The following is a 72089-nucleotide window of genomic DNA, read 5'->3' on the forward strand; positions in this document are numbered from 1 at the left end:
CTTTAAAAATGTTGTGAGAACGTAACCGCCAATGGTGACCGTTCTCTCACCGTGATAACCGATTATTTGATGTCTGAAATTTGGTTTCAACAAGACACAGATCATAAACATTCTGCATTAAATTTGAAGTTTCTGTATTTTCTCTTTAAAAACAAATTTGAACATTAGCCGAAGTGTTTGCAGAAATGTCCGAATATATTAAAGTCAGTACATCCCAGTATGTGGTTATTAGTTCTAGTAAAATGGTAGAGATTACTCTCTAAAGAGGAAATCCTTCGTTAGCTTTAGAGTTAATATTCTTTGGCAGAAAACAGAAACACACAAATAAAGCAGAAGCTTGCAAATGCCGTATGTGAAATAAATATTGATGCCTATGTTATGTACTTAAGCCAACATCCGATTACATGGGTAGTCTGTCCACACAAGCCAGGCTTTAATTTCTCAGTACTTAATAAAAGCAACTAGCTTAAAATAGACAGATTTTCAAAGAAGTGAATATTTAAAAATTAAATACGTTAAAAATAAGTAAGATCTAATTTCAAGTGCAACTTGAAAGAATCAGGGCCAGCGGGGTTATCCTCCGATCTCATCTATTTTCACATTGTCGGTGGAAGTTCTCATCAGATTTTAACTCAGCAAATTTGGTTGCTGTAGCTTAAGTGGTTTAGGAGATACGTACACTAAACTTGTTAGAGGGCGGGACAACAACCACTTTTTAAAAATATTTTGCCCACAGGTTTCCTTATTACTTCGATCACCTTTGCCAAATTGCAGTTTTAAATCATAATTTAGTGCTTAGTTATGGCAGCTTTTATGTTATCGGTTAATGGTGATTTGTGGGCGTGGATGTGGACCGATTACGAACTCGTAAGTTTTCTTGTACTATGATAACCGCGTTCCAAGTTTTATCAATATACAAGTTTTTCAATTTTTATTAAATTTACAGCTTGTGTGGACGGACAGACAGTCACTCGGATTTCGACGGATTTTCGGAGTAAAAAAAAAATAAATATGCTGATAGTAATACCATATTCAAATTACAACGCTTTTGTTTGAAATTGTATGTATTTCAATCGAATCACGACTACCAAATCATTGTGATAAATATTGCAGAGGTCTTTTGAAGAGTCTGCTTTATTACGAATATAGATTTTTATTGGAACAAAATCCAGTGAAAAATCTGAAGTCATCGAAAACTCGCCGCAGGTGGATCATCTATCCACCTCTATTAATGAAAGTAACATCGAAAATGTAAAAGGAACAGTGCTTCAAATCATTGTGTTGATATCAGAGGAATAAGAGAGTATCTCAGAATCTTTTGTATAAACGATTTTGATTAGAGGTCTACCAATGTATTTAGGGACCCTACATTTATCAAACATGATATCCAAACCGTCCGCAAATCTAGCGAATGGGGCTCCAATAATGAGTCGAAACACTAAAAACCAAACAAATATTTTATGGTTGAAAAAGTTATTTTTACAGTACGCGCACTATGAAAACTAATCTTATTGAAATTTGTTTTGGTGTTTTTAACTAAATTATACTATAAAAGACACTATAGCACGGAGTGTATGCCGTGTTAAACCAAATCCTTTATTGCATAATAGAATGTCTCGATAATAATTTCACAATTTAAAAACGCCAACAAAGATAAGTTATACAAATGATGATTATCTTCAACATTATACCATAAACTTTCAAAAATCTCTTATTTAGCTAGGTTTTATTTTGCACGCCTTTGTGAAAATGTAATCTGGTTAACCTAATATTGCAAGTCAAACATGCAATCCAGCAACTTAAGCTGACATGGTGTATAAGTAACATGGAAAAATTGCTGAAAAGATCAAAGGCATATGAGTATGCACTTAATAACATATTTGGAAGCTTATAGGGAACATCCGTAAGATCCTTGTAATATGACGGGCATAGCCACACTGTTTTTGAAGTCAACAACGGCATGCCAACTTTCCTCTTTCACTTTTTGGCTCCATTTTTCTGATCGTTTACATATGTCATGTATATGTATATTTGTATATCTGTATAAACATCTTCGAGATGCCAGCATTTTTTATGATAAAAAATTCATATGGTTCACTTTATATGCGTAACTCGTTTAGGAAGTCTCATAATTTAAAACCGTTAAGTGCAAGAACAACCACATAAGTTCATAATATTTGTCTATGAATAATTAGGAAATCACTGCTTGAGTTAGTGTTTGTGTGATATGTTTGTGAACAGTTCTTTGTGTTGAATGGTGGTGACAATAAGACAGCGACGACTGGCACTGATTTCTCACTTTTTAGCTTTATTTCACTGAGTATCTAAAATTCAAGCACTGTACGCATACTTTCGAAATAATTGTAATTCATTTGGAGCAAACTTTTACAACTGGTACAACAGTCTGCATTGCTGTTGTCTTATAATAAATTAACTTTCTATTTTTTTTTTTGCTTTTTTTTTGGCACAGCGCCCATGATGACTAAATAAAAGTAAAAAGTAAGGAAGCTAAGTTCGGGTGCAACCGAACATTTTGTACTCTTGCAATTTGCAGGAATCAAGACCAGGGAAATACCTAAAGGTGGAAACTTCAACAAGAGGTTCGAAATCCAAGCAATTTTTGGTACCACCTTATAACCAAAAATTCAATAAATGGAACCAAAATCGTTCTATCAACTAGGTACCGAATATGTGGTTCCCAGAGCCTGCAGTTGACTTTTTACCGAAAAATTCGGACTTTATAGCGCTTATATCGGCCAATATGTTTCCATAAAAAAATTGATAGAGTAAATTTTTTTTCCAGCTTAGAATGAATAAAATCGGTTAAAACCTCGTCCTAGACTCCATATAACTAACAAGCCTTATGAATTTGAAAGTACTCCCTGGCTTTAAGCCCTGCAAGTTGTAAGAGTATAAAATGTTCGGTTACACCCGAACTTAGCCCTTCCTTACTTCATCTGTCTTTAAATTATTCATTATGCCACGTTTTTCGTTTTACGCCAATAACACAGTACAACAGCTAATCTGGGGGGTGAGAAATTCCAAGTCAAGGTGATGGTACTAGGTCAGTATAGTAAAACCATCAAAGGGTTTGGCGTTCGTATGTGTCAGTTTTTTTTATGAGCTTTTAAATTTTTTCTTATGTTATAGTGAACGAAAATTGGATACCAAATATGGTGTATAAAAGCTGCTACAAGCTGGAGCTGGAAAGCTGGATTGGAAAAATAGGTAATAGTGGTTCGCGAGTTCTGTTAAACTACGTTTTTGCCAAAATGTTACAACTAAGCGAAAAAACATCAAGATAAGGAAAAAATTTAAATGGTCATAAAAAAACTGACACATACGAACGCCAAACCCTTTGAGGGTTTTACTATACTGACCTAGTACCATCACCCTGACTTGGAATTTCGCACCCCCTAGACAATAATCCCAAAAATGTTCCACAGTGTAATACAAATTGGAATTAGTAAATGCAATTAGACATTTAACCTTTTAAAACCAAACGATATGCAAGAAAAAGGAACATTACTAATGGTAAAAAAATAATATATTTTTATGTGATAGTTATAGAACTGTTTAAATGATGATTGTGAGAGAAATAAAAAAATTAATCATACATGATAATGACAATATTTTATTAATTTTAATTTGATTTAGTCACAAAATATCATATACTTTGTAATTTTCAACTAAAAATATATTCAGTGAAAACTTTGTAAATTGTTACAGTTAACATATTTGATCAAAGTCATCGAATTTCAATATTTCAAAATCTAGTAACTCCCTTTAAAATCAAATTGGAGGAAATATCGTAATCGGTTTTTTCAATATGAAGACACATTGTAAGATAGAAGCAATAGATATTGGAGAGAAAATGTATAACATTCTCTTGGATTTAAATGATTTCAATATTTTTTTAAGTTTTTAAATCTTATTTTGTACTAATAACTATTCGATTTTTTTTACAGTATATTTTTTGGTTCCACTCTAATGCTGTCACTTATGGATCTGTACTTTTAATGAGGACGCTGACTTCAGTAACCAACAGACTGTAACCAAGAAGCTACGATAAAATGCGCTTCGTTGTGATATGACTGCGGTAAACAGAGGATACAGTAAACAAGCTTTAGGAGCATTAGCATAGCAGGATTTATGGCTGTTGGACAAAAACCATGACCAACATCAACAGATTATAATTAAATCTTCTGCCTGCTCTCTGGTCTTCTAAACTAAATGAAATGTACTGACTGAACATTTTTGTTGCTGTACATCTTATAATTTTTGATGGAAGCTAAACACGAACGAACTGTCAATTGTGTTCCTCTCTTTGAAGCGGAGATATATTACACTAATTACTAATAATTTAAGAATTCTTATATTAGCGGAAAAAAATTGTCAAATTAGTTTTGTAAATTTAGTTAGAATTGCTTTATCACTTAATTTCATAAAAAAGAAAATAACTAAATATTTTAGATTTGTCAAATCAAGATAATTCGGATTTAAAAAATGTCACTCATACGCCTCGCCGAATGAAATGCGGCTAGATATACATAAATACCTACTCATTCATTCACAATTGACAAAGATTCCTATATTTTTTGTTTATGTGTACATTTTTACGTAGCAGATTTTAGTCAGTCTTTGGGTATGTACTAACTCCCTTTTCTTCCACTCTGTGCTCGTAGCTGTTGAGTTAATTTTGATTTATTATACATATATATTGCATGAGTATTAGGGTGTGTCATTCTGAGTCAATCTTTTTTTTCAACTGAAAAACAGGCTAAAAACTTTCGAAAATGTGAAAAATAAAGTCACTCAAAAGATGAGCTCTTAATATTAATATTAAGAGGTGCCTATTTCAAATTTTCTATTTTCCATATAAATAAGATGGAAAAAAATCATTTTTTTTTGTGGTGGTTACTGTGCGGAGGTTGTTATATGTGCACGCGATGGCTGCCAGTAGGGATGGTAAACTCGATTCCGATTCTACTCGAGAATCGAGTTTTCTTGTAAAATAATCGATTTTTCGGAATCGATCTTCAGTAGTCGAAGTCGATTACGAATCGATTCTGGACATTCGAAATCGCGATTCACCGCAAGGGGGACCCTCCGGTTTATAATATAAACTCAGTTCTGCGAATCTGAACTCCAGACCCTCAAGAATAAAACAGTATCTTTTCCCAGAAAAGATCAAAACAAATATTTAAATACAGTCAGGCAACAAAATATATGCCATTTAAATATTTTTAAAAGGAAGTTATTACAATAGATTTATGCATAAAGAAATATAACTATTATATACATATTTTTGTGAGTATTACTATATATGCTACTTCATGAAACTTACAAATATATAAAAAAAGGCAAACTCGAAAAATAACGATTATAAAAAAGAGGCGATAGGAATAAAGAATTTTTAAGCGAACAAGATAATTTTACAATTTTTCAAAATGGCAGTCAATAATTTTATTGTAGACGATATACATAGCTAGATTAATAGCTACACAAACCGCAAATTTAAGAACTGAGGTAGCTCAGTTGAGTAATAGAATTAAAACTCTAACAGATGCGGCACATGTAACTGAGTATGAAACTCAAGGAATTAATGATTCCATAATATGTGACGAAAATTTAGACATAATAAAGTCTTTGCCAGAATTCTCCGGTAAATCTTATGTCGTAGTAGAAGGTATTTTGGAGCAGTAACTATCCTCCGATATAAGATTGTAGGTAATGCCAATGATATGTTAACTAATCATGGCACTGTTTTGAATTTAGAAGCAATATTTGCAAGATTAGATTTTGCTTACGCCGACAGACCACCAATTCACGTAATTGATCAAGAGATGAGCGTTATGAGACAAGGATCGACATCCTTAATTGATTATTACAATGAAGTCAATCAGAAATTGACATTACCAATAAATAAAACTATAATGACGCACGGCACCAATTCAGATATTACAAAACAATTAAATATCAAGAATCGAGAAACCGCATTAAGAACTTTTATAACTGGTTTAAATTACCCTCTAAACCAAATACTTACTATTTACATTAACACCTACCGATTTGCCAAATGCTCTTGCTAAAGCACAATAACTTCATTCAAATCAAATACGATCGCAATTCGCTTTACAATTTACTAAAAACAACCATGAAATTGGTTCACGAAACCAGCCTCAAGCTAACCGAAGATATTCGAACTTTCCGAATAACTTAAGGTACCAAACAAATAATAATTCATACCAAATGTATGCCAATCACTCAGAACCTATGGAAGTGGATCAATCAATCCAATTAACAAATAGAACCAATCATGTGCAAAGAAACTAACAACATGTTAGGAGTAACAGGAATAATCAGCCAACAAATATACCAAAAAGGTCAATTGAAGATGCACAAATAAGCACACAACCTCAACCAAAAATTCAACGAATTAATAATATTGGTGAGAACTATTTTTCAAGGGTAAACTCCGATTTGCCGTATGTTATTAAAACTGATACAAGAACTGGGCAAATCTTTAGAATTCTCATAGATACGGGGGCAACCAAGTCATATATACGAGCTGGAATTTATGATAAAAAAAAAAAACATTTTAGTAATTAAGAAGAAGGTTAGAACCATTCATGGTTCGACCATAATAAAACATTTTCATAACATCAATCGGTTTGGTATACAGGAACGTTTTTATGAAATTATCAATTTAGAGAGCGATCTTTTAATTGGAATTAATTTCCTAAATAAAATCGGAGCGACAATTGATATTCCGAATAGAAAATTGATTTATGGGAATAATAAAACAGAGAAAATAAATTTTCTCAATGATTTAATTATACTAAACCCCTTGGGACAAAAAAGGCACCCGTCAATGATAATTTTAGTAAAAATGATACTAAGGATAAAAAAATTAATGAAGCAAATGCTCACAACATTTTAAAAATAAATAATGTTGAAATTTCTAACGAAGTTGCTGATACATATAACTATAATAATAATGAAACGAAAGATATCAACATTCCATTGCTAAGAGAGGATGTTATTAAAATAATAAATAAAGCTCATCAAAACGTGAACATGGATTTACCTTTTAGAACAGATATTAAAGCAGAAATTAGAACTGAGGATGACAAACCTATATGGTCCAAACAATATCATTATTCTATATCTGCAAATAACTTTGTTAATAAGGAAATCGAAAGTTTACTCGCAAAAGGGATTATACGACATAGTAAAAGCCCGTATAATTCTCCCGTTTGGGTCGTTCCAAAAAAAGAAATAAATGAAAATGGTAGTCCGAAATTAAGACTGGCCCTCGACTATAAAAAAACTAATGAAAAAACAATAACCGACAGGTACCCAATTCCCAACCCCGAGGTAATACTTTTTAATTCGGGAGAATCAAAATACTTTTCCACAATAGATTTAGAGTCTGGATTTCATCAGATATTGATGGAAGAAAACGTTATAGAAAAAACAGCATTTTCTGTAAATAACGGAAAATATGAATACCTAAGAATGCCATTTGGACTTAAAAATGCTCCAAGTATATTTCAGAGAGCAATGAATAATATTTTACATGAATTTATAGGAAAATTTTGTCACGTATATGTTGACGACATAATAGTATAAACTCTAAAGGAACATATACAGCGCACGCTCGCTAATGTGAATACTCTATAGTTCGAACACCCCATAATGTGAACAGACTTTTTATGCATTGACTACTCTATAATGTGAACAAACCCAAAAGACTCTATAATATGAACACAAGACGTTAAAGTATTTGAATGTAGTTTACACAGATCTCAGCTAATTCTGAATTTGGGGAATCCCCTAATTGTAGAATAAGACTCTCATTTGTATTGCATGTAATGCGTAAAATACTTCAGTTGCAATTTTATATTCGCGTGGAGTGTTTCGTTTTAGATTTTCTGTTAAAAATGAATTCTAAAAAACACTCGTTTTTGACAATGAAGCAAAAAGCTGATATTCTCGATTTTTTAAAAAGAGGCTAATCTATGACGTTCTTAGCAAAGAAATATAATGTTGCTAAATCAACAATTTGTGCAAGCGCAATACTAATCAAAAATACGATCAAACATTTTGAGGAAGAAAAACTTTCAACTGATAAGTTTCAAGCTACAACAGTGACTATTTACGGAGTTAAGAGTCCACTCTCACTTACCTCTATGTACAGTCCCCCAAGGAATCTAATCCAATTTGAAGAGTACCAACACTTAATAAACAGACACAGGTATAGATTCATAATGGGTGGAGATTTCAACGCAAAGAACACGCACTGGGGTTCAAGGCTTACGACTACAAAGGGGAGAGAACTCTATAAAGCACTGCAGTCAACCGGAAGTTACGCTTTCTCGACGAACTTACCATCATATTGGCCAACAGATAATCAAAACATTCCAGATCTGATAGATTTTTCATTGTCGGCAAAATATCCCGAAACTATTTGTCGGTCAATCAGGGTTATGACCTTAATTCGGATCATTCTCCAATCTATTTAAGCTATAGCGAAACCATCATCTTTAAAGAAAAAGCAGCGGCCTTGTATAATAAACGAACAGATTGGGAATACTTTAGAACGATCATGGAATGTTACGAAAGTAAATATGACTCTACATATGTTAAATACTGGCCAGTTAGAATCTGAAATTTTACACTTTACAACAAGTATACAACACGCAGCTTGGAAAAGTACACCGGAATTAAAGATACTTGCTGTAAACTCTCAATATCCTAATGATATAAGAGAAATAATTAAATTAAAGAGAAAGCTACGACGTAAGTGGCATCAAACTCGTTGTCCAGTTGATAAATCTATTTTAAATAAAGTCTCTAACGATCTTAATCGGAAAATTAAGAAGTTTAAAAATGACAGTTTCGCAAAATATCTTCGGTCCCTAAGCAATGGAAAAAATTCTGACTACTCTCTTTGGAAAAGCTGTAAAAAACTACAAACACCAGAAACTCAAGTATGTCCCCTTAAAATAAGTGCTGATAGCTGGGCCAGAGACGATTCAAAAAAAGCAGAAGTATTTTCGGATTATTTAGCCAAAATATTCTCCCCATATGAAACACACGTAGATTATCCTACTGCTTTCAGTCAAGAAAGCGAAGAAATCTCAAGTTGCACAAGCAGTGAGCTAAGTGAGGAAATCAAAAATCTGAAAAACAAAAAATCCCCCGGTTATGACCTGATTACTGCCGAGGTCCTAAAACAGGTTCCTCAAATAAGCATAGTAAAAATTACCAACATTATTAACTTTTTCATCTTAAATACGTGCCAACTTATTGGAAAATTGCTGAAATTATCATGATTCCAAAGCCAGGGAAACCAGGATATGATGTATCTTCTTACAGACCCATATCACTTCTACCAATAATATCGAAGCTTTTTGAGAAAATTCTCATAAAACGTATCAATAAAATCATTGAACGAAAAACCATAATTCCAGCGCATCAGTTTGGGTTTCGAGCCAACCATTCTACGACTGATCAAATCCACAGGATTACGCACATTATTGAAAAAGCCTTTGAGGAAAAAAAGTTCTGTTCTGCAGTGTTTTTGGATGTTGCAAAAGCGTTCGATAAAGTTTGTCACAAAGGACTGCTTTCGAAACTGAAACTGATTTTACCGAAACAGCATTATGACATCATAAAATCGTACTTATCAGATCGCTACTTTCGCGTTAAACAAGGAGACAAATATTCTATTCTTAGGGAAATAAAAGCAGGAGTTCCACAAGGTAGTGTGTTGGGCCCTCTTCTTTATATATTATTCACGCACGACCTGCCAATAGACTGCAATTATACAACAGCCACATTTGCAGATGATACCGCGTTGCTTGCTGTTGGTAGAAGTGAACACGAGTCCACTACTAATCTCCAAAAAGCTGTAAATAAAGTCGTACAAGGGGCAAATAAATGGCAGATAAAACTGAATAAAGCTAAGTCTGTACACATTGTTTTCACATACAACAAGATACAGCACTTACCAATTTTCATAGACGGTGTACGAATACCGCACTTTAATTCCGCCAAATACTTAGGAATGACGCTTGACACTAAGCTACGGTGGAAAGTTCACGTAAAAAACAAACGTAAGGAGATGGACATGCGACTCAAAAATTACAATTGGTTAAATCAGTGTTATCCATCGAAAATAAGTTACTTATCTATAAGCAAATACTCCGACCGATATGGAGCTATGGTGCACAACTCTGGGGATGTACTAAAGCAAACAATAAGAAAGTCATCCAACAATTTCAAAACAAAGTACTAAGACTAATTGTCAAAGCGCCTTGGTATTGTAGATGTGTTGATATAGAGCGTGATCTAGGCGTAAACTCGGTTAACGCAGAAATACTAAAAATTGCAACAGCATATAGTGCAAGATTGCTACAGCATTGTAACGAAGAAGTAGTTATGTTAACTTCTACTGATGGACCACCAAGACGACTCAAACGCCTCAAACCCAGCGATCTTTCAAATTAGCCAATACTCTCATAGTAGTTTTGTGATTTTGTAATTATATTTTTAAGTCCTATTCAAGTTGCTTGTTAGTCCTTTCTTTTATTTGAACTAGTTGCAATGTATAAACAAAATAAAAAAAAAAAAAAAATTTACACGCACAGTTTCGATGGAATTTCGGTTATCACGGATTTGGATTGCCCACATGTTGATCGTCATTTATGTTGTCTCGACCACTTTGAAAACGTTGAAACCACTGGTGCACTCTGCTACGGGATAAGCAATCATCGCCATAACCTTTTTTCATCAATTGAAACGTTTCGGTAAAACTTTACCAATTTTAAAACAAAATTTGATGTTGGCTCTTTTTTCGAAGCTCATTTTCGCACCGATAACACAAATATACTAACGCTTAAAATGCAATAACTTCACATCCAAGTACGAATGTGGTGAGGCCAATACAACATCTTGCCTCATCAGCAGATTGTGTGGGCAATTACCGCCACTAAAGCAGCGACATATCATTCGCCGTTCTGCAGATTACGTAAACAATAACAACCACCAAGGCGGCGAGGCGGACGGACAGCAGGCCACACGCAAGCGAACGTTCTTACATAAACAGTGTCAATAGCCGATTGAGTAAACAGTTGACTAGCGACCGCTTCTTGCACTATCACCAATTGGATAAACAATGGAATGAAGCAGAGTCAGCACGACGCAGACGTCAAAGCCGGCAGCGACGACTACTGAATATGCGTTCTTAGGGCTTAATGGTTAAGTTAGGTTTTGGGCTAGGTTAGATTTAAGTTGAGCATAAGCCGGAGCGCATGGGCCTGGCCAATAAAGTGTATTTGCAAAACTTACAACTAGTGTAATTATTGCCGCGTCCGACGACCGGCTCATACACATCATATAGTGATTACTGCATACATTATTAATTGGCGCCCAACGTGGGGCTCGAAGAGGAAAATTAGCGATCAACAACCCAGCCACAGAGCAACGGAATTACCATATTTATTGAAAAGTGAATGGCACAGCCAATCGTCATCATTTGTGAAATTAATAAAGCAGTATTATATAAAGAGTGAAGTGATTTTTTTTATTTCTTATTGTTTTGGTGGCCGTTAACGATTGTGTCGCTTTTGAGTGAAAAAATACTTGTGTGTGTTAGCTTGTTCAGGGTCTAATGAGCCACCCCCCTCACGATAAAGAGCTTTACGATAACTCAGTGCAGGAATTGATAAACCATACTAGCAGGTTACGTGTGGCAGACGTAGTGGAAACTGAAAAGGTACAAGTGGTGCTAGAAGCCGCATTGGCGGCACAGGCCGCTCAATGGAAACAGGTTATTGATGAAAAAATTAGTGAAGTTACGAACGAGATGAGTGCATTGAGGGTCACGACCCCTGAAGTAGAAAGCTACCAGAAAATTGCGATAGTGCAGGGAAAATCGTGTAGACGTTAGACCTCGTCAAGTCATTGCCAGAGTTTGATGGTGAACAAGAGGAATATATTACGTGGAGGCAGGCAGCGATGGCCGCCTACGAACTATTCGAACCTTATGAAGGCAGCGTAAAGCATTACGAGGCAGTAGGTATTATTCGGAATAAGATTAGGGGTTCAGCGAATAATATACTGGCCTCATTTAACACAGTTTTAAATTTTAAGGCCATTGTGGCACGATTAGATTTTACCTACGCTGACATAACTCCAGTGCGCATTCTCCAACAAGAGTTAGATACCTTGCGTCAGGGCGATTTGAGCTTGTCACAGTACTATGATGTGATAGAAAGGAAATTGACCCTCATAATAAATAAAACGCTTATGACATATGATGCAGCTGCTGCAGCTGTCCTAAATGAAAAATTTAGATGTGATGCCCTAAACACGTTCGTATCGGGTTTAAAAAGACCCCTACACCAGGCTGTATTCCCAGCTAGACCAAAGGATCTACCAAGTGCCTTGGCACTAGCCCGCGAGGCCGAGTCGAGTCACGAAAGGTACATGTTCGCGGCAACTTACGCTAAAAATGCCGAAGAGAGAGCTCAAAAGTCAGGGGGTCAAAAATCCCAATCTCGGCGGCAAAATAATTATTCACAGAATAGTGGCAGCGATGCCAATTACGCAAAAAATCCACATTACTTCAAGAGTCAGGGCAAAAATAATGCAGGAAAGGCTCCATCATTTAGGCAACGCGAAAATGATAGGGATTTTCATGGTAGAGGTCCCGAACCTATGGACGTCGATCCTAGTTCGTTTAAATTTAGGCACCCAACGGAATACCAACAGGCACAAGCTGCAGGTATTCACAATGCTCCCGTTCAGGGAAATAAGAGACAGAATAAGTCAGAGTATATGACAGATTTTAGGCGGCAAAGGATCAACAATTTGAATCATTCGGATGTTGATCAGGATTTCCAAGCGTATGAGGTTGCTGCCGCAGCTGCAGTAGCAGAGGCAGACAATGAAAATGGGGTTGACTACGAAGGTTTTTTAGAGGCCACTGTTCCTTGAGCGGACGTTGAATGAGAAAACACTAAGGTGTTGACACGAGGGCGGTAAAAAATTATGTCAGGCCCGTAAAGGAGCTTAAAGGCGTAAAGCCGGCAGACTCCCCGTTTAATATGAACTCTATCCATGGGTTTAATAAAATCAAACAGAAATGCCTGTTAAATATTTTCGGGGTAACATGCCCATTCTTTGTGTTGGGTAGTCTAACACTGTTCTACGGAATCATAGGCCTTGACCTGCTAACGCAGGTGGGCGCGACTATTGACCTAGACGGAGGCAAAATAAACTATGGTACCATGTCAGAAGATCTGCAATATCATAAGTGCAGCAACGTTAAATTTACAAATGTCAACGACATACAGGTACCAAGTTCAGTGAAGGCAGAATTTAAAAAAATGATCCTGAAAAGGATTAAGGCATTCGCAGACTCTAACGAGCTGTTGCCATTTAAATTTCGGCTGTGGTCACGATCCGAACCAAAGATAAGAGCCTATTTATTCGAAGTTGTACCCTCACCCAATGGGAGTAGAAGATTTTGTCGAAAAGGAAATAAGAGAATTGCTACGCAATAAAATCATTAGACCGTCAAGGTCCCCTTACAATAATAAATAATAAAAAGGGTTACGACGAGTTAGGCAACAAAAACAAACGTCTGGTTATTGATTTTATGAAGCTCAACGAGCGCACTATTGCCGATAATTACCCAATGCCGAATATTTCAATGATTCTGGCAAATTTAGGGATAGCCAAGTACTTTACGACTTTAGATTTAGAGTCAGGCTACCATCAGATTGTCCTCGCCGAGCAGGATCGCGAGAAAACGTCTTTTTCCGTTAACGGTGGGAAATATGAGTTTTGTCGGTTGCCATTCGGTTTGAAGAATGCTGGAAGCATCTTCCATAGGGCGATCGACGACGTCTTACGCGAACAAATTGGCAAATCGTGCTATGTTTACGTCAATGACGTCATAATTTTTTCCGAAAATGAATCGGAACATGTCAAACATATAAATTGGGTTTTGGAAAAACTGTGTGAGGCCAACATGAAAGTGTCACGAGAAAAAACACATTTTTTTAAAACAAGTGTGGAATATCTCGGTTTCATAGTAACAAGAGGTGGGGCAAAAACTGACCCCGCAAAGGTCAAAGCCATTCAGGAATATCCTGAACCTAAGGATTTGTTCAGCCTTAGATCCTTTCTAGGGCTAGCAAGCTATTACAGGTGTTTCGTAAAAGATTTCGCCTCCATAGCAAGACCTCTAACTGAGATCCTAAAAGGTGAAAATGGCTCAGTAAGTAAACACAAGTCTAGAAGGGTACCCATTGATTTTAGTGAAGCGCAACGCAATGCCTTCGAAAGATTTAGAAACATACTGGTATCTGAAGATGTCATCTTAATGCATCCAGATTTTAAAAAACCATTTGACCTAACGACAGACGCCGCCGCTCACGGCATTGGCGCAGTCCTCTCGCAGAATGGTTAACCCATTACAATGATTTCAAGAGCGCTGAAAGATAGGGAAATGCTTTATGCAACAAATGAAAGAGAATTACTGGCCATAGTATGGGCTTTAGAGAAACTTCAAAATTATCTCTACGGAACTAGGGATATCAACATCTATACAGACCACCAGCCTCTAACGTTTGCGGTTTCTGATAAGAACCCGAATGCAAAGATAAGACGGTGGAAAGCATTCATAGACGAACATAATGCTAAAATTCATTATAAACCTGTTAAAGAAAACTTTGTCGCAGATGCTCTCTCCCGGCAGAACATAAATGTGTTGGAGAGCGTACTCAAATCTGACGCGGCGACAGTTCATAGTGAATTGTCACTGACCTACACGGTCGAAGCAACAGAAAAACCCATAAACTGCTTCAGGAATCAAATAGTTTTGGAAGAGTCGCGTTTTCCTCTGAAACGAAATTTTATACTCTTTGGCGGAAAAAACCCGCCACGTTATTCACTTCATGGATAGAAACAGCCTCATTGACGAAGTAAAGGAGGTTATTAACCCCCTCGTGGTGAACGCGATTCACTGCGAGCTACCGGCGCTAGCCAGCATACAACAAAAATTGGTAAGATGCTTCCCATCTACCAAATTCTGGTACTGCAAAAACATGGTGTCGGATATTACGAACAAGGATAAACAAAGGGAAATAGTTACTACTGAACACAATCGCGCTCATAGAGCTGCGCAGGAAAATGTGAAACAGATCCTCTGTGACTATTATTTTCCGAAAATGTCTAAACTGGCAAACGAAATTGTCACAAACTGCAAAATATGCACGAAAGCCAAATACGATCGACACCCTAGAAGGCAGGAATTCGGCGTTACGCCGATTTCATCATACGCAGGTGAAATGCTACACATAGATATTTTCTCCACAGACAAGAAGCATTTTTTAACTTGTGTTGATAAATTCTCTAAATTTGCAGTAGTTCAACCGATACCGTCGCCGACAATAACGGACGTAAAAATACCCATCCTCCAGTTGATTAATTTCTTCCCAGGAACAAAAACTATTTATTGTGATAATGAGGCGTCCTTCAACTCGGACACCATTGTGACTCTGTTGAAGAACCAATATGGGACTGATATAGTAAACGCTCGCCCCCTCCACAGTACTTCCAACGGACAGGTAGAGAAGTTTCACAGTACCTTGGTAGAAATTGCTAGGTGCCTTAAACTTGAAAGAAGAGTAAGCGATACAATGGACCTGATCACTCAAGCTACCATTGAATACAACCGAACAATACTCTCGGTCACAAATAAAGAGCCTATTGAGGTTATATACGCCTCAACCGAAGAATTCCGAAAGGAAGTGAAGGGTAAAATTGAACAAGCACAACAGGCTCAGCTCGATAGAAATAACGCGTCATGGCAGAACAGGGTCTTTGAAGTGGGGGAGAAGGTAATGGTAAAAACTAATAGAAGGTTTGGGAACAAGTTAACCCCCCCTGTGTGAGGAGAGGAGAGTAGAGGCAGATCTGGGAACAACAGTCCTAATAAATGGAAGGATAGTCCATAAGGACAACCTTAGATAAAGTTTTCAATTACAATACTTCTCACTTTCGGGATAGCGGCAGCCAAATTAACGGATTACTCACACTCGCATTACATACCGGTAGTGAACGGCGACGCACTAGTATGGAACGAATACAACTACCTGAGGCACTCAATTAATTTGACCGAGTTTATGCGCATGACAGACGAAACTGCCAACATGACGGACCTGTTCCCGCAGTCGCACGTGCGAAAGTATACATCATAGAATGGCGAGAAGCCTAGACTTTCTGGGTTCAGCCCTTAAATTTATCACAGGTACCCCAGACGCTAACGATTTCCACCAAGTTAGAATGACCGAAGCCCAACTAATAGAATCCAACAATAGACAAGTAGTGATTAACACAAAAACTCAGGAACAGATTAACGCACTAACTAGTACGGTAAATGAACTCCTCAAAGAAGCGAAGAAAGAAAAAATCGATACGGCGCACCGTTTTGAAATTTTACTTACTCGAAATAGGATTATGATCACGGAAATTCAGAATATAATGCTCGCAATAACCCTTGCGAAAATAAAGGTAGTAAATCCAATAATCATTGATGACGAGGGTTCGAAATCCATATTGGTTAGGCCAATCACAGATATAGCAATCACTGAACTAATGGAACTGTCAACCGTTAAAGTTATTCAGCACAATGATGTAATTCATTTTATAATCAAATATCCTAGAATTGAGTTTTTGTGTAGGAAAGTTTTGATTTTTCCGGTAGTACACAACGGCGTCGTGCTGCAAATCAACGAAAACACAGTGGTCGAGTGCAAGAGCGGAATTTTGGCGGTCAACAACTGTGAAGCAACAACAACTTCAACGTTCTGCAGATTACCTATAAATACAACATGCGCTCTGCAACTTCACACCGGTGGCACAGCACATCCTAACACGCAACCGAGTCACCTTAACGCTAGCACCATAGTTGACGATGGAGTCATAATCATTAACGACAGCCCAACCAGAATCGCCATGATGAAACACCTGAGAGAAATGTAAGTGGCAGGTATCTCGTCATTTTCGAGGACGTTGTGTTCCTGAACGGCACTAAGTACGTTAACAGAATGAGCAGGCTGGAAAAGGCTCCAGGTATTGCTGCTTCACCCCTGCTGAACATCACTGGCCATGAGACCATTTTGAGTTTGCCTTACTTTCACCGCCTCAACAATCAAAATCTATAAACCATTGACGAAATTAAAAAAGAACTAACGACCGTCACGAGCCGGACACTTGCTTTCATCCTGGGTCTGGGAGTAGCTGCGTTGATCAATGGCCTCGCTTTCCTCTGGCAGTACAAGAAGAAAACACGAGCATTACACGAGATCAACCTGGTAGTGAAAGATATGGCTACGAACGAGGACGATCGTGTTTCGAAGGGGGGAGTAGTTAACACATAATGCCCAATTTCCAGTTGGGTACGAATGTGGTGAGGCCAATACAACATCTTGCCTCATCAGCAGATTGTGTGGGCTACGACCGCCACTAAAGCAACGACATATCATTCGCCGTTCTGCAGATTACGTAAACAATAACAACCACCAAGGCGGCGAGGCAGACGGACAGCAAGCCACACGCAAGCGAACGTTCTTACATAAACAGTGTCAACAGCCGATTGCGTAAACAGTTGACTAGCGATCGTTTCTTGCACTATCACCAATTGGATAAACAATGGTATGAAGCAGAGTCAGCACGACGCAGAGGTCAAAGCCGGCAGCGTCGACTACTGAATATGCGTTCTTAGGGCTTAATGGTTAAGTTAGGTTTTGGGCTAGGTTAGATTTAAGTCGAGCATAAGCCGGAGCACATGGGCCTGGCCAATAAAGTGTATTTGCAAAACTTACAACTAGTGTAATTATTGCCGCATCCGACGACCGGCTCATACACATCATATCGCTCATTTGCTGCAAGACCGGCATAAGTCAAAAAAATCGATTTGCCAGAAAACGCGTTAAAAGTTTTCAACTGACTCCTACCTTACACGGAAAACAGGAATCATATTCTCTTCTCAAGCGGAGCATATAAGAGGTATTCATATGAATTTTTCACTCAACATGAAGTATGATATAACGAACAATTCTGCATCATTAACTCAAAAATCACGTTTTTTGATTTATGCCGGTCTTGCAGCAAATGAGCGATATAGTGATTACTGCATACATTATTAATTTAGACATGCCTGCAGTAGATAGGTGAACAAAACTATTACACCTGCAGCAACATGTTGCAAGAGTATAAAAATTAGAATAAAACCAAAAAAACCTAAATACCCTCATTGTCAAGATGTCGTTTTTTGTTTGGCAGTGTACAATTTGTTATGTTTAAGGTTAACGATATATATTGCTTGAACGAAGAAAAAACAACATAAGCTCAAAGAAATGCATGATATAATTTCAAGTTACCCGTTGCATGTACAAATTCAAATAACTTGAGTATATATGTATGCATATACATACATGCAAAAGCATATAGAATTAAACATATAAGAATTGAAGGAATGTAGAAACACAGTATTTCCAGACATATATAGTGATCAAAATACATACAGAAGTATGCCTTTACATACATAAGCATCATAGAATTAGTATTCCCTACATTGTGACCTATTCCTCTTACCGCTAAATAGTAATGCATCAAAAGCATCTGAATAATATCTAAAACATTGGTTGTTGTTATTCGATATTTCAACTTTATTGATTAGAAAGTTTTCCGATAGCAGTATGTGTTTAGCAGGTATTTTGCCATACGTTGACGTAGAAAGATTGGCTGGCCTTCTGTAGCATGGAAAAAAAATTACAACGTTTTTGTTTGAAATTGTACGTATTTCAATCGAATCCCGACTACCAAATCATTGTGGTAAATATTGCAGAGGTCTTTTGAAGAGTCTGCTTTATTACGAATACAGAATTTTATTGGAACAAAATCCAGTGAAAAATCTGAAGTCATCGAAAACTCGCCGAAGGTGGATCATCTATCCACCTCTATTAATGAAGGTAGTGCTTCAAAATCATTGTGTTGATATCAGAGGAATAAGAGAGTATCTCAGAATCTTTCGTATAAACGATTTTGATTAGATGTATACCAATGTATTTAGGGACCCTACATTTATCAAACATGATATCCAAACCGTCCGCAAATCTAGCGAATGGGGCTCCAATAACACTGTGGAACATTTTTGGGATTATTGTCTGGGAGGTGAGAAAATCCAAGTCAGGGTGATGGTACTAGGTCAGTATAGTAAAACCCTCAAAGGATTTGGCGTTCGTATGTGTCAGTTTTTTTTATGACTTTTTAAATTTTTTCCTTATCTTGATGTTTTTTCGCTCAGTTGTAACATTTTGGCAAAAACGTTGTTTAACATAACTCGGGAACCACTATTACCTATTTTTCCAATCCAGCTTTCCAGCTCCAGCTTGTCGCAGCTTTTACACATTATATTTGGTACCCAATTTTCGTTCACTATGACAAAAGAAAAAATTTAAAAGGTCATAAAAAAAACTGACACATACGAACGCCAAACCCTTTGAGGGTTTTACTATACTGACCTAGTACCATCAACCTGACTTGGAATTTCTCACCCCCTAAAAACAATAGAGAAATTGATAATATGTACAACTTCAAGGGCTCAACATGTACTATATATTACAGATGGTATGTTTTAAAAAAATTTATGAAAATTGCATACAGCCTTACTTAAAAAGCTGAATATCTAGAGTAGTATTAATGATAGCGATTTTGACCTCCGACCTTTTTTATAGCAAATAAAATTTCCTACAAATTTGTCGGGTACATTTTTTGTATGCTATTGTCATTTACGAGATATATACAAGAAATGCGAAATTCTTGGAAAAATCGGGTTTAGAGCACCGTACTACCTCGCCAGTGTGAGTTACGACTTTGTTGTACTGAGCACTTTTGTAGAGTGAACAATTCTGAGAAATATGCGTCTAAAGTCAAAGCGATGCCATAAAATACCTGTGAACTGTAGGAATTTAAAGATAAAAATTTACGATTGTAGTGTATTTTCTATGGAAAATTTTTACAGGCCTTGGTCCAGTTCTTAATTTTAATATTAAGGGCTAAAATTTTCAGGGAATTTTTTTTAGGGTATTTCCAAGAAAATTTCGTGACGGGACTGAAAAAAATTAATAGTTCAAAAAAAAAACCCCAATGTGTAACAATAATGCCTTTAAAACTGTTCATATTATTCTACTGTGGAAGTATTTTATCTATATTATTTACATTTGTACTCGCACCGTATTTTGACTACTGCATCAGGTTCACCATTTCAGTTACATATAGGCTGGATCTATCTCTTCTAAAGAAAAGGTCTTCAGAATATTACTCAATAGTTCCTACTGTAGCTTTTATTGATGGAGTTGTACTATTAACAATTTTGTAAACGTTACCTTGAGATCCGAAAGGAGTACCAGTTTCAATTAAGAAAGCTGTATTTTCTCTAGTTAGTCCAGCGGTTGTGCTAATGACTCCTGAAAATTAAATACGTAAAAGAAAAATAAAATTGGCTGATTATAATATTTGATATTTATGTTCTTATAAAGTGAATAAGTAATAAAATTTTGTAGACATATTGATACTTATTCCTCCTATAAATATCATTCATTTTCCTTTTATCAAATTTGAATAAGGAAATAATAATTCTCACTCACCCCTCTCACTTCCTAATCAAACTGTGAATTACTTATTACATTTTCATTAATTTATTTCATTATTGTAGATATGTTTGTCATATATACAGTGAGTTCAAAAAGTGTTCACGTATAGTAAAAAATAGTGCATTGCAGCTGATCTTTAGAAAAATTAACATTCAAATTAAATTTTATTTTACGAAAAGTAAAGTATATTTAATCAAAAACTTTTTAACATAAACAAGCACTTCATTTAATAATCTCCTGTGGCTACAGTAGATATAAAGTAATACAATTTATGTGAACATTATTTGAACTTAGAGGTAAAGTGGCGATTGAAGTTCAATAACTAATAAATTGGGGGACCGCCGTTAGCTTTTATGACTGCTTTAATATGGTCAGGTATAAAGTTAATTAGATAATCTAATATTTCTGGTGAAAAGCTATTCCAAACTCGTTCAACTTGATTCCAGAGTTCATCTATGGTTTTTGGTCTTTCTCTTTGAACAGTAAACCGTTTTTTAACAATCGCCCATAAATTTTTAATAGGATTCACATCGGGTGACTGAGCTGGCCACTCCACTACCCGAATTCCGTTAATTTTCAAGAAAGATTTTGTAATATGGTCGATATGTTTGGGGTCATTATTTTGCATGTGTAACAAATCATGGGTACATATCCAAAAATTTCGAAGCTAGGGATAAGTGAATCCTCTACAATGCTAATATAGTCCTTAGCCCCCATTATTCCGTTAATTCGACGCAATTTTCCTACCTTTCCGCCACAGAAAAAACCCCACACCATGTGTGAACCACCTCTAAATTTAAGTGTGCGCAACATATTCCTATCCGTAGGACCGCATCGGTTGTCAAACCATGTCCAAATGCGTCTATCTGAATTAATACGAATAATTTTCGTTTCGTCAGACCAAATTACTAGTTTGAACTGTTCACTTGTCTTCTCTCGCAAATTTCATTCCAGCCGCTTTGTTCTTCGCTGACATGTACGGTTTTTAATCATTGGTCTTGCACGCCTATTGGAACTTTTCAGCGGATTTCGAAAGGTATTGTTGCATACTCTAGTGCCTAAAGACGATAATAACACTTTCTTAGCCTCCACTGCGTTTTTAGCTGATTCAGTCATGATAAGACGCCGTAAAGTCCTTTCTGTTGGAGGAGTGGCTTTTTGGGCCTGCCTAAATTTTTGGGTGGTGTGTTGATATTGCCTTGTTTTTTTTATTTTGTTGATGACATCAATTGACATTTTATATTTTGAGCAATCTCTCTAACTGAAACCCCTCCTGCAAGTCCGAACATACAGCTTTTTGCAAAAAGCGGTTCAGTTTTTTGTCCTGTCTGAAAATTGACCAAGTTTGATAAATTTGCAATTTTTCAACCTTTAATTTTTGTTACAAACTTTAGTAAATGTGAAATACTCCGCACAATAAAATTATTCAAAATGCTAACAACTATTTTGTTACAACGAAATTAGTTACATACTGCGTCACATCAGCTCAGAAAGTGTTCACGTGCGCTTACGGATTTGAACTGTATTTATTCAAATTTAAATAAACATGGAAATCTACCGAAGTGGGCTTTGAAAACTAGAATATCGATGCCATATAACAGCAAAAAATGTTTCTTGAAGTATTGTCATATTTAGATGAAATTCAATGATAAAAGTAAAATTTTGCATTACGTGAACACTTTTTGAACTCACTGTACATGTACTTCTATTTATAAACACCTACATATGTATATTTTATGTCGCAGTTTACATCTACAGTCGTTGCATGTTTCTCAATACATGCATTTATGTCACACTAAGCTCTTTCAAATACCAAAAATGTTCATGAAAAATAATACAATTGTCACATCGAGTAAAGAAAAGATATTTTCAACGAAACTGAGTGATATTTGTCGTTGCTGAATATGTATATTCTTAGTATGTCTTACACTTTCAATTTTAAATTGATGAATTGATCTTTTCGCAATGTCCAGCTCCTTACGTTTGTTTTTTACGTGAAATTTCCACCGTAGCTTAGTGTCAAGCGTCATTCCTAAGTATTTAGCGGAATTAAAGTATAGTATTCGTGCACCGTCTATGAAAATTGATAAGTGCTGTATCTTGTTGTATGTCAAAACAATGTGTACAGACCTAGCTTCATTCAGTTTTATCTACCATTTCTTTGCCCATTGTAAGACTTTATTTACAGCTTTATGGAGATTAGTAGTGGACTCGTGTTCACAACTACCAACAGCAAGCAACGCGGTATCATCTGCAAATGTGGCTGTTTTATAATTGCAGTCTACTGGTAGGTCGTGCGTGAATATAATATATAAAGAAGAGGGCCCAACACACTACCTTGTGGAACTCCTGCTTTTATTTCGCTAATTATTAATAGAATATTTGTCTCCTTGTTTAACCCGAAAGTAGTGATGTGATAAATACGATTTTATGATGTCATAATGCTGTTTCGGTAAAATCAGTTTCAGTTTCGAAAGCAGTCCTTTGTGACAAACTTTATCGAACGCTTTTGCAACTTCTAAAAACACGGCAGACAAGATTTTTTTTCCTCAAAGGCTTTTTCAATAATGTGTGTAATCCTGTGGATTTGATCAATCGTAGAATGGTTGGCTCGAAACCTAAACTGATGCGCTAGAATTATGGTTTTTCGTTCAAAGATTTTATTGATACGTTTTATGATAATTTTCTAAAAAAGCTTCGATATTATCGGTAGAAGTGATATGGGCCTGTAAGAAGATACTTCATATCCCGGTTTTCCTGGCTTTGAAATCATTATAATTTCAGCAATTTTCCAATAAGTTGGCACATACTTAAGATCAGAAGCCGCGTTAATAATGTTGGTGATTTTTACTATACTTATTGGAACGTGTTTTAGGATCTCGGCAGTAATCAGGTCGTAACCAAGGGATTTTTTTGTTTTTCAGATTTTTGATTTCCTCACTTAGTTCACTACTTGTGAACCTGAGATTTCTTCGCTTTCTTGACTGAAAGCAGTAGGATAATCTACGTGTGTTTCATATGGGGAGAATATTTTAGCTAAATAATCCGATAATACTTCTGCTTTTTTTGAATCGTCTCTGGCCCAGCTATCAACACTTATTTTAATGGGTCATTCTTGAGTTTCTGGTGTTTGTAGTCTTTTACAGCTTTTCCAAAGAGAGTAGTCGGAATTTCTTCCATTGGTTAGGGACCGAAGATATTTTGCAAAACTTTCGATTTTAAACCTCCTAATTTTCCGATTAAGATCTTTAGAGACTTCATTTAAAATAGATTTATCAGATGGGCAAGGAGTTTGATGCCACTTATTATGTATGCTCAAAAATGCACATACAATGGCAACCATAATAACTGTTTCATTTAAAAACATTTTTTTTATTTTTGCTAAAGTATTCCATTATTTACACACATTTTTTATTGGAGGTCTTATTTATACAAATAATCATAAAAACTGAAACATTAATAAACTTGTAGTGGTAGAAAGGCATTAAATAAACCAAAAGTCAAAATCCATGTGTTCGAAATATTTACAACTTTTAAGTATTCTAAAAACTTTTCAATATGTAAGTAGTTGCATAGCCATTATTTTTTATAACTTCAGCACATCTTCTAGGTATTGAAGCAACTAAACTCATGTAACTGTAAGGGATCGCTTTCTATTCCCTTTCCAATCTGGCGAAAAGTTAATCCCCATTCCGGAATATTTCTCTACCTATTTTGCTTTTAACCATCATCCACCTATTCTAAATCGGTGTGAGATTGGAGGACTGTGTCGGCCATATAGACGTGTTTTTAGCGTCTTTAGCTTATTGGAAAGACCATACAAGTAGCATTTCCTAATCGGCAAACGGCAGAATAACATTACTTAAAATTTACAGCTATCATCGTGTCAGATATACGATGAATTGGACCAATAACATCACCGGAGAAGCACCCCCACACCATAATTGTTTGAACTCAATAAAGATTTATCAATTCTTACCACTGGTGGGGAGAAATTAAACTTCTTATATCAAGTGAGAAATCATTCATTCTTTTTGTTTTATGTTGCCTGTATTTTAAACAGGGCTTTTTTGTATATTGCCTGTTTTATAAATACAGGACTTTTTAATTTGGCCTAGCTCTAAGACCGGCTCGAAGAACCAAATGTTTAAAACTCAATGAAGATTTGATCAAACCTTACCACTAGTGGGGGGAAATGAAAAGACCTTCACTGTGCTGAGAATTATTTCATTCCGATTTTATTGTTAAAATTGTACACCTTATATACTATTTTAAAAGTCTTACTTATCTAGTTAAATATATGTGTATGTACGGCACACCACATGGGGTTGTTTTCAACTATCCCTGCAAAAAATTGTGCGACTAATCTCTAAAGAGAGTATTCCGGGACTAGTCTCGATGTGGAACAATTGAGTATTAATTAGTCGCAACTAGTCTCAAACGGGTATAATTGGAGAACAATTAGTCTCAATTAATCCCTATCGGGTACTATTGGGAAAAAAGTTAGAATTTTGGCAAAAATACATTCATAAATTTCAAAGCAAAGTTACTGAATTTCCTTCCATTCAATTATCATAACCTATTACATTTAAAAAAAACCATAAGTAATGAATTTCGTACATGTCTTTGCACTAGCAAGAGGCGGTGTACAAAAACATTGAAACTTTTTACAAACTGAAAAATTTTTATAAGAAATTGTAATCAGAACGAAAGATAATTGAACTATCTCCATTTTCATATGCGTTAACATTGTATATTTTTAAACATGCTTATAAAACAAAGCCCATGCTAACAACATTTTGAATTTCGACATGTACTTTTGACTTGCATAAAACAATAAATATAGCCTTGAAGCATTTACAAAATAAATGAATTTTTTTTTAATTCATTATGGATTAAAAGATAATTAAACTATCTTTCTTTTAGTATACATTAACATTAACAATTTCCAAACATTTTTATGAAAAATAGCTTTTTCTAACAGAATTTTGTATTTCAATCATGTACGTATTTGACTTAAAAGCGGCATTCAAATGTAGGCTTCCATGATGATACTTGGTTTTTAATAAAATCTGGATCTGTAAAGGCATTGATAATAGATTCAAGAGCAACAATATAATCCACCAATAAATGCTTACTTAAAAAACCAACATACCTTATTATCAAATCCCCTGCAGAACGTTCCAGACTCTGATGAAATAACCAACTGTTGCGCCGGCTATCACATCTGTTGGTTGCTTATGTGATTAGCGGTAGAACAAAACAGTTGCATGCTGCAATAATTCATAATAGATAGAAGTCGAAACCTATCGACGTCTCTATATCGATAATTATCTACTGATATTATACCATTATTATATCGAAAGGTATTGCGAGCAGACAAAAGGAATCGACATCAAGAGATTATTTATCTAAACAAATTGATAAGCACTGTTTATATCTATTTTTTCATTGTGGTGTACATGTTTTCCAGCATTGTATTTATATTACATTGACTATTTTTGCGAAAGTAAACTAAAAAAGTGCTTGACAACATTTTTACGCGTAATAACATAAAACACCTATAACTACAATAAAATAAAATATAAAAAGAAATAAGTTAGAACTGTGATTTGCGTGCATATTACTATTGCCAGTGGTAATTTGTTAATAATGGGAAGAACAAAATATCTGCAGAAGGTAATATATGTATTAAGGAGAAAAGGAGTTAACGAAAACTAATAACCCGGTAAGTAAATATATGCACATTTTTTATCGAAACACACTTACTAATTTATTTAATTTTTTTAGCGCAATTTGACTCGAATTACGCAAAAGTTTAAATGAGGGTAAATGTATGTATCGAGATAGTTCCAAGGCAGTACTATCGATAATATTTCCCGTATAATCGGTAATGTGCGGCCACTAGTTTTGCAACAGATGATTTTTAAAAAGTAAGAAGTGCGAAAAGTGAAAATTGAAAATCTGTTTGGCTAAATCAACATTATTAAAACAAATAAAAGAAAAAAGGAATAGCAGCAAAGTGAGAAAAGGAGTTTTTGTACAAGATGAGTAAGGTAAGCAAGCGTCACCTAAGGAGAATAATAAGTAGGGAAAGAAAAAAGAATCGTGAAAAGTTAAGACTAGGTAGAAATTACGCTGTGTCGACCGTGTCCACTGCTAGGATTGCTGGAAGTCCCATTTCAGCAGAAATTGAAAATGTGGTCAATTCGTAATAAAATAAGCCACAAAAGCCTTTCTGAACTGCTTGCACTTCTTGCAGCAGAAGATATTAAAGTACCTAAAAGTGCACAATCTCTATTAAGAAATAAGCCCCAGTTGATGGTGCAAAATATGAGCCCGGGACTTTTTTGTAATTTTGGCATTAAGGCGCAGCTATATAAAATTGGGGAAAAATTGCTTGATTATAACACCATAATTGCAGATATAAATATTGACGGTCTACCCTTGTACCGTAGTAGTAGGATGCAATTGTGGCCAATTTTATTACGAGTTGTTAATGTGCAGAATGTATCTGTTTTTGCCACAGGTATATATGTAGGAAACAGTAAGCCTAATTCTATAGATGAATTTTTAAATGAATTTATTGAAGAAGTCAGTGACCTTCAAACTAATGGGTTTGAATATAGTGGGCGTTACATCGCTTTTAAAATACGGGCATTTGTTTGCGATGCTCCAGCAAAAGCTTTTCTTTGTGGAATACCTGGCCACACGTCTAGACATGGTTGCCCGAAGTGCAATCAAGTCGGGAGGAAAAAGGATGGCGTATTAACCTATAGCACGAAAGCCGGAGTAACAGTATCCAATCGGGATTTTTTAGATCGCAAGTACCCCAATAAACATCTATCTCTTTTCAAAGAGAATTTATCTCCACTGGAAAAAATTAATATTAACATGATCTCTCAAGTTCCTCTTGATGTTATGCATTTAATCGATTTAGGGGTCATGCGAAAGTTTATTTTACGAGTAATAAATAATAAATCAAATTACAAATTTAAAAAAGAAACTAAATTGTATTTATCCAAAAAAATAGTAGCGTTATCTTCGTACATCACCAGGGAATTTGTTCGTAAACCAAGAACTGTAGATGAAATAGCGAATTGGAAAGCGATTGAGTTCCGCATGTTTCTTTTTTATTATGGAATTTATGTCTTCAAAGATGAGCTTCCGGGTGATGTATATTATGAATTCCTCCTATTGCATTGCGCGTGTAGGTTATTATTCTGCCCAAAAAACTATAACTCTAACATTGATGTAGCGGGAAATATGTTAAAGTTATTCGTGGAAAATTTTGCTGTTGTGTTTGGGGAAAACAGTATTTCGTACAATGTACACTCCCTTCTTCATATTTCAGAAGACGTTAAAGAGCTAGGTATTCCATCGAGTTACTCTGCATATTCCTTTGAAAACCACTTACAAATTTTGAAGTCATATGTGAAAAAACCGACACAAATATTACAACAAATACATAATATGATGAAACATGAAGAAATTGTGGTGGCCCCAAAATTTACTGGTTTTAAAATAAAAAATAACATTATAGTGAGTTTTAATTTTAAAGAATTTATGTTATCTAATAAAAGCCCAAATAGTTACTGTTCCGTAAAACCATTTCAGTACATAAGAATTGAGGAATTTAAAGACATTAACAGCAAAGTTATCAAAGGAAAGAGATTTTTACACCTAGAAAGCTATTTCACAGAGCCCATTGATTTGTATACTATGGGAATATGTACTGCGGACCATATTCTGTCATCTGATATAGAGGAGTTTTCTCTGGATGATGTAGAGTATAAATTAATGTGTATCCCTCTTCTAGAGAAAGTTCTTCTTATTCCAATATTACATACTTGCATGTAACCTTCGTTTATTGTAATAGTTAATTTTTTATCATTTTTTTTATGGAAACAATTACTAATTTTTCTTTTTTTCTTGAGCATTTCAAAAAATATGGAGCACCAAATCCCAAAACGTCGACCACAGCAATTCCAATGAAAAAGGCAAGATGTAGGTATTCATCATTTAACAATTATAATCCGTAATTCATAAAAACTTAAAACAAACTTTGCTTTACAGATGGCATTGACACTGCCCACCTTGGACAAAACATTAGTGTATCCAGTGAATGCACTATAGGTGAAGACATCTTCGAAAATGTATTTAGAAAACTACTATTACACTTAAAATGCCTTAATTTTTAGAATCACGTGGGATCAGCGTTTCAACGTCGGCCACTAAATATACCAATGGTAAATTCTTTTAGTAATAGTAAATTTGAATTTGTATGTTCGTCTATGATTCGATAATCTGTACTCTGGAGCATTTAAATTTATTGTTTTAGAATCCAAGCAAGGCGTGTTTGAAGTTGTTTGCTGCAGCCGCTGCAACACGTTTGAAAAGCAGTTACAGGATATTGGCAAAAAATTAGACGACCTGCAATTGATAGTCGAAGCACAGAATACTGCTATAATGGATGCAATAGCGGTCCAAAAGGTGGCGACTGAGCAATTGATTCGCCAAGAATCAAAAAATGCACCCATCACAAAATATTTCCCAATAAGTGACGTCCCAGAAATGCATCAGTTGGAGGAAAAAATTACCCCTACTAACAGAGATGTATATGTAAGTTAATTTGATATATAGATTTATATCATAGCTCAGTTTACAAATATTATTTAAACATATTTTATAGGAATCTGCGATGTCTGCTATTTTATGCAACAATCTCAGAAATATAAGGCTGCTGTTAAATAAGGACGTCATAGCGTCAATAAACGTGGATGGTTCACATGGAAAGATAAGCTTAAAATCTTTCCCAAATTTTTATGCTTCATTGACTGGTAAGATAAATATTCCATACCATTGTTTTACACATATGTATGTTTTTATTTCAAGTTAAATTAAATCTTCTTTTCATTTAGGAGCCATTGCCAAATTACCATTTAAGGGATTGTCGCCGGAGGACGCGCTGCGCAAAGCCATTGCTTTCGAAAAAGCTAAATGCTTTAAGAAAGCTTATCGACAAAAAAAGAAGAATTCTGCATCTTAAACTACTACCCCTCCAATTGTTTTTTTTTTTTTTTTTAATATAAAACTGCAATAGTACAAAGTTGTAATATTTCAGACTTTAAATTCTGACTTCTTATTTCTGGACTGAATTTTTCTTTTTTAATTTTTATTATAAAATTATTTAAAAAATGTGATTTATAAAACTCGTAAAGAAACCAGAACGAATATTTATTTTAAAATTTTCGCAGCTAAAAACTCACAAGAAATATTCTCCTAAAAGTTTGTAGCCCATTTTATTTCGTTTTTTTTTTCTTAAAGAATAAATTTTGTTCACGCGTTATATGAAAGCAAGAAATCAACGCGAACTTTTTGAGTGGAGTACAAAACTGCGTAAACGATTTTTTTTAAGATACATTTTTTTAAATTTTGATGATAATTTCTTTCATGAGTTTTGCAAAAATTTTGATTTGTCAGATTTATGTTAGAGAAGCTGTATTTAAAGTGTTTAAAGTCAATTAAATAAAAATACATATTTTAAAACGAAGGCTTCGGATAAAATTTATCTTGATTGTTAAAGGGATTTTAGAGGTTTTATAACGACTGGTCTCATTCTGCTACCATTGCGACCTACAAAGCGACTAGTCCCTTTTTATACCCATTTGGGTATAAATGGGTACAATTAGTCTCTTCATAGGACATGCTCGAACAAAAGGGAACAGTTCAGTCCATACAAAGAGATGTAAAGTGGGATTAGTCGCATGTTCCTTTGCGACTAATCCCGGACACATCCCGGACTAGTCGCATTTTTTGCAGGGATACAATGCAATACATTTGTGTGTGTGTGTGCTGTGATACAAGATCTTTTACCTCATCATTGTTTATGCTGTATGGTTTGGGATTACTTTCAAGTGAATAAGTGCATTTGTAATCAATTGCCCAAACCTAAGTAAATATGTTTATATTATATTTCTTGAGTGCATGCGTATTACATATTAATGCACACGTGCCTCATATATGTATGTATGCTGCATATAAATGCATTTATTTTATGTGTTTGTTTATGGTCCTTTGGTATGGCGCACATGTTCATTTTTGAACAATAATATTAACCCATATGTGTTTTACTGTGGCAGTTGTGAACCTTGGCTTATATTTTTCGCCTCGCGGACGCCGAGCATATGCTTCGCTATCTCAGCCTCGGTGGTTGAATTTTTGTTCATCTGATCATAAAATTGAGTTGCAATTCTGCTTAGTCCAATTTTAGTGTAATCAAACAAATTTCAACGTAGCTTTTCAATTTTTTGGAGACACAAATGATTTTTTCGAACATCTGTAACTACGCAGATAAAACTCCATGGCCCAATGATGTCGAGTTGAACTTCAGCTTTGGTAAAGAAATTTTTTCTTTGCTGGCCTTCTATTAGAATTGTAGGATGAGACCTACCTCCTTAGTGAACTGTGTGGATGTTCTCAGTCCAAATAATACGTCAAATCGTTGATTTCTGTATGGAATATTTTACCGATATCTTCGGGTCTTCTTTTATTTTTGCTTTCAAGTCCGAACTGTATTTATGGTTCATTCGAAAATATTACAAAGCTAAAGAAATACCGGAAATTCTGTTAATTCTAGGAACGCGAAAAACTAAATTCAAACCCTTCGTAAAATAAATACGCAAGAATTTCCATTAATTATGTGGAATGCGATTACTGTTATAACTTTCCTTTTATTGAGTAGCGAAATAAAAAAAATATAACAAACATCAGTTGCAAATGTTTTGAATACTTGCATTCTCCACTGTATTATTACTATGTTTTTGTTATAGGCTAAAATAACAATTTTAACAGTACATATTAGGGTGTCCCAGCCAACATGGGCGATTTTTTTTTTTTTCGAATTTACTTACGCATACCCTCGATTTTTTTTACATTTGATCCTAATAACTCAAATAATAAATATTATTGCGATTGAATAACGATAACCCGTGCCAACTTGACGTTAAACTTGAAATATGAAAGTTAGTATGGAAGCTTTGTAGGGATTGCGGATTAAAATATTTATGTAGTCAATAATACATCGTTTTACATATATTTTATATTTATTAAGTATTTATAAATAACTTTATATTATTATTTACTAAATTTTCTTTTCAAAGTTTTCTTTTTACAATCCGGATATATCTGTCTGTGTTCTTGAACGCAACGCAACAAAAATTGCTTTTGTTCCTCGTCGACGGTGATTAAGCCATGAAAGTCTTGCATTAACTTAACCGCTCTTTCAGCGGTATCGTTAACTGCTCTCAGTGTGTAAACCTTCTTTTTAGCATATTGGAACGAAGCATTATTTGGCCATGTAGTTGGAGACTCATTAAGAAAGCTATCATCAACTATTTTAAGTCGGTTGAATAAAGATTTGCTTTTTATTGAAACAAAGTCATCGATGTTTTTCTCTGAAATAAAATGCGACAGTTAGCATAAAATAAAACAAATAAAAACTAAAATTATTGACTCTCATACTAACCATAAAGTGGACCACAAAGTTCGTCTTTCGATGGTATGTAGCGTTTACCGTTGGCCGATGGATATTCTTTAGTTAAGTTAGCAACTATCTTTACTTTAGTTTCTTGGTCAACGTCATCGTCAAATAGAGACAAGACAGACACTTTATCTGTCAAATACCATAAATGCGGGCAAAACTTTTGTAAAGCTGCCTTTGAGATATTTTTATCGATTATTTCGTAAGCCTTCATGGCTTTTAAAAAGCATAAGTCTTGGAATGGTGCTTTAACAGCTAAAATACATTGCAGCCAAGGCTTTACGTAGGATGTCACGATGAACAGGCAGACGTCTAACAAAGCTGCCTTATCCTTATTTGAAATTCGTAATTGAGAGCTAAGTAATGAAATTTTTGATGAATAAATTGCTCTTGCCATCCATCGGACTTGGTGCATTGCCCCTGGAGGCCGGATTCTAATTTTGTTCTGTGTATCTCCGCCAAGAAATATTATTGAAAGCTCAATTAATTCTCGCTAATCATCTCTAGCGATTTCTTTAGTCAATTCTGCTTGGTAAAATGCTAATAGTTTAGCAATTTCTGATCTACTCAGGCATGATAGCTTTTCAGTTCATAAAGATATGAACATGAAAGTTTTGTAACCTTAAGATAGAATTATATATACAAAATTATATTTTTGACACAACTACATTAATACATAAAAATATACATGTAAACAATAAATTAAATAAAAAGTATATACAGTCCACTAAATGTCAAGTGCAATGGTAAGCAACAAAATTGTAATATGAGACTTGTTCATAAAAATGTGAAAATCATTGCACATAAAAGAAAACTCATAAATTAGAGTATACATAATACTAATATTAAAATACAAAATATACATACTCGAAATATTAATGCACACAAGCAACAGATAAGAAAGTATCAAGCGTGTGTACGTATGTGTATAAGTGCGTTAGATGCACTAATCTAAAAAACTATAAAATATCAATGCGTTGGTATCTCAAAAATGCAATAAAAATATAATACATATTTACACATGTGTATGCACACTAAGCATACACACATATACATATATACATAGTTAAGAAATTAGAATTAAGAAATGTATTGAGGGAAGAAATTTTAATAAAGAAAACCAGAGTCAAAAGTGAACTCTCACAGTACAGACTTAAGCAAAGACTGTCTTAATCTGTACAGGGGGTGTGACACCCTCCCATCTATGAACGAGTCGGCATTTTCGGGAAACTAAAATAAAGGAGGCACAAGAAAGAGAGTATCATTCGAAGGTTCTACGGGTTCTAATCGACATCACAAGAACTCTGGGTAGGCAAGGTTTGGCTTTTCGTGGTCACAAAGACTGACCGGAAGACAGCGATGGAAATTTTCGACAGATTGTTTATTTGATGTCTCGACATTGTCCTCTGATAAAGAAATGGTTGAATGAAACTTCTACCAGACCGCATAGTGTGACCTACCTATGTCCGGTCACTCAGAACGAATTCATTGATTTGTTGGGAGCAAAAACTGAAGAGGCTATTGTAAAAGAAGTCAATGAAGCGGGAATTTTTTCTGTCATGGCAGACACCACTCCAGACAAATCACATCAAGATCGACTTGCTGTCAACGTTTGGTATGTTCTACAAACTCATGATGGACTTTTGACTGTTGAGCGGCTTCTGAAGATGGATATTGTCCTATCAAAAAAATCGGGCGAAGAGTTGGCTAAAAAAATTGTAGAAGCTCTTAATTTAATGGGGATTTCGATCAAAAAAATTGTCTCCAGTCCTACGATTTTGCAAAAAACATGTCTGGCAAGTATAAAGGAACCCAGCGAAAATTGTCAGAAAAATATGAGAAAACTATCCCTTATATACCATGTCATGCTCATCGGATCAACATATTTGTTGAAACATCATGCAATGCAAGTGTTTTGATTAAAGGATTCTTTAACGTTTTAGAAACACTGTACGTTTTATTTCTGGAGGTACGAAACGTTTTCTTAGTTTGCGAAAAGAATTAAATGATATTGAGAATGCATTGCAACTGAAAAACCTGTCAATAACACGATGGACTGCTCGGGCTGAAACAGTAAAAGCTGTGTGGATTTCTTTCGATGGTATTGTTAACGCTTTGGAAGTCATTCAAAAAGATTCAGAAAATTTTGATAACAATACACGTACTTTAGCTTCTGGTCTGCTTAAAAAATTCTGGATTTTGATTTTATTAGCTCGTTATTTTTTTGTAAAAATGTAATGTTTAAAGTAAAAAATTTGACTGAAAGTTTGGAAGCCTAGAAATTGAACATCATTGACGCATTATTACCGATTGAAAGCACATCAGCGTCATTCCAACAAATGAATGACGATTCACAAATTAACGCATTGCCAGTGAGTTCAGTTGCATTTGCTGAAAAGTGTCAGATCAACCCTGAAAATGACTTTTCGAAACACCACAGAACACGCCGTGCTCCGAAAAAATATGACGATAATCCAGCAACTGCTTGTAATTTTGATTTCCAGACATTTTACAGAAAAGAATTCAAAATTGTCCTCGAAAATTTCAGAAATTGTAATCAAGATAATTTGCAAGAAACTATGTCAACCTTCAAACTCATTCAAGAGATGTTCAGGATTCCAGCTAACAGAAGTAACATTACGATAGAATCTATACAATATGTTGTGCAATTGGAACCTAAGTTCTTCAGTGAAGATCTAGATTGTATTTTTGCTGAAACACAAATTCTTTTTGATTCATGTAAAGAGTGTAAATCTTTCGATGACATTTCTATAGTAGCGTACAAATTGAGAAAGGTCATTCCTTCTGCGTACAAAATTGTTCATTACATAATGACTGCTCCTGTCACGTCAGCTTCATGTGAACGTTCTTTTAGTAAATTGAAATTTGTTTTCAACGATTTGCGTACAACAATGGGGGATTAACGTTTGAATTCTTTGATGCTGCTTTCTTCTTCAAAGGATAAAGTAGACGCAATCGATCTGCGCGATGTTGTTGGAAAATGGTCAATGTTGAAACATCGCAGAGTGAAAATATAACTCAGAAATTTATATTTTTTGCAATTCAATTTCTTAAGAAAATCTCGTTTTTTCCCCCGTAACACGTCGCTGAACAATATACATACTATGTATTTTATATTAAGAGAAACATATTAACTGATTATTATACTAATATGTACAATACTTATTTGAGAATAAAATAATGAATTATGCTATTATGTTGTCAAACTTCTCCGTAATACCTTATCAGAAATGAAGATATCCTTATTTTATATATACATTAGGGTGATTCAAAAAAAATTTTTTTTTCAATTGGTACTCTCAAAAATAGGTTCCTAGACACCTCTAAGAAAGCCTCTCCAAATATGAGTTTTTAATTGTACCGAGAAGGTCCTCCGCCTAACGGTTTTCTATGTTTTCTTATTATCAGATAGACAAATTTATATCTCGCTTCCAACTACTTGAAAAAATATCTTGTTAATTAGGTTTTGTAGGAAATTGAATGCTCTAAAATATGGTCTCTTATGATTTTTTCGTAAACCCAACCGTTTAAAAGATATTAACGGTTGAAGTTTGATTATTTTTGGGAAAACTTTTTTTATCTTATGAATTTTATAACTCAATGAAAAAAAATTTTTGTGAATAGATTTTTGAAGAGGCTTTCTTAGAGGTGTCTAGGAACCTATTTTTCAGAGTATCAAACGAAAAAAAAAAATTTTTTTTTTGATCCACTCTAATATGCATTGACGTTTGACGATGAATATCTCGTAAACGCTTAACTTAATCGAAATATCACAGTAGACCATTTTTATAGAGCAGTAAATTTTCTACAAAACTATGTGTTTCATCATTCATAATAATTTTTTTTCATTGAGTTATAAAATTAATAAGAAATAAAGAATTTTTCCAAAAATAGTCAAATTTCAACCGTTAATATCTTTTAAACGGTTAGGTTTACGAAAAAATCATAAGATACCATATTTTAGAGCATTCAATTTCCTACAAAACCTAATTAACAAAATATTTTTTCAGGTAGTTGGAAGCGAGATTTAAATTTTTCTATCTGATAATAAGAAAAAATAGAAAGCCGTTAGGCGGAGGACCTTCCCGTTACAATTAAAAACTCATATTTGGAGAGGCTTTCTTAGAGGTGTCTAGGAACCTATTTTTGCGAGTACCAATTGAAAAAAAAGAACATTTTTTTTGAATCACCCTAATATACATATTTATAAACATATGCATTAAATCGGCAAATTCTTGAAATGAGTCGGCATTTCAAAGGGACTCACCCCCCATGATCTGGATTCTCGCGACGCCCCTGCAAATAGCTGATACATACAAGGAATAAAACCGCAAAATAAAGTTTGGGGAGGTATAACATTAATATCACCTCATTAATTACAAACAATAACAATAGCAAAACATATAAAAAGTTTACTTCGAAAATAATTTTAATTATATCCTAGAAAATTGTCGGTTGCGGATTCATAATGACTTGAAATGTAGTTGAACACTTTAAAATATTAATGCTAACATATAATTTGTCCTACGAGAATAAATTTTGCATTCCTTCACATATACATACTTTAATTTCAAACACATAAATAATTCCGTTTTTCTTGGTACCTTTGCGGACAGCCAATCAGATCATTTGTTCTGGTCTCTCAGCAATATACGCGAAGATTTTGCAGTCAACGAACACTCCAAATGCCACGTTCAATAAACAACCATCCGAAGGCATGGCATTACACAGCTAAACAGTGCATTAGGCGAATGGAAGCCAGGGTAATGGTGCAGAGTGATTATGCAGAGGCATGGGAGAAACTGAAATAATATACCTGTAATAAAAATATTCAGGTATTACCACTGGTTTGCCCATAAATAATGTATATATTTGTATATAGATATGTATTATATATAATGAGTATTTAATAGTAAAATTAATGGTACGGAGTTAATATAATTACTCTCTATATCTATAATTTTGTAATTGACTGGAAAGTTTCGCTTTGCTTCGTTTTTTTGGAAATAAATATATGTGGATACGGTAACATAAAATTTAATATACTGTTTCCTATTCATTTTCAAAACACTTGATTTACCTAGAGTATTTCCCGCTGTCAACTTAAAACTGAAAATATTATAATATTTATCGCTTTAAGCGGAATTGACCTTTTGTTCATATTGCGCCTCAAAAACGGCTGAAGAAGTGGGAAGCTAAATCATTTTCAGAAAAAATATTTAATAGTTTTTCAAGCCACACTGCGATATTGAATTAGAGAGTGATATATACAAAAGACACCTTTATTATTTAAACGTCAATTATCGTTTCAGATTTGTGAATTTAATTAATGTCGAAATTTTGGCGTATGCGCAAAATTAAAGGAGAGAAATAAATTGAGAGAAATAAAATAAAAAAAATTGTCTGTCAGTTTTGCAGATTTAAAGAATTATTTATGTCGCTGGTGTCTTAACTGAACCTGGGCTTATAAACTCGTTTATGGCTCGAAGCCTTCTGGCACCAATTTACCGCAGATGTAGAATTACCTTTCACATCTATTTGTTTGTTCTGTTTTTTCTACATTACTTGGAAGCTTTAACTAAACGTTTGATGGTAAGTATTTACGATAACAACAACACACCAATTATGTGTCTTATTAACTCCGCACTCACACAACCGAATTACAACATACTCAAAAGGCAGTTAAATTTTTAAAGGACTAAACGCACCAAGTTTTGAGCAGGCATACACTAAAAAATCTTTGAAGAAATATTGCTTATACATAAGTATACCTTTTTATGTTCGTAATAACGCAAATCTTTGCTTTCTGTGCAACTCAGTATATACCAGCAAAAGCGACGAAATCACTGTAAACAACAAGCAACCATAAATCGATTGTCGGGAGCCAATAACCATCAGGGAGCCGACAACTGCCAATAGTCACAGCCGCTGATGATACCGCAAACATTCGTAGACACACGGTAATTGTAAAGATAGCACATGCTAGCGTTCGTTCCGCCTACAATTACCAGTAGTTGGCTTGTGCTTTTGACACAAATGTCTACAAGAGGCAACGTCTGTACAAATATTTAGGTGTGTATGCGTGTTTGTAAGCATGTATTTATTTGTCTGTATAGCATTTGATTATAATGAATATGTCGTAAAATAATATTGTTAATTATCATTGTGGTCGTCGTAGCAGCCTGTCATTGAGATTTTTTTTTGACATTCTTCCATATGTGTAAGTACAAAGCACAAATGTACAAGTAGTGGCGTACGAAGATGCTTATCGTTAGCCACAATTGCAAATACTCAAATTCAAATACTAAGTCCGTAATCAATACAGTTAGTGTTCTTATTTTAATTTTTAAATCCTGCAGAAATTATGTAGTTATTTTGGATTTTGCTAACTTCAAGCTTAGTTTCGGAAGCATAATGCAATTTACAAAAATCCGAATATACTGAATGTTCACATAATGTTTTTTGTCCGTAATGTCGGTTGAGTTCTTTTAATACAAGTGAAAAATATATAGTTTTATACTTGGCCGTGGCTTATTTCATCCAAATTCAGTTAGGTCTCTTACAAAGGGCTGTTTTATTTCATTTCCTAATTCAAATTTATTATAAAACATGAAAATATTTATTTAACCGTGAAGAATATCTACTGTAAGTTCCTTACTACCTTAGAAACTTCTACTCTTTCTGCACTTCTTCTATAGCTATCATTTTCACTTAGGTTACCATTTACGATGTCGATTTCAACCATTTTTACAGTGTCTAGAGCGAATTTGGCAATTCTGGCTTTAGTGGCATAGGAGAAATGCACTATACAAGTACATCAAAGCAAAGAGAGGGTCACACGGCTTTCAACACGTCGCGTCATCCTGACCATTTATATAGACATAACCCTTTTATTACCTTTGGTGATACAAAGAATTTCTTCGCTATGCCTCTCCTTATCTCCTTTGCCTTCAGCAAAATAAGACTAATTCTGGTGAGTGATTATATTCGAAATAAATTAATATTTTAAACTTCATATATAACAACAACATCTGATTACTAGAATATGCTCACTTAGTACTATTGCCTCTATGGTTCACTCTGAATGAATTATCTAAATTCTAACTGGCTGATTTTAAGCATATGCGATTGTTATATGTTATTTCCTTTTTCTTGTCTAATAATATGCAAAAGATTTGATAACTTAAAAAATGTTGTATTTGTTATTAATCCCTATCGAAATAAAACGATAATGCTAATATACTTGTATATTAAGTCTGTCGCTAAAGAAGATTACTCATTGACGGATGCAAAATCTCAAAATTTGAAACATGGGTTTTTATTCATTTGAAATATATTGCAAATTACAGTATAAAATTTGTTCATCAAATGATTAAGTGAAGCACCTTGAGCTGTGTTTTTCAAAATTGGTCTCTTTCATTCCATAAAGGGAATTTTATGGAGCTATACAATAAGCAATTAAGTTGAAAAATTAATAAGACTAGCTCAACCGACATTAGAAGTTACATGTATAAAATCGGGAAAGTTGCACTACATCTATGGGTACCTCCTTTAGAAGGCTGTTTAGTATCTTAATACCTTCTTTATTATAGCCAGAAGAGAATATATTAAGTTTGCAACCAAATTTGTAACTTACGGAAAGAATTTTCGGACGCTCTATAAAAATATATTTAAATGATCAGCGTGTTGAACTGAGGCCGAGTCGGACATGATTACCGCCTGTCTGTTTATATATACACGAAGCTTTAAAGATATTGATCTGAAATTATGCACACGTTATTTTCTCTCAAAGAAGCTACTCATGTATAGTATACAGCTGTCACTCAAACTGACAGATCAAGGTCATGTCTTGTATTGAAAACTCTGTTATTTAATGAGATGTTTTCAGGAAATAATAAACTCCATATCTTCTCAAGTCTTCATATACCAAATAATGGATATGGTATCGAAAGTGAGTAAAATCCGGTAAAATTCTTATCGCCAATTTTTCAACTACAATAAACATTCTGATTTCTATTTACCATTTATTTTACTGTATGTATGTGTATAACTAAAATATACTTATTAGACACAATACCTAGTAATAAAGTTACAAAGAAAGATATTTTGGTAGAAATAATCAATTACGTCTGTTCAACTGGTTGAGTTAAAATAGATAGCTTGGAAATGAAGGAATATATCTGAATTAAATGTGTAATATTTATGATAATTTGATTTATTTGTATTAGATTGCTTTTCTCTTCGTAATTATAAAAGTTTATTTTAATTTTTCTTTTTATATACTTATATTTTATTACTCAGCCAAAGCACTAAAATTTAACAACCTCTCGTTAACAAAATTTTCCCCAGCATACTAAAGCGTTTCTTCATAACCTGGTTTTCATAAACAACTCACGTTTATTTGTTGTGACACTCACATATACATTTGGGGTGCAAATAACTGCATTTACGTCTTCATTTGTAACTTCTTTTTCATATTAATTCCAATCTTTTAACTGTTATTCATTATCACCACGCCTAAAGTTATAACGTTATATAATGTACCAACGTGTAATGCAAATACATATAATATCGTTGTGGCCTGCATGTACGCTATATGCATATTGCGCGCATAGGAATATATTTAAGTCACTCATACGCAACGCCAACTCGCTTCTAAACGTTTTTATCGCGAACTAAATAGTAAACCTGCAAAATAACAACAACAACAGTAACACGGTGATTTTTGACATTTTTCCCTAACCACGCATATTCGCGTTGATGTCACTATTGTAGTGGCAAACAAGTAAGGAAGGGCTAAGTTCGGGTGTCACCGAACATTTTATACTCTCGCATGGTAAAGTGATAATCGAGATTTCATAATACGTCATTTACATATTTTTCAAATACCGTATTTTTGTAAAGTTTTATTCCGCTATCATCATTGGTTCCTAATGTTTATACTCGTATTATACAGAGAAGGCATCAGATGGAATTCAAAATAGCTTTATATTGGAAGAAGGCGTGGTTGCGAACCGATTTCACCCATATTTCGTACATGTCATCAGGGTGTTAAGAAAATATTATATACCGAATTTCATTGAAATCGGTCTAGTAGCTCCTGAGATATGGTTCTTGGTCCATAAGTGGGCGGCGCCACGCCCATTTTCAATTTTTAAAAAAAGCCTGGGTGCAGCTTCCTTCTGCCACTTCTTCCGTAAAATTTAGTGTTTCTGACGTTTTTTGTTAGTCGGTTATCGCACTTTTAGTGATTTTGAACATAACCTTTGTATGGGAGGTGGGCGTGGTTATTATCCGATTTCTTCCATTTTTGAACTGTACATGGAAATGCCTGAAGGAAACGACTCTGTAGACTTTGGTTGACATAGCTATAGTAGTTTCTGAGATATGTACAAAAAACTTAGTAGGGGGCGGGGCCACGCCCACTTTTCCAAAACAATTGCGTCCAAATATGCCCCTCCCTAATGCGATCCTTTGTGCCAAATTTCTCTTTAATATCTTTATTTATGGCTTAGTTATGACACTTTATAGGTTTTCGGTTTCCGCCATTTTGTGGGCGTGGCAGTGGGCCGATTTTGCCCATCTTCGAACTTAACCTTCTTATGGAGCCAAGGAATACGTGTACCCACATGTAAGTTTCATCATGATATCTCAATTTTTACTCAAGTTACAGCTTGCACGGACGGACGGACAGACGGACGGACGGACGGACAGACGGACGGACAGACAGACATCCGGATTTCGACTCTACTCGTCGCCCTGATCACTTTGGTATATATAACCCTATATCTGACTCTTTTAGTTTTAGGACTTACAAACAACCGTTATGTGAACAAAACTATAATACTCTCGTTAGCAACATTGTTGCGAGAGTATAAAAACGCCAGTGAATCAGGTCAGCAGCCGCGATGACTGCCTGTGGCACAAAATTTGCGCTCATGCGACTTATATGGAACACATTTGCATACATCGTGTTGGATATACATATGTTTGAAAAACTCTTTGTTATTGCTTTTAATATGCGACAATGGCAGTAAAGTTTTCCGTCCAAAAAACAATCTTCTAACCGAAAGATTCTGCATATGATTTTATATAATATATGCATTTGCGAATATTTGCTCTCATATGTAGTGTTATTTGCATGAGTATAATGTCACTGTCATACTTTAGCGCTTATAAGCAGAATACTCTTACTTAAGCTAAGCACATTTGAGCTGCCAAAAAGTACGAGTGAGCCTATATGCGACATAAATGCGTGAATGTCACAGGTCTCGCAAATGCGTTTATAAGCTTAATTTCTTACATAAGAATTAACTCACAAATTTTAATTCAGTTTTAGTTGGAATTAAGTTGTTGTCACATCTTTACATCTTTAAATATGGCACACCTATTGTGAATAACTTTGAAAAAGTTATTTTTTATTTTTTTGTGCATTTTTTGGCGGTCTTTACCTTTAAAAACAAGATAATAAATTTTTCGATTTATATCTTAAACCGTTTTTTGAAGTGGAGCCGCTCGTCTTAATAAGCATCATTAGAATTTTTCGAAATAGCCTCACTGATTACTTGGAGACATAAAATTCCATCACTATCAAGCTTTCTCTGTATGCTTTGTCAGTAACTCTACTTTACATACAATGACTTACCAACCATACATTTTTAATAAAAGTCAACCTATTTCATGTCCGTCTGCATATACACGAAGTAGTTCTCCAGTTTTTGAGAACCATTCCAAGAATCATATGGCCGTCATTCAAATTGAACGATCTGAAACAAATGTTTGCATGGAAAACTTTTTATTTGGCACGATATCTTTAAGATATTTGTTAAAAATTCTTGTTCCCTCCTACCATAAAAGCTGAACGATAAAAGTTCTTGTTGGAGATCTCTTGTATTTGTTAAGGATATTTTAGCTTCGACGCAAGCGAAACCAACTTTTTTCTTGTGGTTTTTATTCGTAATTCCTAAAAACACCGGTTTTCGGCTATTAGGTGTTCAGTTTGTTTGCAATGTGGTAGTGTTAAGTTATACAGTGATATACATATTTAAAAAATCTTTATTTATTATCATTCGAAGGAACATTCTTTGGCACTTATTTGTTTAGGTAATCTCTTTCAAATGTTGGCTGCCCATACATCTCAGATGATCCATCCATTGAGTACGGTTTTTGATGACTCGTTCGAGCACTTCGACTGGTAAGGGGCGGGATTGTCCGCATATACTTTAGACTTTACTATGCGTCAGTCGGGGCCGAATCGACTCTCTGTGGTGTTCGTTATTTTAAAGTCGTATAAATAACCTACCCTAACTAATTACTTAATGGTAATTTAGTTTATAAATTCATTTTTGATTTTGCTAATTTGAAATTCACGAAAAAGTATTTTCATAAATATTCATGCAAACAACAATATATTTGTATATGCAAATTGCCTAAAACATTTGGAAGAAGGTAGAAAGCTTTAGAAACATGAATTCAAAATGAAACCACACACATGCAAATATATTAATGCATCATGTTTTATAATTTCAAATAGACTAAAATTCCAGTGCTGTGTCATATAAGCTAATTTCCAAAGCCTGAACATTCACGCACTTATGCATAAACAATCGCGGAAAGACAAACACATGCAAATTATAAATGCGTACTTGGTGGCCTTAGTTATAACCAGACAGAGCAATACATATTATATGAGTCTGATTGTGTGGATGTGGAAGTGCTACAAATTAGTAAATTAAAATAATGAGAAAGTCACGAGAATCTGTAAAAAGCGTTTATGCAGAAAAAATGTCACTGATAATGACAACTGACACCCGGGGATTTATGGAAATATTACGACTATATATGAATATTTTTTTTTTTCAAAATTATTTTATTTATTGTATCTGCTTTTTCTTAAAGCCTAACAATAAGTAATAAAATCTTAAATTTATTTAAAAACTAGACAGACTCAAACAAGAGATTGAGCTGTTTTGGTGATACGTCGCTCTTTAATACGCAGGCATATCTCTTCTTTTAAGTCGTGTTTGATCGCAGGAATGTACCAAAGCATTAGCCAAGGGGTTTGGGTGATCTCGGAGTTTAGATATATATTTAATTCTGCTGTCTTCTACTTCTTTTTTTACCATAGGAATATCAAGATCTTTACGGATATTTTCGTTACGCATGTACCATGGTGAACACGGATTGTTCTAAGCATTTTTGATTGGAACCTTTGTATTAGATCAATATTAGTTGCACAGGTCGTACCCCACAGTAGAATGCCATACATCCAAATCGGCTTTATGACCGCATTATATAAAAGCATTTTGTTGCCTAGGCTAAGCTTGGAGTTTTTATTTAAAAGCCAATTTAACTTTTACTAGAGATGTGTTTTCTCCACGTATGCCTTCCATCTATGTAGGTGAATACCAAGATATGTTACTTCGTTCGCTTGGGGTACTAAAATATTGTTTATTTTTATATCTTTGGTCTTAGCGAAAATGTAATATGCTTACACTTCTGTTCATTCACATTTATACGCCAGTTCGCTAGCCACTCTTCGACAGACCTTAAATGCTTCGCTAATATTCGTGATGCTAAAATGTGGCATTTGTTACGGCGCACTATAGCTGTGTCATCCGCAAAAGTTGAAGTTAATACATTATTAGTTGTTGAAAAGATCTGCTGTATATATGATGTATAGTGTTGGGCCTAAAACACTGCCCTGGTGTACACCAGCCCTTATCTGTCTTTCATCCGATATGAAATCTCTTACTTTTTGCTTTCCTTATCTCGATAGTAATTCAATTTACTTGCTCTATTGTGCCATGTTTCGCACGAAATCCGAATTGATGCATTGGTATTGTGTTATTTACGTGGAGGAAAGGAGACATCTTTGATAGTAATACTTTTTCAAATACTTTTGAAAGACAGGGTAGAAGACTGATTGGTTTGTATGAAGACGGCTGTGGTAAGTCTATCCCAGGTTTATCTATCAAGATAATCTGCGACTTTTTCCTGAAATTGGATAGTATTTGAAACTAAGAATTGCATTGAAGAGGAAAGAGAGCACCTCTACAGCAATAACTGGTAACTCGATTAGCATTTTTGGGGAAATTTTATCATGTCTCGGCGACGTTTTTGATAATACTTTTTGGATTAAGTTCTTTGATGATAATGTATGAATATATCGAGTGATCCAAATTATGAACTTTTTGGCTTTTCATCATGGAAAGATTTACGCCTGAAAATCGTTTACAAATTATTGAATTTTAAAACGAAAACTCACGCTCTGTAATGAATGTGATTTTCATCTTAAGAACAAGCTTTCATTATTTGATATTATTTGACCAAATAGACCACGTCCATCACCCAGTGAAGAAAATATACCAGCCACAGCTAATATGGTTGCAACTCGGACTGACGTATGGAATGACTTGGCATATTTTATTTCGAGATTTCAAAGATACAAAATACGACATATTTGATGTCTGAAATTGAACATTTTTTGTTTTAACAAGACGGCGCCATTTTCCAAAATAAATGCCACAGAATATTCTTTCGAATGATAGCAAACATTTCCAAACAGCATTGAAGTTTCTGTGTCTTTCCTTTTAAAAATTAGGGAACCTCGAAATGGATCACCTTGTATATACGTACAGCTATGCTTAATTTTGCTTTCGTCGATTCCGTGTCAAAAATTTTGATGTTAAAGTTCAGCCACACTTTTAAAAACCAATTGTGGAAAGCATTTAGGAAATAATAAAAATGAACAAAAGCTAAGCAATACATCTTAAACCTTTTGAAACCATTTAAATAAAGTTTGATATAAATTATACTTACGAAAAAAAGTTGGAATATCTTTTTATCGGAACTGTATTTCATCAAAATATCGACGAAAGAAGTAATCGCCCAGAAGCGGTCCTGTGACACATAGAATGAGTATTGTGTTCCATTAAGACAACACTCTTCGATAACGCATCGCGAGAAGTTTCCGTGTTGAAGTACATTCATATTACATTCTCGATCTGGCATTTAATTATTTGTATCAATCTCTGTTTACGATGAAAAACACACCTCGTAAGGAGTTTTCAAACGAGATAGTGACCTAAAAGGGATAATTCTAATTATGCTAAATAAAGTCTTCAATTCAGTGTAAAAATTATGGAAAGACAATTGAATTTGGTTAGCAGAAGTCTCGATAAACCTTTAGTGGTTAAAAAAAAGTATATGTCCATGCATGTACATTCGAAATAATTTCAACACATATGTATGTATTGTTTGTTTCTCAAGTTATCAAACGAAAATGCGAAAAAATTTTAACATCGGCTGCATAAGGCTTCAAAGGCGAATTTTAATACTCAGAAAGAGCTGCGTCGATTTGACCACAACCATCTGTTACTCCGTTGATCCATCCATCTGCATGTATGCAAACTAGCCCCTCAGTTCTTGAGATATCGATCTAAAACTTGTCACACGCTCTCTTCTCCTTAAGAAGCTGCTCACTTTTCAAATCCGCTAATATCGTACGAGTATTTACACCTGTCAACTCCACGTTTGTTTTGGTTTTTTGCATTTTGTAAGAGTTTCCGGAGAGAGCTTCAGTTGTTATGAAAAACATATAAACTACAAAAATTAAGAAACACAATCGTCACTAGCAGTGATTACTTAAAGACAATTACTTTCGTAAGTTTAAAAATATAATAAATAAAATACCTGTTCAAGGGGCGAACAGAGAGACACTCGCGCTAAGATAAACCGTCAAATGTCCAGTCCAGAGGGTTATCGTATAGCCTGTATTTGGTGAAACATTTTGTCACATTATTCTTGCAAATATACATATTAAAAATGATGATGCAAGTGTTTTTCTGGTGACTTGCCTATTGCGCAGATGCTGTTGTGACTTGCTTCAGAGGTCAGCAGTATTATTGTGTTAATGGTTGTTATATCTACGAGTGTGTGGTCAGTGATTTATACTTTTTTCGTGTTCTTGAAATTTTCTTGCTGTTATATCCATTTTAGTTAGGCTACTCGACACTCGCACACTGGTTTTTTTATAATTAAGTTTTATCTCACGTCACTGTTGACAGTCATAACTTTGAAGTTGTAGATAATTTCGTCTATCTTGGAACCAGCGTAAACACTACCAACAATATCAGCCCAGAAATCCAACGCAGAATAACTCTTGCCAACAGGTGCTACTTCGGACTGAGTAGGCCATTGAGAAGCAAAGTCCTCTCTCGACAAACAAAAACCAAACTCTATAAGTCACTCATAATTCCCGTCCTGCTATATGGTGCAGAGGCTTGGACGATGTCAACAACGGATGAGTCGACGTTGCGAGTTTTCGAGAGAAAAGTTCTGCGAAAGATTTATGGTCCTTTGCGCGTTGTTCACGGCGAATATCGCATTCGATGGAACGATGATGATATACGACGATATCGACATAGTTTAGCGAATTAAAAGACAGCGGCTACGCTGGCTAGGTCATGTTGGCCGGATGGACGAAAACACTCCAGCTCTGAAAGTATTCGACGCAGTACCCGCCGGGGGAAGCAGAGGAAGAGGAAGACCTCCACTCCGTTGGAAGGACCAAGTGGAGAAGGACCTGGCTTCGCTTTTAATATCCAATTGGCCCCACGTAGCGAAAAGAAGGAACGACTGGCGCACGGTTGTTAACTATAATCGCGTAAGCGGTGTCTACGCCAATTAAGAAGAAGAAGTAGTTTTATGGTATGCAAATAACAGTTTAAGTTGCAGTAATTGTTGCTAGGCAGTAATTGCTAAAAATATAGTTGGCAATTTTGACGAATTGGTATTTTAACTCAGTACGTGTGGCATCACTTTATGTTGGAGTAACGCCTCTTTTGCATATTTTAACTTCCATCTGATTCTTTATCCCCCCTTTATAAAAATCAATCACTAATGAGTATATAGGGATAAAACTTTGCATAAATAGTAGTTAAGGTAATGTGTATCGTATAAAATTTTTAAGATCGGATTATAACTTTTGAAGTTCAGTGCTTCAGTGCCTAAAACTGATTTTGTACCTAAAATATCTGTAAAACTCTGAGATATATCACTATATCGAAATTCAGAAATAATCTTTTCTTGCTATCAGTTCTCTAGAAGAAGGTTAAAAACTTTACCTAGGCACCATATACCTAAAAGAATTTTAAAATTCCGGTAGATTTTACACCGGTCAATACGCAAACTGTTAAGCTGGATATTCCACCACTTCCGAAAATATGTGAAATCAGTGTGAACAATATAACACTGTCTAATTATCTTTTTGTCCTCTTATAGACTATTTTTTCAGTTTATATTTCATGCATCTTATCAAATTTGATCCGGACTGAACCTGCGTGCACAAACCGAATACACCACATGTGAAGTCGTTGAAAACGGTGATGCGATTCTGTAAATGACGATAACATTACAAAAAGTAAAGAAATAATGCTTGAAAATCATGGTGTCGGCAACAACATCTTTTATGAATTTACTCTACTAATTTGGGTAGTATTTTGGGTATGAAGCCCGTCAATGCTACACTTGTTACCTTAAACTTTTGCCAAAACGACAGTAGAGGTTGCGAAAAAGATGATTCACTACGCCGCTGATATCCCTATAATCACTAAATTATTATTTCTAGAGACGTGACGTTGGCTTAAGAATATTACGCTGAAACTGTTCAACAATTTATCGTATGGCGCTCTAAAAGTGAGCCGAAACCAAGAAAGTAAAAATTCGGTAAAGGCAATGAACCCAACCTCAGTCGAGTCCTATAATGGAATAATGGAAATCTAATATTGAATAACAAGTAATTTTTTGGTTTTACAAACCAAACGTTTGGTTCTTGGAGCCGGGTAGTGTTCGTACAAAATTAAAGATCCCAATCGATGACGATGGAGTGGACTTTCCATGAAGTGAAGGAAAATTGACGTGAAGTAGTAGCTGTAGCAACAGGTTTCAAGAGTATAAAAATATAATAACTAAAAATTCGAAATATCGAGCAATTCGGATTTCTTACAACGACATAGGAAAGGCAGACTATTACCTTTGGGAAGCTGCGCATAAAAGACATTACTTTTGAGGAGCACCACACAAATTTAGCGACGTTGTTTGTGAACACCGAAATATCTCCTTTTGTAACTGATGGAGATGGAAAATATGCCAAAAAGAGGTTCCAGAAAGAGATGTTGAATTTTATGTCACAGCGGTAAAAGTTTAAAGATTCTTCGTTGGGGTTTAATCAATTGTTCATTTCTTATATGAAAAATAAATGATTGAAAAAATTCCGATTTTTGTTCGATAAAACCCATTTAGGTTGTTTTGCTTAAATTTTTTTATAATTTAATTATACTATAATGGGGTACTCACAACCTGTCGTAAAGCATCGTTAAATCGTAAAATTATAAACGTTTAAAAAAATTGTTATTGGATTTCATACAAAAATGAGTTAACACATTTACAATTCTCAATGCTATGTTTTCAAATCGTTATAACTTATAACTTTATGAGACTTGTGAAAACCCTATATAATTAACTATTTGTATTAGTTAATAATATGCAATAACATAAATATTTAATATAAAAACTAAAAAATCAAATATTGATTTACACTATCACTTGAACAGTCTTAAATTATTTATTTATTTTTGATTTCGCCAAGCAGTTCTATATTTTCAGGTTTGTTATGCTTTTGAAAAATGTATTTTTGGATATAAATTATATTAGAAGATAATAATTATTTTCAAATCCAGCAATTTAACCACACATATTTATACTCTCGCAAGAAAGTTGCTAAGGAGAGTATTATAGTTTTGTTCACATAACGGTTGTTTGTAAGTCCTAAAACTAAAAGAGTCAGATATCAGATTATATATACCAAAGTGATCAGGGTGACGAGTAGAGTTGAAATCCTGATGTCTGTCTGTCCGTCCATCCGTCTGCCCGTCCGTCCGTCCGTGCAAGCTGTAACTTGAGTAAAAATTGAGATATCATGATGACACACGTATTTCTTGGCTCCATAAGAAGGTTAAGTTCGAAGATGGGCAAAATCGGCCCACTGCCACGCCCACAAAATGGCTAAAACCGAAAACCTATAGAGTGTCATAACAAAGCCATAAAATAAGATATTAAAGTGAAATTTGGCACAAAGGATCGCATTAGGGAGGGGCATATTTGGAGGTAATTTTCTTGGAAAGTGGGCGTGGCCCCGCCTCTTACTAAGTTTTTTGCACATATCTCAGACACTACTATAGCTATGTTAACCAAGCTCTATAGAGTCGTTTCTTTCAGGCATTTCCATATACAGTTTAAAAATGGAAGAAATCGGATAGTAACCACGCCCACCCCCCATACAAAGGTTATGTTGAAAATCACTAAAAGTGCGTTAACCGACTAACAAAAAACGTCAGAAACACTAAATTTTACGGAAGAAATGGCAGAAGGAAGCTGCACCCAGGCTTTTTTTAAATTGAAAATTGGGGTGGCATCGCCCACTTATGGACCAAAAACCATATCTCAGGAACTACTATACCGATTTCAATGAAATTCGGTATATAATATTTTCTTAGCACCCTGATGACATGTACGAAATATGGGTGAAATTGGTTAACAACCACGCCTTCTTCCAATATAACGCTATTTTGAATTCCATCTGATGCCTTCTCTGTATAATATATACATTAGGAACCAATGATGATAGCGGAATAAAACTTTACACAAATACGGTATTTGAAAAATATGTAAATGACGGATAATGAAATCTCGATTATCACTTTATCATGCGAGAGTGTAAAATGTTCGGTGATACCCGAACTTAGCCTTTCCTTACTTGTTGCAACTATTTTTCACTATCCGTTCGCACAATCTTACAGTCTCACATATGAGAGCGAAGCAGCAGGTGTGAAAAGCGTGCAGGTATACTCGTATATGCATACCCGAACTATGCGACAGCCGTCCGGTATAACAAAAAATTGGTGACTGCAAATTCGATTTAAAGCGACGCCACGGATGGCACAAACTGCATGAGAAAACTGAAGTGCTGAACACAATGCTCGCGACAGACCGCAAACGATATCTGTCAAATATTAAAAGACACACGTTCTTAAGGACACTGTTATTTTGACAGCTGCACGACTACGCGAGTGCAGGCCGACAGTTGTCGCTCTAGCTAACTTCAATATATCTTTATATTTGGCAACGGCAGTAGGACGACAGCAGAGTTGACAGTAGAATGGAAGATAGAAAGAGGAGGTAGAGTGGTGATTCCACTAATATGTAAACTGTAAAATTATTTAAAGCTCTAACAAACTTGACGTTATTTTACAAATAAAAGCATAAAATAGCTCTATTATATCATTTGTAATAACAATTGATAATTTAAAACAAATAAATATACCTATTTATTTATTTTTTTGAGTACACATTTTCACTTTGAACAAAATATTAAAATCTCATTGAAGTTCAAGGTATTAGTATGCCCACAATGAAATTGTGTACGTACAAAATGGACAACTGCGTTGTTTTGTGTACATGCCGGCCATTTTTATGTTGCTGCCTTCTCACAAATGTTCATGTAGTAGGCTTCGCGACGCCATTTTCAGTTCACTGTCGTACTGCCATGTCGTGTCGCGAGCATTGTGTTCAGCACTTCACTGTCGTGCTGCCATGTCGTGTCGCGAGCATTGTGTTCAGCACTTGAAAGTATATTTTATGGTAAGTGAGAGGCGAGAATGATAAAAGCGATAGCAAAAGCAACACTTTCACTTCAGCTTTTTCTTTCTTTTGAACGCACCCCATTTCGCCCACTCGTGGCTGTTGGGACTTTTTGTCCCCAAGCAGTCGTTTCGTATTTGCCATTAATCGCTTTACGAAAGCAGCTAGGCAAAAACAATAGAAATATGTTGATTAAATATATGAATCACCAAAGTGAGACTGAAGGATAGACAATTGCAACAGCAAAACAACACGCAATTAAAAAAAGTATACACGCACTTTCATTAAAACAAAAACAAATACTTGTACACACATATATCCAGCTCAATCAGCAACAATGCTTAGTGTTGCCATTCTTCTGGAATACTTTTAATTGCTGTTGTTGTAAATAGATGGAAGCCTTGCCGATCCTGTGACTTTGCTAGTCTGTCAACATTATCTATTTAATTGTTTGTGGTTGTCATTTGGTTGGAGTAGCTGAATGCCGTTAAACCAACTGCGACCGTGTGCCTTTAATTGCGCTTGTTTGTTTATGGGTGTGTCTGTGTGGGTGTTCGCTGCTATTTATCATGTGGTAGACCATAATAACCGGCGTGCAAACTAATAAATTACAGAGGACCGAACGTAAAGTAATACGATAAACAAAATTGAGCAGAAATGTGCAAGAGAAGAAAATGACATGAACAGTGAGGTCACCAACTCTGTAGCTGTATAACAATGTGAGGAAGACATATTGAGTTGATGGATGTGGTCAGCAGCAGGGCTATTCTACTCATGCCTTTATTTGATGGATTAATTTCGTAAATTGTGCAAATGAGTTAAAAGATACACAAAAAGTTCTTTCACATAGCTTTCAAAAACACACAAATAGAATGCTATATTCTTCCAATTTGACATAGACTATATTTCATTTTGAAAAAAATTAGGGATCCTTGGTAAGATTTGAACAATGTAACCGAAAGTGTAGAAAAATGAGTCTTAAAATGTCTTTCGTCGAATGGGTCGCCGAAACTATTTGCGATAGAACAAAATAATGTACAACAATATTGAAGAACACCATAATGTCTACAAAAAACTCCTCGGTAGCATATGTCCAACTATTGTAGTTATGTCACTACAACAACTTTTTTCATTTTAAACATTAATGAAAATGCTCACCAAATTCAAACCATGCTATTTATGTGTTTATATTAATGTGTGTTTCAATTCAAAGAATACAGTACAGCCAGTGGAAACACCGCCAGCAACAAAATTAACATTGACGAGTTTTTTCTCAACTTTCGTCGGTGATCCGTTTACGAGAACGTTGCTCTATTCGGAAATACCCTGATATTATACATGGAATGCATCGTCCAAGAAATAGTTGCGCAGAAAGCAAGGCCAACCAGTAGATTGAAATCCAGATGTGTTTTCAACTATTGCATTAGGACGAATCTACACAATCCACCCGAAAAACGACGACTGCATCTACCTTCGGTTGCTATTGATTAATGTACGCGGTTCAACTTTATTTGAGTCATAGCTTACTGTGAATGGTACGGTGTGTGCAAGTTTTGGAGAAGTAAGCTAGCAATTACAATTGCTGGAACACGTTATCCACTGGAATGAAAATGAAGTTCGCACACTTTTCGTGATAATCATTTCGACATATCAGCCTTCAAATCCGCGTCAATTATGGGATACTAACAAAAATGACATTGTCGAAGACATTTTACATCGCCTTCGCTAAAAATTCTAAATGGTACAATTTCGATATCAATTCCATCTTCCCTTTATCAATTCACGAAAGATGAACTCATCATAACATTGGCGAAATTATCGTAATGCACGATTCCTTAAGTGCACGCGCAATGTTAGCTGCCAAAAATACCGATGTTGTTGACTTAAACTGGAAGATTCAAAGATAAATTCCGGGAGGTTTGCGCTCATACAAATCGATCGATCGTCTTGACAAGAAAGACGAAACCGTAAATTATCCAGTGGAATTTCCAAATTCTTTGGAGAGCCTTGGTATGCCCCAGCATCATTTGCGTCTCAAAGTAGGACCAGTCGTTATTATGTTTCGCAATCATCATGACCCGAAACTGTGTAATGGAACCCGACTGATTGTGACGCACCTATCGAATACAAGGAGCAGAATGCTTGATTCTATGAATTCCTTTGAGTTCTAACGATTTCCCATTTCGGTTCAAACGTATTTCGTTTCCAGTGAAAATTACATTTGAGATGACAATCAACAGGACCTAAAGATAGTCGCATAGTGTGAGACATAAATTTGGAAATGCTATGTTTTCACACGGCCGTGGCGTGCTCACGAGTTGGAAAACCATCTTTTCTGCACACCGGAACAGAAACCAAAAAATGTTGTTTATCAAGCTACGTTACACTGAAAAAAAAAACAAAAATTAAATGATAAATTTAACTTTCTTTTCATTTCAAAACACATAATTTCACGCAGGACAACGGCTGCGGGATCAGCTAGTAAGTTATAAGGAAAGTGTCGCAGTTGCGCCTTATAGCATCTCCACTGGATAACTTTTTTTTGTCACCCAAACCGGATTTTTTATGCCAGGGGACGGCATGGAAAGATGAAGGCATCACGCCGCCTGGCTTTTCTTGTTCGTAACATTTCGATGCTACGCAATTCCGAATAACCTGTTATTTTGCAAGCACTCGGTTTCAAATGAATACATTATTTTCAAAAATTTCAATATAAATCAATCAATTTATATATATTTTTCAAAAATGAATAAGTTAAAAAACTAGGTAATCAAAAATATTTCTATACATCGCGTATTTAAAGCGTACAAGAATTTGAGAATGTGATACAAAAGAGAGGGTAGAAAATCGTTCAACTCAAGTTGTCGGGCTCGTGTCAGTCGTGTGAATGAAAGTGACTCTAAAGCGATAAAGAATGACAAAAAGTATCCTCGCCTAAAAGAAATCTTACCAATCGTGTAATCCACTTGTAGAGTCTCAATATTATACAATTTTTCATCACGATTCTCTCTATACCCGAAATTTGGTTTACGGTCGTTGGGTGTATATTATCCCACTTACTATATATCACATTGACTCATTTGAAACTATCTTTCTTTTTCCCCCAGAAAATTGGGCATATTAATTGTAGCACTATGCGTTTAACACCCAATAGAAGCATCATAGACCCTATAAGGTATACCTGGGGTGTCCCAAATTAATGCATGATTTATATTTGCTGCCGTGTTGACAACACTAAAAAAAAAAGTTGACTGAAAAATAATGAAAGCTTGGCGGCCACAGATGGAAATGGAACCACAACGTGTCACTGTTTGGAGTGAATTTCGTGCTAGAGGCACTTTAACACCATTATATTTTTCTTCATAGTAATGAGTATTAGAATCACAGGTCTATTGCAACAAGCCCACAACACGGTTTAAAAGGAGATTAAACGTTGAAACTTGGTACACATGTTCCCTGGCTCAAAAGTAAGGCGGATTTCTTAGATGATCGTAATTTAACACTGTCAGGCCCACAGAACGTCATTAATCGAACATTTATGTAGGGCGAAAACTGAGCGGTAAATTAAGATAGATGACTGTAATCCTGCACATGGTTTTTCAGAAGCAAACGGGGCCTGTGGGCTAAAAATTAAAAAAACTGGGTGTGACCCCGCCCTCTACTTGGTTGAAAGTACATTCCTTCTAAACCGCTTAAGGAACAATTATCAAATTCAGTCATAACAAATCCCTTTAGCACCGCAATCGTTACTGTAAAAATATATGAAATCTTTAAATAACCACCTCCACTCACCATATGGCGGTAGTGCTAAAAACTACTAAAAGGGCGGTAAATCAATAAATATTGCCAGAGACATAAAATCTTACATCAGAGGTGGTATGAGAGGGCCGTCAGCCGGTGAAAAATTGGACGATGGGCATAGCACTTTTAGGTGAAATCACATATCTCGGGACCCGCTCCACCGCTTTCAACTAAATTCAGCGTTTCTCAGAAAATGAGAAAGCGTGTTTTGCTCATAATTGTGTATCATTGTATCAAGAATAGACAAAATTAAGCAAAAACGTGACCTAGCTCCTTTACAACTTATATCAGAATTTTAAAACATCCAGTTCAATTTACTACATGTGATTGGTGATTGTAAGTGAGGTACCTTAATGAAATCCAGGGAACTTAATATAAAGTTTTGCTAGCACCCGAAAGTATTTCTCAGTCTTTGCAAGAGTATAAATTGTTCGGTTACACCTGAAACTTAGTTTTATGCTATAAAAAATATACATGTGAAGGGTATTCTATTTTTTTTGCAGTCACAGTAAACGTTTTTAATTTTTTTTTTAACTAAAACATCTGGTAAAAACATTTATTACCCAATGATAACAAAAAGCTTTGCTTTCTTCATTGCGAACAGTTTCGTAACAATAAACATTTTCTTTCCATAGTTTTGACTGATCTTTCTATTCAGCAGAATGGTATGAGCTAATAATAACTTCTTCTGACCAAAGTATTTTTACGGTCTCATATAACCTTTTAATCAATGATTATTTAATTTAAATATTTTAATAATTGGGGAGGGAAATATTCCAGACAGATATCTCAAATAAAGGTGTACTTTTCGGGGAACCTTGACCTACTGTCTTCGCTAAAGCTTTTTGAATTGACAATATATATTCACTAAAAATTGTTACTTGCTCTCCTATCTACTTATTACATGGAGTATTCTTTTTGCCACTCTCGTATAAAAAACAATGTCTAGTATTTGGGCATCACGCTTAACCAAGTGATTCAGTTCATTAATTTATTGTTCAAGAAAGAAAATTATTAAAATTTTCCATTTGACTGACTTACTTATTAAACAAAAACTGAAATAAACTTCATAAAAGCCAAACACCACAAATCAAGGAACCTACATATAGAAGCCAATGCTATTATATGTGCCACTGAACGTATGAGAAGATGACCACTAAGTGCCTTGACTTTTTTCTTTAATTGACAAGAAAAGACTCAAAAGCCTGCTTTGCCTGCAAACAGCGGGAAGTTAGGAAATTATATTATACTATGTATATAATGATATGTATAAGCATTAATGGAAGCATTTTACTTTACTACCTTCGCTGTATTCGGTGTTTGACTGGATTGCCAGTTTGCTGCTATCAATTCCTTTTGACTGTTTCCAGTCTACTTTTGTATTTTTCCTATATTTGTTGCGTGCAAAATATCTGCCACGCGTACTTGAAGCAATTAAGAAGCAATATAACTTACCACAAAAAGGCAGGTAGTGCGGCTTAAGAACTCTTAAAAAGATATGTAGAAGTAATTGTTTGTTTTTATTTTTTGCATCTTCTGTTTTCAATGTCAACGCAAAGAGTATGATAACCTACGTAAGCGTGTCTTTAGCCATCTAACCCTAAATAGAGTCGCAAATCTCATTGTATTCTTTGTAATTCCCGTTCAATGTCTTTTAGAGATTTCTATGTTAATTCTTCTTCTTCTTAATTGGCGTAGACACCGCTTACGCGATTATAGCCGAGTTAACAACAGCGTGCCAGTCGTTTCTTCTTTTCGCTACGTGGCGCCAATTGGATATTCCAAGCGAAGCCAGGTCCTTCTCCACGTGGTCCTTCCAACGGAGTGAAGGTCTTCCTCTTCCTCTGCTTCCCCCGGCGGGTATTGCGTCGAATACTTTCAGAGCTGGAGTGTTTTCATCCATCCGGACAATATGACCTAGCCAGCGTAGCCGCTGTCTTTTATTTCGCTGAACTATGTCAATGTCGTCGTATATCTCGTACAGCTCATCGTTCCATCGAATGCGATATTCGCCGTGGCCAATGCGCAAAGGACCATAAATCTTTCGCAGAATTTTTCTATCGAAAACTCGTAACGTCGACTCATCAGTTGTTGTCATCGCCCAAGCTTCTGCACCATATTGCAGGACTCGAATTATGAGCGACTTATAGAGTTTAGCTTTTGTTCGTCGAGGGAGGACTTTACTTTTCAATTGCCTACTCAGTCCGAAGCAGCACCTGTTGGCAAGAGCAATTCTGCGTTGGATTTCTAGGCTGAAATTGTTGGTGGTGTTTACGCTGGTTCCAAGATAGACGAAATTATCTACAACTTCAAAGTTATGACTGTCAACAGTGACGTGAGAGCCAAGTCGCGAGTGCGACGACTGTTTGTTTGATGACAGGAGATATTTCGTTTTGCCCTCGTTAGCTGCTAGACCCATTTTCTGTGCTTACTTGTCCAGCCTGGAGAAAGCAGAACTAACGGCGCGGGTGTTGAGGCCGATGATATCAATGTCATCGGCATACGTCAGCAGCTGTGCACTCTTATAGAAGATGGTACCTTCTCTATTTAGTTCTGCAGCTCGAACTATTTTCTCCAGCAGCAGGTTGAAGAAGTCGCACGATAGGAAGTCGCCTTGTCTGAAACCTCGTTTGGTATCGAACGGCTCGGAGAGGTCCTTCCCGATCCTGACGGAGCTTTTGGTGTTACTCAACGTCAGTTTACACAGCCGTATTAGTTTTGCGGGGATACCAAATTCAGACATCGCGGCATAAAGGCAGCTCCTTTTCGTGCTGTCGAAAGCAGCTTTGAAATCGACGAAGAGGTGGTGTGAGTCGATTCTTCTTTCACGGGTCTTTTCCAAGATTTGGCGCATGGTGAATATCTGGTCGGTTGATGATTTTCCAGGTCTGAAGCCACACTGATAAGGTCCAATTAGGTTGTTGACGGTGGGATTTAATCTTTCACACAATACGCTCGATAGAACCTTATATGCGATGTTGAGGAGGTTAATCCCACGGTAGTTGGCGCAGATTGTGGGTCTCCTTTTTTATGGATTGGGCGTAGCACACTTAAATTCCAATCGTTGGGCATGCTTTCGTCCGACCATATTTTACAAAGAAGCTGATGCATGCACCTTATCAGTTCTTCGCCGCCGTGTTTGAATAGCTCGGCCGGCAATCCATCGGCCCCTGCCGCTTTGTTATTCTTGAGGCGGGCAATTGCTATTCGAACTTCTTCATGGTCGGGCAATGGAACGTCTGCTCCATCGTCATCGATTGGGGAATCGGGTTCGCCTTCTCCTGGCGTTGTGCGTTCACTGCCATTCAGCAGGCTGGAGAAGTGTTCCCTCCATAATTTAAGTATGCTCTGGGCATCAGTGACTAGATCAGCTTTGAGGGTTCTAGAAGAGTATGCTCGGGTCTTGAAACCTTCTGTAAGCCGCCGCATTTTTTCGTAGATTTTTCGAGCATTACCCCTGTCGGCCAGCTTATCACGCTCTTCGTACTCACGCATTTCAGCCTCTTTCTTTTTTTGTCTACAAATGCGTCTCGCTTCCCTCTTCAACTCTCGGTATCTATCCCATCCCGCACGTGTTGTGGTCGATCGTTACGTTGCGAGGTAGGCAGCCTGTTTTCTCTCCGCTGCGAAACGGCACTCCTCGTCGTACCAGCTGTTCTTTTGCTCTTTCCGAAAACCAATGGTTTCGGTTGCAGCTGTACGTAAGGAGTTTGAAATGCCGTCCCACAGTTCCTCTATACCGAGTTGTTGACGAGTGCTCTCAGAGAGCAGGAGTGCAAGCCGAGTAGAAAATCGTTCGGCTGTCTGTTGTGATTGCAGCTTCTCGACGTCGAACCTTCCTTGTGTTGGTCCGACTCGATGTTAGGACCTCGGAGCGCACGCACATTTAGAACACTGGAGAGGTGTCTTCCGTCTATCACAACATGATCGATCTGGTTGTTGGCTTTTCGTTCAGGAGACCGCCAGGTAGCTTGATGTATTATTTTGTGCTGGAATCTAGTACCACAGGGGGGATTTTTCGTCGTGGAGGCTGAATTTACCGTACGTAGTGCCAAAGAAACCTTCTTTTCCCACCCTGGCGTTAAAGTCGCCAAGCACGATTTTGACATCCTGGCGGGGGCAGCTCTCGTCCTTCTCTTCCGTCGAAGCGTGGACGCAAATCAGTGACATGTTGAAGAACCTCTCTTTGATGCGGATTGTGGCTAGACGTTCATTCATCGGAGTGAACGATAGTGCTCGGCGACGGAGTCTCTCTCCCACCACGAATCCAACACCAAACTTGCTCTCCTTTATATGGCCACTGTAGTAAATGCCACAGGTACCTACTCGTTTCTGTCCTTGTCCCGTCCATCGCATTTCTTGGACGGCGGTGATGTCAGCCTTTATTTTTGCGAGGACATCAACCAGCTGGGCAGCGGCACCTTCCCAACTAAGGGTCCGGACATTCCAGGTGCATGCCCTCAAATCGTAGTCCTTATTTCGTTTGCCATGGTCGTCACCAAAAGGTTGGTCTCTCATCCGAGGCTGCTTTTTCTTTTACATTGGTACTGATTTTTACTTGGCGGGTCCCAAGCCCAGCGCACAACCCTATGTAGGGGATGTTTCGTCTTCTCACATTAACTCGCCTTCGAACGGATGTTCTTAGGCTACCTAGAGGATACTTGGTCAAAGACCGGAAGTAGTGAGCTGTTTGAGCCATGTGCAAAAGAATCGTTTCTGGTCACTCCCAAGTGAATGGCGATCTGAGAACTTTCCTCACTTGCGTGAACTTCTACACATGACTCCATGTTAATTACTTTCGCTTTATTTAATAAATAAAATTAAAGTTTTCTGCTGCTAAACTGCTTGCACGTTCTCTCTGCATTATCGTAATGGAATTTGCAATTAACCTCTCCAACAACTTAGAAGGGGAACATGCTTAGGAGTTGTTTCGGGAAATGTGTTTTGTTATCTAGGGCTTTATACTGAGGACCCAAGGGTGTCTATTTATTCTTCACAAAGACCTGACGGAAATTGAAGTTGTCTACTGCAGATTATGAGATCATTCAGATAGACAGTACACTACAGGATATAGTTACCTTACAAAGGGCCATGCACATACGTATATCTCATAAAAACTATCAATATAGTTGCACTAATAAAATTAGTTTATTATACTTAAATTTATATAGGACAATATTTTAATTTAATACTACATACGAGTATATAAATATGCAAGTATATCGAATGAAAAGCCACAAAGTGTACTTGCATAAAAAGTATTGAGTTGCACTTCGATTTAAACGTCACTGGTGTCCAATCTTCTCCCCTGGCGCGCACTGATGTGCCAATTTATTGCCACATTTCTCCACTTACTTTTACCTGCTCAACTGCAGCGACTATTTTATTTCATTTTGATATATTTTCATTTCTCTTATATGAAATTTCAACTATCAGTTTCATATGCGGTAAGAATTTACCGCACTTTTGCGTAATACTGGTTTTAATTTTATAAGTTAACTAAAGTTCTAGTTTCCCATTTGAGAAAGAATATATTAGTTTGGCACATAACAGCTAAACAATAATCCACCAACACAATAGATTTAGTGTGAAATGCAAATACACTGCCCATTTTTGTGATGGGAAGATGTGCCTGAGAAGAGGTTGAAAAGAGGACTCAAGTTCTTTTAGATTTGAGTCCATGACCATTACTGAAATACAAAATTTAAAAATACTGAAATACAAAGGTTACATTAGCTAAGATAAATATGCTGATTTGTCGTGAGGCCACGAATAATTTTACTTGGAGAGGTAGAGACACTTGTTCGTTACGATGCCCGGAACCAAATCCATCGTCGTATATCGACAAAATGCTCAAACCTTAGTCTTAGTCTGGTGAAAGCTGAAAAGTGGAGGAGGAAGTGTTAATATGATCTTCCTTTGACAATCTTTATCATTACCACGTAAGTGCCAATGGGGCAATGTCCAGTTAGTAATCCTATTATTATAGCGATGTGAGTCTAGCTTAAAGGTTGCAGTTCCTTTTACGTTCCACTTTGGGTCCATAAGTTTTTGCAACTCCACAAGACTATGCAATAACCTACGATCTTGCGGTGACCAGATAGGGCTGGTCGATTCACAAGGAACCAAAAAAACGGAATAATCGCGTGTTCAGGAAATGTTCTTAGGTTCATTTCGAACAAATTCGCTTAAGAGACTCTGGGTCTAAAATTGGTTTCTAGTCAAAAAAGTTTTTAGCAATGATCCGTAAAACATTTTCCGTATACGCGATTTTATAGAAAAAAGTCTATCACACAACCCGACAAGTTTAATTTGGAAGCAACTTATTGTTATTGCTAGTGAGTTCAAACACTCCTTATCTAGCTTTGAGCTCAATGTCGGAATGGATGCATAACTCCCTAAAAGATGCCGCATTTCGGAGTACTACATCTGCTGCTCTCTTAATAACTCCCACTGCTGCTTGACTCTACGTAACCTTAATGTAATAATGAAGTATAAATATTATAGTATGTATGTATGTCAGTATAAGAAATAGAAACTCCACACTTAATAATTACATTCCTTACTTTGTCAAAGCTCTGTGCTTAAGGTTTCGAAAATTGAATTTTATATTTTACGAAATTAATTTTCATAAGTTCTTTCAAATATAAATGTATGTGAGAGTACACGACATGAGAAAGCATATACCCATATGTGACCTGGTCTACGGAAAGGGGGCAAAATTAATGAGATAACGAGAAATAACCGTGAACGGGAAAATAACGAGATAACGGTGTTTCCCAGAAAACTTGTTTTCGCACATTAGCTCCCTTTTCGTAGACCAGGTCACATATATTCATTTAAAAAACCATATTTTCATATCGTTAATATCACATAAAATTCATAACCAAGTGGAAGACCAATGTAATAGAATTGCAGAAACAATTTAGCACTTTTAATTTATTTAAGTTATTAATTAAATTCAACAACATTCGAAGTGAACATAAATACGTTAAGCACACTTCATGCATATAAAATGCATATCTCCCTGACCCGACAAACGCTTTAAACTGCAAAGGAACTCATAGTATTTTCAAGTATTTCGGGCATTTACACGCCATGGCGTGTTGGAAAACGTGACGAAAAAGAAAACCAAATAGTGTATGCATAATATCAAATTTAAGCAAAATACGATACACATGCTATACATTGTGACAAAAGGTACCCGAAAATATTTATTTTGTCGCCATCAAATTCATTCCCAACAGACGTAATGACTTAAGCCAACGATTTTGACAATCCCCGAAACGCTTTTATGGGCATAAGGTTTCTTTTTTCTCTTCGATCGACTGAAAACAGGTTCCACGGAGCGGCAGTTTTTGTTTGCGGAACATAAAAAATCCGACGCAGCCAAATGTGGTGAATATTGTGTGTGTGGTCACAATCGTGGCTGGATGCGATGGTGCATTATCATCGTGTAAAATCCATGAAATCTTCTTTCACCATGCCGGTACTCTTTTTGCAAAAAAATCAGCTTTATCGGGTTGGCTTGAGCAAGAGCGCGTTTCATACCCAAAATCATTCGAACGGACTCGCGAGAAATGTCGAGCTCTTTTGCCATCTCTCATACACTTGCCTAATGATTTTCAAGCAGAATATCCTTCACTCTTTAATATTTTCATCGGTCGAAAGTCGTCCAGAGCGAAGCATGTATTTAACGATCTCCCGACCGTCTTTGAAGACGTACGCCTGTGGTTTTGATAAAAGTAAAGTATAGTATGCCTTTTGCAACATTTTGGACGATTTCGTTAACAAAATTTGGTTAGAAATATTAAATTTGAGACAAAATCATTGTTCGATGTTTATAATCACTGTAAATATCGCAACGCACAATTGAGCTGGTTGAGAGATCGGCCATATTTGACACATTAATTAAGGAAATTCCTACCAACTTAGAAAAATACTTTTTGAAATATCATTTACTCGAGGAACTCAGTTACAATTCGCGCATGTTTTTTTACCACAATGTATAAATACATAAGAACAATCAAACATATACACATAGTAGACGAGCAAATAGTAGAAACACCAAAACGCAAACAGTTTGCAATTTGAGGTCAAGTACTAAGAATTCTGTCAGAGCCAATTCAACTATAGCATTCAGATTAATTTCCGCAACATCACAATTGCTATGGCTATGAATGTACAAGTATAGCTGCCTTTTAAATTGAACCACTTAAATTTCCTTCTTTCTTAAATTTCTAACTTACAGCCACTTGTGGCTGCTCTTTTCGCAACAACATCTGTTTGTGGGCACGCACAATAATTTTTATGCAAATACATTCTTCTATTCTTAAGCTCTTGAAAAAGTATGTGTTTGCCGGAGGCGCCCTTTTATAGTTTTTAAGCGAGCTTCATGAAAAATATCTTTACAATGTTAGACTACACAACTTTAAGTTCTAGTAGTGAGACAAACTTAGATAGATAGGACAATTGAGGCTTTGAATTGCGATCTAGGGTTTATTGTGCACTTACCTATATCATATATGATTACAATGGTCCAGCATCTTGAACAATCCCAATTTCATGTACTATGTCGCAGAACCGTCAGTTTGCGCAAGAGACTGCGTCTATGTTGGAAAAGTGCTTCGTGAGCCTGGAGTGCCCTGTAAAGAGCGCGAAAAGAAGTCGGATTTTGTCTCGGGGGAGGTTGTTCATTAGGGTAGGTCTATTCCGGACTTTTTTCGATTCGGGATTTCTAATAGTGCGGATAAGTTGCCTTAGTACTTCCTGATTTCAATGCAACTTTTTGTTTTGAGATCGGATTGCATCTTCAACCCCAACTCCGGCCTTGAAATTTCGGAAATTCGCCTAAAATCGTGAAATTGTCTTCCTAGCGCCAGAAATACGCATCTCATGGTAAAATGTATAAAACAGAAGTTATTTGTCACGAAACCGTTCCCGAGATACGAGCGAAAAGGCGGCGCGCCACAGCGCAAGGTGAAAATCGGCTTGCGGCCACACTTCTTGACGTTGATTTCACCGAGTGTTATCACTCACATTCATTCACCTACGCCAAAGGACACGTTCGGATAGGTCTCCATACAAATATTTTTTCATCGAGTTCCTTCACTCTTGTCGGTGATTTCGCCGAGTTCTATCACTTACATTCATTTCCCTGCGCCATACGACACGTTCGGACTGGTCTCCACATACATATTTTTTCATCGAGTTCCTTCACTCTTGTCGTTGATTTCGCCGAGTGCTATCACTTATATTCTCTCAACAGAACACAGAACTCAAAATGTCTGTATCTAAATTGAAATTTAGACATAAATGTCCTTTGTTTGGCATATATCCGTACAATCTCTATGAGTCCCAGTTACCTATGTACTTACCAGGATGTTCTTTTGTGTTATCAGTTTGAAAGATTTCGTATGGGGCGACTCCGAGACGACAACTATGAACCTTGGAGTAAAGAGGTTACAGAAATAGTTGCAAAAAAGGTTGAAAATACTTCAAAATGTCATCTATTCCGATAGTTTCACACACCAGAGTTGTACAAATGCTCACCACATACCATAAGAAATTTCTGACTCTTAAAGGAACCCAATAGGTTTGAGCTTTAAAAGAGATGACTTTGTCTCTTCTCTCTCTCTCTCTCTCTCTTCTGTCTCTCTTCTGCCGGAAAATTATTTGACATCGCTGCTTGTAAATGCATTTATTTTTCTTCTTGCACTTGTCCAAAGGAAAGGAAAGTTCCTATCAATGAACAACCAATTCTCTTGGACCAGAGAACCAGAAGAATTGGTCGCATTGGAAGTGTTGATCTACCTGAAACAAAAAAGATTACAAAGAAAAATGAACGTAAAGAAATGCTTTCAAAACGTCATTAACATCAACATTTACCAGAAAAATATCAGCTAGAATACGTGACCATTCAGATCAGCCAGACTCTCATACAGACGACAACAATGTAGGTGCGTCGCACATGGATTCTTCCAAAAACGATGCTGATGATGAATTTTCTCTTCCATCCTCTAAAACCAAACAAAACACACTAGTATAAGAACACACTGCTTTAGCTGCCCAAAGATTTGGAGTACGTGATAGAGCTGCGGCCTTGATTGTTTCATCTGCTTTTCTGGATGCCAAAAAAGCAGGTTTGATAACAGAGGATCAGACTAGCTTTGTCACTGACAAATGCAAGATTAGTCGGGCAAAAAAAGTGTTGGAGTTAAGCTCCAAAACACCGAAAGTATTGACTCTGTATATGGGCTGTATTTTGACTGACGCAAATACAATACACTTACTGACGAACGGATAGAAAGGATAGAAGTCAGAAAGTTGGCCCTTGACCGTCTTCTGGCAGCCAGAGAAGCAGAGTCTGACACTGTAAATGGAAGGGTTAGATGTAATAAAGTGCCAAAGCTGAATTTCAAAGCTAATAATTATTACGATATGATTAACTGGAAGACTATTACCTTGACTGTTTTACCAGTTCTTTGTTCAGTTTCTAACGAAGAACTCATAAAAGGGCTGTCGGGAGACACTGCAGAGGTATGGAAATTTAGTGAATTCCCCTCTCACACCGTGGCAGTCGAGAGAACCGTCAAACTGGTGACAGAGGCATCTTCTAAAGTTATTGGCCCCCAATCTCGTGATCGTTTTATACGCTCTACACTGAAATCTAGGCAACAAGTGCCAAAGTTTAGTACAAAATCTGATTTTATCAATAAATTTGGCACAGATTCAGACTAAAACCAGCCTGACATATGGTTGGTTGGTTGGGTTAGGCTTGGGAGGAACCCGAAGAGCAGCCACCTCCACGCGGTGGGTTCTGGGTGACCAATACAGGTTAGCTGAGTGCTGCAACAATTTTCACCTTGCGCTGTGGCGCGCCGCCTTTTCGCTCGTATATCAGGAACGGTGCGTCCTACGGCCATGATTACATATTACATTTCGGTAGCAAATGATGTGACAAATAACTTTTGTTTTATACATTTTACTATGAGATGCGTATTTCAGGCGCTAGGTAGACAATTTAACGATTTTAGGCGAAATTTCAAGGCCGGAGTTGGGGTTGAAGATGCAATGCGATCTCAAAACAAAAAGTTGCATTGGAATCAGGAAATGCTAAGGCAACTTTTCCGCACTATTAGAAATCCAGAATCGAAAAAAGTCCAGCATCGACCCACCCTATTTTTCATTTCCTTAAGCCTTTCGCAGGTGTACACTCCTAGTTGAAGCTTAGCATGACGCATTCCATTTCGGTAGCAAATGACGTGACAAATAACTTTTGTTTTATACATTTTACCATGAGATGCGTATTTCAGGCGCTAGGTAGACAATTTAACGATTTTAGGCGAATTTCCGAAATTTCAAGGCCGGAGTTGGGGTTGAAGATGCAATCCGATCTCAAAACAAAAAGTTGCATTGGAATCAGGAAATGCTAAGGCAACTTTTCCGCACTATTAGAAATCCAGAATCGAAAAAAGTCCGGAATCGACCCACCCTATTGTTCATTTCCTTAAGCCTTTCGCAGGTGTACACTCCCAGTAGAAGCTTAGCATGACGCATTCCTATTGCCAATGCTGATCTCTTACCATTCTCTCCCCCATGCGAAGGCAACCTTATTTCTTTAAAGAGAAAATTAGTTTGAGTAAAAATACTCACATAGATAGATAAAGACATGATAGACGATCTCAATTTATTAACAAGTAAGGAAGAAGAGTAAGGAAAAATAGCTTAGTTCGGGTATAATTAATATTTCATACTCATTCAATTACCAAGGATTAAAGCCAGGGAAGTACCCTCAGGTACAAAAGGCCTGTTGATTATATGGGGTCAGGAGTGAGCTTTAACCCGATTTTATTCGTCATAAGTTCAAATGAGCACCAGTAAAATAAAACCACGATCTCTCAATTATTAAGATAACTCACATATTGGCCAATATATGCTGCATAAAATCACCTGGAAGTTCGAAAATTTGTATCAATTGTCCAGTGAGAATTTCATGACATTTCATTGATTGGAAATGAAGTTATTGCGTTTTAAGGGTCAGTATGTTTGTGTTATCGGTGCGAAAATGAGCTTCGAACAAAGAGCCAACAATAAGTCTTGTTTTAAAATTGGTATAACTTTTACCGAAACGTTTTAATTGATGAAACAAGTTAATGGCGATGATTGTCTATCGCGTAGCAGAGTGCACGAGTGGTTTCAACGTGTTCAAAGTGGTCGTGAGGAAATTCCATCGAAACTGTGCGTGAATTCATCAAAAATCAACCGAAATCATCATTGAAATTCATGGAAATGGAATTGAACATTTCCAAAACATCGATTTATTACATTTTGACCTAACATTTGGGCTTACGAAAGGTGTGTGCCCGGGTTGTTCCGCACAAATTGATTAACAACCAAAAATTGTTCAGAATCCAACGTTCGATTCGACGCTTGTGACCGATTATTTGACCAAAAATCACATTTTAACCATTAACCACTCCCCGAATTCACCTTATATGGCACCTGGCGACTATTTTCTTTCCAGAAAAATGGAATTGCCCATGAAAGGAAAGCGTTATGTAGACGTAGAGGTCATACAAAAGGCTTCCACCGGCGTACTGGCGGCCATACCGAGCTAAAACACTCGTTCGACATGCTTTTGGCCCATGCAAAAAGCTGTATTGAAGGAGAAGGAGACTATTTTAAAAAAAATAAATTGGTTTTGCACAAAAAACCATTTGTTCTGTGTTTTCTTTAAGTCCTGTCCGATATTTTCAGTCAAAAGTCAACTATAGATATTGGTACATATATTCGGTACCTATGGGTACCTATTGAACACTTGTTCATAAGGTGGCATATTCTAAAGGGATTATTCGTGCAAAGTCTTGTCCCGTTACATTAATTGCTTCTTGGTTTGTTCACTCGAAAGGAAAGAATCATATGGAACTAAACATTGTGTTATAGTAGGCTATAGTCTAGCTCCCATAAAGCCTTCCCATATCATCTCGGAGGTAAAATTTAATGTCTCTGGCGTATTTAATTATCGATTTATCGCATTTTTAGTAGTTTTTAACGGTACCGTTATATGAGGAGTGAAGGAAATTACAAATTACAGGAAAATATCTTAATTTAGTGCTTAGTTATGGTACTTTATACGTTTTCGGATAATGGCGTATTGTGGACGTGGCAGTGTTCGGGTTACGCCCATCTACGAATTTCCCTTTACGTTTTTGCCAAGGAAAATGTGTACCAAGTTTCAGCAGGATATCTCATTTTTTACTCAAGTTACAACTTGAATGGATGGACGGACGGGCAGACAGACAGTCACTCGGATTTAAACTTTTTTCGTCATCTTGATCATTTATATATATGTACATAACTCTATATCTACATCGATTAGGTTTCGGTGATTCATGTAACAGATAGGTGAACAACACTATGTGCCGACATGTTGCAAGAGTATAAAAAGTTAGCAAACTCGTTAACTTCGGTTGTACCGAAGCTACAATACGATTCATAGGAATATTTTATATTATAGTAGTCAGATCTGATCAATATATTTGAATGCTCTAGAATTGCCCATGGTAAATTTTGTGAAGATATTTGCGCAATTAATATAGTTTTCCATACAAGAATTTGAATTCGATCGTTCAGTATGGACTATCAGTTCAGGGTGTAAAAAAAAAATGGTGCGTGGGGTCCCTACGCGCGGAAGAAGTAAATTTCTTAGTGATATTCCAAGAAATGCATATCATTTTGTATGAAAGAAAACTAGCGAGAGGGAAAGGATAAAAATATGGTGGAGTGACCAACACTTTCTTAAATTCACATAAAACATCATACAGAATTCAATTTGCAACTTATCTATGCTTTAAGCAGATAACTTAAAATAATATTTTAGAAGTTGTTCAATTTATGATTTTTAGCTTTTGCCATCGTCGCGAAAAGACGCTTGTTGACAAAGGCATGCTCTAGGAGATGTTACGGCGTCTGTTTTTATGAATGAAGCGAGGTCGCTTGTGGAATTTGCGCCTGCGTTTATGAATGAAATCGTTTTTGTTGTAAAATTCACTACACTTGGGCTTCGCCAATTCGTTTGCCATATTGACTCGCCATGCTTATGCTATCAATTGATGTTTTTGTAGAACAATGTTTCAATTTTTTGCTGGTGACATATTCAAATGTGTACGCATATGTATGTTTGTACGCTTGTGTATTATTTGTTCGGCAATGTATACAAATATATGTACATATAAGTATATATGAATGTATGAACATCCAGATTAATTCGCGCACATGTAATATATTGATAAGTGACAAAATCATGATTTGAATTTCTGAACGCGCACATGCCTATACATATACATATGTAGTACATTCATATGAGCATGTGCAGATAATAAGATTAATATGATAGACGATGTATTTATATGTACATTGTTGTGATAAATTCAATTTCTATTAGTAAGAAACGTAATACAAAAATATTTATTAGCATAGTTTTTATCTCAAAAGTAAAAAAAATTATTAACTATGCATGTTACTGATTGTAAATATTTCTATGCATGCATTAATACAAAATAATACTCATATCATAATCATGTTTACATGCCAATATGGAAACGTCGACGTCAAAACTTAAAATCATACATACATACATATGTATTTGCATACATTACGATTTTCAAGTTGAAAGCAAAAATTGAAGCATGCAAAACGAAATTCTTTACATTTGTTGGGAGTGTAAACATGGGCAATGCATACATATACATATTTATGTCTCTTCATATTCCCAGCTTGGGCATACTTCTTCTTCTTCTTCTTAATTGGCGTAAACACCGCTTACGCGATTATAGCCGAGTTAACAACAGCGCGCCAGTCGTTTCTTCTTTTCGCTGCGTGGCGCCAATTGGATATTCCAAGCGAAGCCAGGTCCTTCTCCACTTGGTCCTTCCAACGGAGTGGAGGTCTTCCTCTTCCTCTGCTTCCCCCGGCGGGTACTGCGTCGAATACTTTCAGAGCTGGAGTGTTTTCGTCCATCCGGCCAACATGACCTAGCCAGCGTAGCCGCTGTCTTTTAATTCGCTAAACTATGTCGATATCGTCGTATATCATCATCGTTCCATCGAATGCGATATTCGCCGTGGCCAATGCGCAAAGGACCATAAATCTTTCGCAGAATTTTTCTCTCGAAAACTCGTAACGTCGACTCATCGGTTGCTGTCATCGCCCAAGCCTCTGCACCATATAGCAGGACGGGAATTATGAGCGACTTATAGAGTTTAGCTTTTGTTCGTCGAGAGAGGACTTTACTTTTCAATTGCCTGCTCAGTCCGAAGTAGCACCTGTTGGCAAGAGCAATCCTGCGTTGGATTTCCAGGCTGACATTATTAGTGGTGTTAATGCTGGTTCCTAAATAGACGAAATTATCTACAACTTCAAAGTTATGACTGTCAACAGTGACGTGAGAGCCAAGTCGCGAGTGCGACGACTGTTTGTTTGATGACAGGAGATATTTCGTTTTGCCCTCGTTCACTACCAGACCCATTTTCTGTGCTTCCTTGTCCAGCCTAGAGAAAGCAGAACTAACGGCGCGGGTGTTGAGGCCGATGATATCAATATCGTCGGCATACGTCAGCAGCTGTACACTCTTATAGAAGATGGCACCTTCTCTGTTTAGTTCTGCAGCTCGAACTATTTTCTCCAGGAGCAGGTTGAAGAAGTCGCACGATAGGGAGTCGCCTTGTCTGAAACCTCGTTTGGTATCGAACGGCTCGGAGAGGTCCTTCCCGATCCTGACGGAGCTTTTCGTATTGTTCAACGTCAGTTTACACAGCTCCTTTTCGTGCTGTCGAAAGCAGCTTTGAAATCGACGAAGAGGTGGTGTGTGTCGATTCTCCTTTCACGGGTCTTTTTCAAGATTTGGCGCGTGGTGAATATCTGGTCGGTTGTTGATTTTCCAGGTCTAAAGCCACACTGATAAGGTCCAATCAGTTTGTTGACGGTGAGCTTTAATCTTTCACACAATACGCTCGATAGAACCTTATATGCGATGTTGAGGAGGCTAATCCCACGGCGCAGATTGTGGGTCTCCTTTTTTATGGATTGGGCATAGCACACTTAAATTCCAATCGTTGGGCATGTTCTCGTCCGACCATATTTTACAAAAAAGCTGATGCATGCTCCCTATTAGTTCTTCGCTGCCGTGTTTGAATAGCTCGGCCGGTAGTCCGTCGGCCCCTGCCGCTTTGTTGTTCTTGAGGCGGGCAATTGCTATTCGAACTTCTTCATGGTCGGGTAATGGA

The 72089-nt window shown here is 36.1% G+C and overlaps 1 protein-coding gene and 1 long non-coding RNA gene across 2 annotated transcripts; both read left to right on the forward strand.

The window, feature by feature from the left end:
* The first annotated feature begins 26471 nt into the window (after window positions 1-26471).
* On the forward strand, window positions 26472-29078 carry LOC126754703 (uncharacterized). The gene is made up of 3 exons (XR_007666381.1): window positions 26472-26794; window positions 28676-28745; window positions 28815-29078. It is a non-coding gene; the product is annotated as an uncharacterized LOC126754703 (long non-coding RNA).
* Window positions 29079-29125: 47 nt separating this feature from the next.
* Window positions 29126-30556, forward strand: LOC126754647 (uncharacterized). Its single transcript, XM_050466770.1, has 3 exons — window positions 29126-29360; window positions 29431-29578; window positions 29660-30556. The coding sequence occupies exons 1-3, from the start codon at window positions 29208-29210 to the stop codon at window positions 29785-29787; spliced, it is 429 nt and encodes a 142-aa protein (XP_050322727.1). The 5' UTR covers window positions 29126-29207; the 3' UTR covers window positions 29788-30556.
* The last annotated feature ends 41533 nt before the right edge of the window (window positions 30557-72089 follow it).

Source organism: Bactrocera neohumeralis, chromosome 4 (assembly GCF_024586455.1).
Source record: "Bactrocera neohumeralis isolate Rockhampton chromosome 4, APGP_CSIRO_Bneo_wtdbg2-racon-allhic-juicebox.fasta_v2, whole genome shotgun sequence".
Lineage (NCBI taxonomy): Eukaryota > Metazoa > Arthropoda > Insecta > Diptera > Tephritidae > Bactrocera > Bactrocera neohumeralis.

What these genes read in the sequence shown, in the direction of transcription:
- LOC126754647 (XM_050466770.1), top strand. Translation starts at nt 29,208, where the DNA reads ATGGATGCAATAGCGGTCCAAAAGGTGGCGACTGAGCAATTGATTCGC. An exon ending in CTACTAACAGAGATGTATAT is followed by an intron (nt 29,361 to 29,430) that starts GTAAGTTAATTT and finishes CATATTTTATAG; the next exon opens with GAATCTGCGATGTCTGCTAT. An exon ending in TTTTTATGCTTCATTGACTG is followed by an intron (nt 29,579 to 29,659) that starts GTAAGATAAATA and finishes CTTTTCATTTAG; the next exon opens with GAGCCATTGCCAAATTACCA.